This window comes from Rutidosis leptorrhynchoides, chromosome 1 (genome assembly GCF_046630445.1).
Source record: "Rutidosis leptorrhynchoides isolate AG116_Rl617_1_P2 chromosome 1, CSIRO_AGI_Rlap_v1, whole genome shotgun sequence".
Taxonomy (NCBI): Eukaryota; Viridiplantae; Streptophyta; class Magnoliopsida; order Asterales; family Asteraceae; genus Rutidosis; species Rutidosis leptorrhynchoides.
In genome coordinates this window covers 524,929,860-525,001,948 of record NC_092333.1, presented here as the reverse complement: position 1 = coordinate 525,001,948, position 72,089 = coordinate 524,929,860, and the positions used below count along the sequence as shown (strand labels likewise).

The 72,089-nt window shown below is 33.7% G+C and overlaps 1 protein-coding gene and 2 long non-coding RNA genes across 4 annotated transcripts; 2 read left to right on the top strand and 1 right to left on the bottom strand.

The window, feature by feature from the left end:
- Positions 1–8,619: 8,619 nt before the first annotated feature.
- LOC139877259 (uncharacterized) lies at positions 8,620–10,314 on the top strand. The gene is made up of 3 exons (XR_011768511.1): positions 8,620–8,752; positions 9,364–9,426; positions 10,068–10,314. It is a non-coding gene; the product is annotated as an uncharacterized lncRNA (long non-coding RNA).
- Positions 10,315–26,160: 15,846 nt separating this feature from the next.
- Positions 26,161–28,983, top strand: LOC139886652 (uncharacterized). 2 transcript variants are annotated; one of them, XR_011772538.1, is made up of 3 exons: positions 26,161–26,429; positions 27,014–27,108; positions 27,970–28,983. It is a non-coding gene; the product is annotated as an uncharacterized lncRNA (long non-coding RNA). The 2 variants fall into 2 exon arrangements; XR_011772537.1 differs by having other exon boundaries at positions 27,010–27,108.
- Positions 28,984–33,488: 4,505 nt separating this feature from the next.
- On the bottom strand, positions 33,489–46,389 carry LOC139841952 (uncharacterized). Its single transcript, XM_071832139.1, has 5 exons — positions 46,326–46,389; positions 34,318–34,494; positions 34,194–34,238; positions 33,814–34,068; positions 33,489–33,655 (listed from the first exon to the last, which is right to left on the bottom strand). The coding sequence occupies exons 1-5, from the start codon at positions 46,387–46,389 to the stop codon at positions 33,489–33,491; spliced, it is 708 nt and encodes a 235-aa protein (XP_071688240.1).
- Between the last annotated feature and the right edge of the window lie 25,700 nt (positions 46,390–72,089).

The following is a 72,089-nucleotide window of genomic DNA, read 5'->3' as shown; positions in this document are numbered from 1 at the left end:
ATAATAATAATAATAATAGTAATAATGTTAATAATAATGATAGTTATAATTTTAATTAAGATGTTAATTTTTAATATTAATAATAATAACAATTATAATAATTTTACTAATACTAATACTAATAATGAAACTACTACTACTAATAATAAAAATAGTAATAGTAATAAAAATAAGTTTACTACCTTTAAGGAGTGAGTTCCTAAGAAATATTTCCCGAGTCCGGGTTTGAACCCGCGACCTTCCGCTATTCCGATAACACCTTTGGTCATTCCTCTATCACTCCATTTCTGGTGTAATGGATACACCAAATTTACTTAACCTAATATAACTTATCTGACTTCCTTTTCTTTTTAAAAAATATAATGCCACACCCGTGGCTCGAACCCGAGACCTCTTGAATAAGAAATACGCTCTCAACCCTCCATCTGCGTTTGTCTTTCTGAATCGGATGATACCTAATTTCTTTTACCCCTACTGTTCCGTTTCCTTCCTTTTTCTTCTAAAACCAATCAACCAAATCTAATTATGAATCATAAACACAGCATCAATCTATCATGCCTACGATTATCATCATCATCTGTATGTATTGTTGTTATCATAATCTTATAACTCATCTCATTATTATTTCATAATTATCATTATCATGATATTAACTTAATCATCGTCATTATTATCCTCATATATCACGTGTATCATTTACAGTGTATCACCAAATTACTCACCATCCTATATATAATCATGCACTATATCATAATTCATTTTTATAAACATGTTTATTTTATCTTTTCGCTTCCACAGATAAACTCCGCTCAACATACCAGCATGACTGAAAATGCAATACACCTCGGCCCACAGTGGAAACTGAAACAGGCCTTAGCTGTATCGGCCCAACTTAGAAAATTGAAAATAGTCGTCCAACAATTATACAACTCATTTAATTATAAACGGGACATCGGCCCAACACAATTAAAAGAAAACCATACTTTGTAATTATCGCTTCTCTGGTACAACATGCTTGACTTGCTCCCATTTGCCCATCGACATAAGGATCTATCTTATATTTTATTTCCTTCTTTACTTTTACTTTATGGATATAATAGGCATTAGTTAAGTAGTGGGAAGAACATGTGGTCGACAAATTTTTTTTTATATTTTCAGCATGGGATCCATTTACTAGCTCCAAAAGTCGGTCACCTATTATTCCTTTTGTATTTTGAAAACTTGAGTGGGCCGTTGCTTATGAAGATTTAAACTGACACATCTCAATCAACTTAAATATTATATTGCCATGTTTCTTTATTCTAATTTCTTGGTTGTTGGTCGCCCAGCAACAGTCTCGCACTAGTTTAAATAATAACATTATAGTCGTTAGGAGATAGAAGCAGAGAAAAAAAATGGTGTCGTGGAAGCAATAACTCTGAGTGGTTTGTGACGGTGGTGATTATGGTGTTAAGTGGTTTTTGATACAGCAGTAGCAATCGACAATAAAAATGATGTTGTTGGTGATCTATGTTGACAACCGAAGCAGAAGACAAAGAGAAGAAAGATGTATAAAACGGATTAAGGATTCACGAAAAATAAGAGAGAAAGGATATAGAGATAGAGAGGTAACTCACGGTTGATGATGATTTACAAGGTGACGTGGGTTGTAGTTATCGTCGTTGAACAAGAAACAGATAAAAAGGATGTAGCGAGTGGTGGAGGCTGTTTGTTTCAAAGTGGTGTTAATGGTTCTTGGTTGTTTGCAAATGAGTTTGATAAATACAAGGGGGTGTTTGTAAAAGGTAACGGTTTTTAACAGAAAAATATAATTAATGGTAGCCGGATTGTGGTGTTTTAAGTGCGTTTGTTTTAATGAGTTTGTCATAAAACGAAAGGTGTAGCAGCAGCAGTTGATAGTGATTCGATGGAAGAGGTGATTACAATAGTAGTGAGGTTGTTTAGTTTGATGGAAGTGATGAAGGTGATGAGGTGAAGAGGTGGTAATGATATCGAGCAAGAGATGGTGGCGATGTGGTTCTTGGTTAAACATGATAACAATGATAAAGATGGTTTTTGATAGTGATTGGCCTATTAGCAGAAACAAGAGACTAGTTATAGTCGATGTTGTGGGTTTGATGGTTGTTCATGGTTGTATAGTGATCGAGCTTCCATCTATATGTGACAATATATATATATATATATATATATATATATATATATATATATATATATATATATATATATTTATATATACATATATATCTATCTTCTGTAATCCATGATTGTGAAAAAAAAGAATCCAACACAAATAGTAAACTTCAAATAGTATTGCATAGTAAAGCCATCAGGCTTTTTGTAAGTATTCAGTCGACATTTAATCTGCACGGTATTATCTCGTGTCCATTGTTAAACAGTTGGAATATAAAAGTATTCCTAAAAATCCCAAATTTTTAGATTAAATATATTTAATTATTTCACTCATTAACTGTTTGAAACCTGATCAAAAAGGTTCGATAATTATTTATTTTCTGTTCCAATTTTTATGTACGGAGTACTAATATTTAAACAAAAAGGATAAAAATATTTTTAACAAATCTAGAATCGTCGTAATCAATTTACACTCCAACTTTTATTTGAATTCTTCATGAACATGTACAATATCTATATTAAAACTAACAAAACATCAACCGAGTGTTACCGACGTTTACCAATTAAGCTCAAAATCATTTATCTTTAATATATGCTCTTTCTATATATATATAACCAATCTTAATTAAAAAGTTTAAGTAAATAATTATATTAATTATATCTTTTTAAACAAATAAATATAATATTATATATTTACAAGTATTATTATATATAATATATATATATATATATATATATATATATATATATATATATATATATATATATATATATATATATATATATATATATATATATATATATATATATATTTAATAAAATAATAGTTTTTATTACATCGCATATTATTTTACATATTTATTTCCTACCATTAAATCATATAATATTTCAAATAATATTTCAAATTATTATTTATATATACATTTAATTATATATGTATTTATTTACAAATAGTTGTTCGTGAATCGTCGGGAATGGTCGAAGGTCAATTGAATATATGAACATTGTTCCAAAATTTTCTAGACTCAATTCTACATACTTTGCTTATCATATCGAAATCATATAAAGATTAAGTTTAAATTTAGTCGAAAATTTCCGGGTCACTACAATTTACATCTTACCAAAAAATTTAAAAAGCAGATTAGATGGTTGTAATAATTGTAAGTATGCATATGCAGTCACAATGTGACTCAACTAATAGTATTGAACGAGCATGACGTGCAATTTGATGTAGAATCATACGAGTCATTGGAGAAACCTGTGATGCTAGCGGGTACCTTAGGTAAACGTTTGACATTATAAACATCCTCAACCACACATATTAATTGTTGTTGAACTAACACTTGCTCTATATGACTCACAGCCTGTATGACTCACATGAAAACCTGAAAGAATACAAGATGGAAAAAAAAAAAAAGAATAGCAATAACCACCCAGGTAATAGAAAGTAGCACACACTTAGCGATATAGCATCATGGTTAGTAGCAACGATGTTATTTTGTTTCAACCAACATTACTTTTATTTGACAAGGGGTGAGAAAGTTTTCTGATGGTAATTTTTCTTATGTGTGTAGTAAGTAGTTTGATGTGAACAATTAGTATGACCCGTTTGTGTGTAACCAGTCATGCGTGCAGCAGCTTGCTTATGGCAACACTAGTAATGGCCATTTTGTATATGTAAATAGCATCTGCCATGTAATTAACTATGTAAAAGTCCATAGCCATTTTGTATATGACAGTTTCGGCTAATATTAAAGTATTTATGCATACGACAACGAACCAAAAACAAACCAAAAGCAGCTCAGCAACGTGCAACCCGGTCTTAAACTAGTTAGTCCTTAATTCTCAATTTATTAGTTTCCTTGTCAAAAACATACATTTTAAGAAATATCTTTATCATACTATATGTTTGTTAATTTTATTGTTTTATCCATTATCTTATACAAACAAATTTTGATTGTAATCTATCTATAAAAATTAAATATTAATTTGAAGCAAAAAAATAGTGAACGGTTAAATATGACAATAGGTGTACAAATTTTTCTTTGTGGTTGTTGATAACCTTTTCGGGAGGTGATACTCACATTCCAAGTTTTGATTTATACACCCCTAAGTTAATATTATACCATTACTTACAGTAATGAAAGTTCAACTCCTTAGATGAATTTAGAGATATAATTGTAAATTTTATGATCAAAAGTGTGTATGGATCAAAACTGAGTATGTGAGTATCGCCTCCTTTTTCATTAGGTAACTTTTCTTTCTGTTATTTTTTTTTTTTTTTACAAAAAACAAATATTCAATTTAGAATAGTTCATAAGATCTTATAGAATTACAATTGATTCACATTCGTACTTTGATCGACAAAACCTACGATATATTTGACTAAACAATTTATCTAGAACCAATAACAATCACAAAACATTGCAAAAATACACTAGTAACACAAACAAAAACCAAAAATTGTTTTTTTTTTTTCTCATGTTAGACATATTAGCTAGCAAATTATTAAGCATGTGGAGTGACTAGTGAGCATCAATCCACTATAGAAAATCTTCGATGATGTTTTGCCGCTTTAATATAGCGTTTCAGGCGGCAGCTCAGAAACGTCATTGCTTATCACGGTCTCTTTTTTACAATGCATCTAACTCCTTATCTTTTCTTTTTTTCATTTTCTATTTTGTTCTCATGTTGATGTACTAAATTTTAGAAAGTAAAAAGGGGGTGTAATATATATGAAAACGGTAGAAAGATGGGTTAGTAAGACTACTCTCAAACATGAAATAATGTACTACCAAATCAACGTTTCATCAAGATTTCCTCCCTATAAAAAATGAATAACATATTCACTTTCAACCATCATACCTTTCGACAAACAAATTGGACTTACTATGTTAATTAAATAATACAATGCATAATTGGTAATGTAAAATGTATTACAGATAAAAGTAAGGAACTCGTTGTAGGAAATGCGTTGAAAGGACATAGCAAAGCACGAGGCATCAAAGACATATGGATGACGAGGGATTGCCATTCATGTCACTGATGACGAAAGCTATCAGATATGGATGAAAGAACTGAAATTGAATACGGAGTAGATATAAATATTAATGTAGAAAATAAAATGAATACGAAGGTGTGTATGACATTATAGATTAACATTATCATACCTTCTAATTGCCAAAATGATGAACAGTAACCAGGGGTAAAAGAGTCATTTCATATCAAATACCACCTGTCGTCATTACACACCGTCGAACCAGGGGTACGATCGTCATTTTGCTTTTAATGCCACCTGTCGTCGTTATATGATGCGTGACATTAGTGGGTGCTATGTGTTGCTTTTTCGTGTCTTACTTCTCCACCGCTTATTTCTTTTTATCTGCTTGGGTTGTTTTTTTTTTCTTCCTTTTTTTGTTCTTTCAGTCGGCAAGTTGTACTCTTGGTGTTACCTTCTGTGTAAGTCTTCGATTTACTAACTTTTTTTGCTCGGTTGTGTTCGATTTGTTATACTTTCTGTCAGATGTTGATCTATTTGTTTTAATTTTAACGATTGTAGATTTCGTGATGTTGTTGTGTTTGTATTTTTTAAACGTTCTGGCATATTGGTGCGGCGACTTCTGGTTACCGGTTGTGGTGTGATGTGGCAACCTTTGTGTTGCAGCCACGGCATGGTCAGGCAGCCATAATGTTACCACACGTTCTCTTAATGGAATTTATGCATTCGGTAATGTATGATTCGTTTGTAAGCCTTTGGTTAATTAATTTTTAGTTACTCGCTTTCATCTTTTTGTGTTACTCGCTTTAATCAATTTGTGTTACTCGCTTTCATCTTTTTGTTTTGTTTTAATGTTTTGTGTTCGATTTGTTATACTTTCTGTCAGGTGTTGATTTATTTGTTTTATTTTTAACGATTGTAGATTTTTCGTGATGTTGTTGTGTTTGTTTGATTTTTTAAACGGTCTAGCATATTGGTGCGGCGACTTCCGATTACCGGTTGTGGTGTGGCGTGGCAACCTTTGTGTTGCAGCCATGGCAAGGTCCGGTAGCTATATTGTTACCACACGTTCTCTTGATGGAATTTATGCATTCGGTAATGTATGATTCGTTATACCTTTTGTCAGATGTCGATTAGCTGATTTGTATTGTAAGCATTCGGTTAATTAATATTTAGTTACTTGTTTTCATCTTTTTGTGTTACCCGCTTTCATCAATTTGTGTTGCTCGCTTTCATCGTTTTGTTTTGTTTTAATATTGGCGAATTAATTTGTTTTGTTGCTTGAAAAAATTATGAAAATGATTGAAGTATTTTCATTATGTTGCTGTGTTTGAATTTTCGTTATGCTGATTTCTTTTTTTGAGTTTTTTTAGTCTGTGATATTTAACGGTTTACGGTATTCGTGCAGGGACCTCCGGTTACCGTCTGTGATGTGGCGTGGCAATTTTTGTGTTGCAACTATGGCATGGTCTGGCAGATATTTATTTTAAAACATAAAGTTACTAAGTTTAAAGGCTGTGATGATTGATATGTGATGATAATCATTATCATTATGATTATCATTATCATACCTTATAATTGCTAAAATGATGAACAACCAGGGGTAAAATCGTATGTTTTTCCGAAACATACCTTCTAAACGTACCTTCTAATTGCCAAAATGAACCATGTTGTTGCCATTGTGGGTCAGCCGAAAGATTGTAGCCATGTTGTTACCATATGTTTTGCTTGCTGTAATGATCCTATTTTATAGAGACGTATTTGTATGTCTATTGAGCTTTAATTAAAAGGCTGTGATGATTGATATGTGCTGCCTTGATTGAGTCTTGATAAATACGGTTGCACCTTCCGGTTATCGCATGTGGTTTGGTGTGGTAGCATTTTGAACCTATTTTGTTTCATTTTGTTGCCATACGTTTTGTTGGTTCACTATATGCATATTATTGAACCTTGTTCCGTGTTGTTTTCTACAAAAAGGTATTTGTCTGTCGGTTGAGCTTTAATTTAAAGGCTCTGGTGGCTCATTTGTGTTGCTTTGATTTAGAATTTTCGCTACGCTGATGTTTTTGTTTGATTTTTTTTTCCTTTTTTGAGTTTTTTTTATGCTGTGATGTTTAATAGTTTACGATATTGGTGCAACGCTTTCTGGTTATCGGCAGGGGTCTGGCGTGGCAATTTTTGTGTTGTAGCCATGGCGTGATCTGGCAGCTATGCTATTTTAAACAGAAAGGTGCTGAGGTGAAAGGTTGTGATGATCGATATGTGACTTTTGGTTACCGGCTGTGCTATGGCGTGCTCATATTTGTGTTTCAGCCAGCAGCCAACATATTGCAACCATATTATCATATCATCCTTACCATACCTTTTAATTGCGAAAATGATGAAAAGTAACTAGGGGTAAAATCATCATTACTAAACCTAGATTCATGTTGTTTGATTGCAGCCATGTTGTTACCATATGTTTTCTTGCTGCAACGTATGCATATAATTGACCTTGATGCTATTTTGTTTCGGTTGGGAATGTAAAGGTATGTTAAGGTATGTTGTTATCGTGCGTTTTGTTGGTCCAATCTTTACATAAAGGTTTTTGTATGCCTGTTGAACTTTAATTGAAAGGTTATGATGATTGATATGTTCTGCCTTGATTGAGTATTGAGAGAAATTGTTACGTCTTCCGGTTACCGCCAGTGGTTTGGCGTGGTAACCTCTGTGTTGTACCCATGACATGGTTGGGCAGCCGAAAGATTGCAGTCATGTTCTTACCATATGTTTTGTTGCTGCAGTGTATGCATTTATTTAGGCTTGATCCTATTTTATTTTTTTTTTTGTTCGGGAATTTTGTTTTGTACAATAAACTTTAATATAATTGCTAATATTCTAATTCTAATTTTATACATATATATATATATAAAACTAAAAATAAGTATTGTATATAAAATTAACTATATTCTTACGTAGGTGTAAATTGATACGGAGTAAATATTCACAGGCTTTGGTAGGAAAAAAAAAAACTACTCCGTAATACGGTTGAATAATATACGGAATATAATTTACTAAAATATGTAGGTAGTTTATTATACAAGTGCACCGGGGAAGAAAAAATAGGAGTGAAACATAAATAATTATTGTGATTATTTGGTTCATCATCCCCAAATTATAATTTTGAGAAATTGAGGAAGGGTCAAGGGTGGAATTATCTTTGATAGCATGAACATTGATATATTAGCTAATAATCCTATCTATCTATATTTATATCACTATCACTATATTCACTAATATTCACTAAAAGAGAGTCTCGATTAGCTAATAAATATTTTTAAAACCCTCTTAATTATCATTAGATTAAAAAATTACATTATAATATCCCTTGATCCAACGGTCATTAATCATCCACTAAAAAAATTAGCTAATAAATCAATTTTACAAACACTAAATACCCTTCCAATAAAAAAAAACAAAAACACGGACCTTGGGTTCATTCCTCCCATCAACAATTAAACGCACACTTTTCCTCTGTCGAACCCTAATCCTACTCGATCATCATCACCATCAGTCGATTCCAACCAAGCAATCAGAGTAAACAACTTATATCATGTTCGGTAATGAAATTGCCGCCAAAGAGAGGTATGAAATAACCCTGTTTATTAACCCTGTCTTTGTATTTCATTTAGTATTTTTTTTTTTTTTTTTGGATTTATTTTGAATTTGATTAGGTTTTGATTAAAAGGTTAGGTTTTCCATTTAAACAATTCACTCCCGTTTTTATTGATTGAATTCATTTTATTTTATTACTGTATTTGATTTCTATCAATATGTATTTGTTGGGAGATTGATTAGGGTTAAGATTTATACAAGTATTAATATTAATATATTCGCGCATTGGGTGTTTGATTCAATGCCAATGAGAAAAAAGGCTTCTTAAATCATAACAAAGGCTTCTGGTTTATATCAGATAATGATCAGTTACCTAGATGGGTACCTTTAGATACTGAATTGTTAATAATAGCTGTTTAATTGGGTACTCATTGAGTTACTATTACGTATATGGGTACTAAAAATTCCAATGGCTATACTTGTGCAGCTTAATTTCCTGGCAAGAAATAATCAAATATTGAGCGCTTTGTATGTGTTTCCGCTAGATAAAGGGGCAATATTGATCCTAACAATATGTTAATTTTAGGTGTTTAGGTGTTATGTTGTTGTAATAACTAGCAAAAATTCGATGATTTTTTCAGTACATATAATGAGATCAATGCTATTTATTTTTACCGGACTTGCTACGGGAAAGCCTTAATGAGGTATGCTTTTATTAATGTTGCTCTGTATGTTTAGTGTATGGAAATTAGTTGTCGATAATGCATTGATACTGCTAAACTCCCATTATTAACTTTCCTACTTATCAAATTGTTAAGTTTAATGTACCACTATAGTAGCTGTTAACAAGGTCCAAGTTACCGATTATGTGTTTGAGAACGGTGAACCAATTTGAGAAATAATAACCTACCTTTGTTAGCAGTTTTTCTAAGTGTTCATACTTCCATTACCTCATTGCAAACATAACTAATGAATTCTCTACAGTCCCAAAAATAGGTACTTGGGGCTACGTAATGAGTGAGCTAGAAAACGGAAAGCCATTCAGCGAAGTTGTTAAAGCTGTATAGGGTTTGGATATACTGAACCAGGCTAAAATTATTTGTAAGGCATGTCATTTTACTTGAGCTTACCTGCCAAAAATATCGGCTACTTAACATTTTTGTTATTCCCTTAAGGTTTGGTAAGAAATTTGTGCTTAAGAGAATGAATGTGAAACGAATATTGGTGAACAGAATCAATTGCTATAAAGGCATATGAAAATATATATTGAAAATATCAGTTAGTTACTATGAAGGCATATCATGAATGTAAAAGTTCTTCATTTATCTAAAAATCTATTGTACAGATCCCCGTGATCATCTAACTGGGATGGATGTTGCAAGAAAGGTCCATTGCTCATCTCTACTTTTGCTTCATTTCTGTAAAATTCGTTATCAACTATTATCAGTTAGGTAAATGTTGCAAGAAGGTTGATCTCTAATTAGTTGTCTATTGAACATCACAAATATATTATATATTTTACTATGCTAGAGCAAGATTTTCTAACAATATAATCATTTCGTATGTTTCCCGTGTTTATTAAATTATTTATCTTGAACTGGGCCGGATCATGTCAAGACTTCTTGGCTACCATATGGACATGAATAAAATCTCGGTAGGTGCTTACATGAGCATGTTAATTTTTTATTTAATATATTAATGTTCTTCACGTGCAGCACTACGAACATGTCTTGTGGTATTCCTTGCTTATAGAGGCGGCAAAACAGTTGGGTCAGCTAACGGGCTGAAATGGGTTGTGGTTGAAACTGGTTTTTCGTAACTTTTAGTTCAGGTTGACTTGACTAGCAACTTATTTTGTCAAAAATTTAAAAACTAATACGGAGCAGTTAACAGTCAAATGCTATATGTTGAATCATCACAAAAACCAGTTTCAACTTTCACTCATCAAACTCCTTACACAAAAACTACCCAACCCAACTAATTAGATGATTTTTATTATCTTACGATCATTGTGAAAATGCACGTCCAAATACCCGTTATTTGAATCTAGAAATTCGGAAGAGCGATTATAGTCATTTTTTATTTTTTTTATCATAAAAGTCGCGTGTGAAAACACGACCCAATCTAAACAATAAATAACTAAAAGTTTAATTGCGAACTTTATTATAGAGTTTTTGATATCTTGAAGAGACCAAGTTACCAAACTTAGAATTTTGATACCCATTTTCCCGCCTCAAACCACCATTTAATCGTGCATATATGTGAATTTGGTATTGCTGATCCATAGGCAGAAAGGAACAAACGTAAGGCTCGGATGCAAGAAGCCAACCGCAAGAGGAAAATTTTAAGGATAGAACGAAAAATGGTTGCAGTTGCCAAGGACAGAGAATGGGACGAAAGACCGTAAGAGTTGCAGCAGCTCGAGGAAAACAAAAAGCATTCGGCCATGACTCATTTCTAGATGATTTGGGTTTGTTGCAATAACTGTCCTATTTAGAATGTTAGCCTCTAGATTTATACTCCTAGAATGTTTTCTTATAACGTTTTGTCTCTCCCTTTTAGCTTGCTTATTAGAAACAATAACAAAATAATAATCCATTTGCCAATGAGGCCTTGCTTCATTGGTATCCATGTTTCATGGATTCGAGAGTGACCCAGGTTCGAGTCTAACAACTAACAACTAACCTTGCCTTTCAAAAAAAAAAAAAATAATAATCCATTTAAATATCATAACTTCCATTATCTATAACATAACCTCCATGTCAAACACTTGCAGTTTTTGCTGCTCTGAGTGTGGTTGCTATTTGCCTTTATATATTTGTTGTTACAGCTTCGTAATTCGTTTTTCATTTTAAGACCCGGGATAAATGATGCACAGATCAGGAGTCACATATGCCATCATGTGAAAATGTGGAACAAATAAATGGCAAATGATTAGAATAGAATAGTCATAACAACAAACGGCAAACACGAACCAATGGCTAGATTGGTTTGGCTTTCATGTGTCAAAAAGTAGTTATGGAAACATGACATGTTACAAATGGTGACATGTTACAAATTGCAAATTATTAGTGCAACTATGATATTTCAGAATATGAAAACAAAAGGTCTTGAAGCTCTCCTGGTGCCATCTAAATGTAAAGCATGATAGATTGTTTATGCCAAATTCGAAATATTCCATATACAATAAAGTGTGCTATGTGCAGGTCAGTAATTAGACCTAAATGAGGAGTGTCAAATGACGAAATCTTGGGAATTTAATATTAAATCCAAAATTGTAGTAAATTCATTCTATTTACAAATATTACTGAATATACCACTATATTAGAGGATTATATACATAATAGTTAGAGTTGTAGTTATTAAAGGGTTTTGGCCAATCTTTCAAAAAGGGTTATCCAAGTCACTGTAAAAAAAATTATTTCAATCTATAGAATCTTAGAAAGAAAGCATGCTAGCAAATGCATAATGCAGGGAAAAAATTTGTTTATGCAACTCTTATAGTCATTATTGACACTTTTTGTTTGCTTATGTAAAGATCATTAGTATTAAATTCAACTAACAAATTTCATCGTCTATATCCCTAACATTAATATTTTGTTTCAACAAACACATACTATCAAAGTCAATAATATAAATATAAAATAATCACTTAAAACTATTACTTATATCATATTCTATTATATTTTACTCACAAAATTTATTCAATGAATGTAATTTATAATACAAACATTTTGTAACTATCAAGAATAGCAAAAATTCTTTGTTACTGTTGTTTGCTAATAGCAATAAATTTGAACTTATAGAATTGCAGGTGGTGCATTAAATTTATACTGCGACAAGATGATATGCTTACACTTTGGGAAGTCTAGTGGCGATCGAGATCAGTGCATTAATCCAGAAGGTCTTGCAAGTTTTCTAGGTTTTTTAGAATCACTCCCTGCACCAAATATGGAACACGATCATGAATTTCATGGGTCCACCACTCATAACACAAGGTCTCTACTTAATACGAGTATTCCTTTTCTTGTTCTTATTTATTTTTAAATCATATTCTTATTAGTAGTTTGCAATTCATTCTATAGTTGTTTTTAGGTATATACTGAAAAAGAGATTTGATCGAGGGTCACATGGAGAAGTTTGGGTGGCTTTTCATTGGAATTATCTACAACGAGCCAATGATTCGGATACAAGTGTCAAAAACAACACTTTCTCATTTAATACCACTCATCTTGGTGGGTGGTGACGGTACAACTTCGCAAAGACGCACATCACTCACATGGATATTAAACCTGGTGAGGACATATTCTTTTAAGCAGAAATGAAAATTAGATATGTTTATTGTCTTCATATATAGAGGTCTGTTTTTTACATTATTATATAACTGGTAAAATGATCAAAGTTCATAGTTCTGTATGTTACTGATCGTGCATTTAGGCTTTTTCGTTCTTTTCGTTCATTGTTTGGTGATGCTTACACCGGAAAGCTCAAACATAGGCCGCAAAACACCACGATTTCCGGCAAGCGTAAGCAAAAAATCATGAAAAAATGGCGTAGAGGTTTAGGGTTTTGAGTTTAGATTTATGGTTTAGGGTTTAGATTTAGGATTTAGGGTTTAGAGTTTAGGTTTAGGGTTATGGAGTTTAGGTTTGGGGTTTTGAGTTTAGATTTAGGGTTTAAGGTTTAGTTTAGGGTTTTGATTTAGGGTGTAAGGTTTTGGGGTCAGGTTTAGGGTTTATGGTTTATATTTTAGGGCTTAGGGTTTAGGGTTAGGGTTTAGAGTTTTTAGGGTTTAGGGTTTAGGGTTTATATTTTAGGGCTTAGAGCTTAGGGTTAGGGATAGAGTTTTTAGGGTTTAGATTAAGGTTTAGGGTTTAGATTTAGGGTGTAGGGTTTAGAGTTTAGGTTTATGGTTTTGAGTTTAGATTTTGGGTTTAGGGTTTAGGTTAGGGTTTAGGGTTTAGAGTTCAGGTTTAGGGTTAAGGGTTTAGGTTAGGGTTTAGGCTTTATATTCTAGGGTTTATATTTTAGGGCTTAGGGTTGGGGTTTAGTTTCTAGGGTGTAGGGTTTTGGGTTTAGATTTAGAGTTTGGGGTTTAGGTTTAGGGTTTAGATTCTAGGGTTTATGGTTTATATTTTAGGGTTTAGGGTTTAGGTTTAGATTATTTATGGGTTAGGTTAGGGTGTAGGGTGTAGAGTTTAGGTTGAGGGTTTAGGGTTAGGGTCTAGAGTTTTCAGGGTTTAGGTTAGGGTTCAGGCTTTAGGGTTAAGATTTAGGGTGTAGGGTTTACATGTTAGGTTTAGGGTTTAGATTTAGCGTTTAGGGTTTAGGTTAGGGTTTAGGTTTGGGTTAGATTTAGAGGTTTGGGTTTAGATTTTAAATTTTAGGGTTTACGTTTAGGGTTTAGGTTAGGGTTTAGATTCTAGGGTGTAGGGTTTTGGGTTTAGATTTGAATTTAGGGTTTAGGTTTAGGGTTTAGATTCTAGGGTTTATGGTTTATATTTTAGAGATTAGGGTTAGGGTTTGGAGTTTTTAGGGGTTAGGTTAGTGTAACGACCCAAACCATAACCGACCAAACACGACGAGATTTCAAACAAAAAAAAAATTTTCTGGTGCAGGCCATCTGCGCGGCGCGCCAGATGGCCGCGCGGCGCGCCAAATCGCCTGGACAGCCCGCTGTCCCCGGAAGTCTATTTAACGAAAATGTTTGACTAGTTCCCGACATTTTTAGCCAAAACGCTTTTAACCATACATTCATATATGTAAAACTAGCACATAACTAAGGTTTGAGCGAGTTTTACAAAGTGGGGCCCACACGTGCCCAAAACGCCACTAAGTTTAAAATACAATGTTTAATACAAATTAGAGTTTCGACCACGAAAAGTTTCATTGCCAAACGATACAACGAGCATGGTGTTTGGGGTTAAACTACCCAAATCTCGGTCAAACTCCAAAATCATCACATCCCAAAAGCGTCACTAAACAAGACGGGATCTCTAATCCAACCGGATGCCCTTACCCTTGTCCACACCGGAACCTATAAAAATAGTAACAACGAGAGGGTAAGCAAAGCTTAGTGAGTAAAACATATATATACATGCATATACAACTTACCCACACGCATCCACGATATCAAATAACACATAACAAATCTCGATAAGCAAGCTAGTATCACCAAACGTATCACTAGCAATAATCATAGCATAAATACTCATAACAATAATCAAATGCTAGTATGAACAACAATAAATCATGGTTAACCAATCTCTTCGCTAGGGAACGACTTCGCGAAACAAGTCATCGATGTTCATAACATTCGTTAGCTTCCAAAAACGGCTATGGCATGCTAACCCCCCGAGGTGTTCCAAAAACGGCTATGGCATCACCCCTCAAGTGTTCCAAAAACGGCTATGGCATCACTTGCTCAATGTGAGTAGAACACGGCTATTACTCACGCTTTCGTACACCAACACGGCTATGTGTACGGGTAACTCAAATAACAACGTGGGAGTAAAACACGGCTATTACTCGCCACCAAATGCACAAACACGGCTATGTGCCTTAGTACAAAACATGGACTAATACGGCTAAGTCCCACAACCTTGGTCACAAAACGGCTATGTGACACCATCAACACGGTACATAAATCATATACATACATATATAGATATTCCACTCACCTCAAAATCTCTTGTCGAAAGATAACCGAGCTCGAACACTTCAATGTAACGCACCTATTACATTTATCACAATATCAAAATCATAACTCAAGTTGGTCAACACTCTAAAGCTCACTCCTAGAGCCAATTTGACCTATGGTGCAAATCCGACCCATTTGCACCCTTAACCCTAAAATCGGGTTAACTCATCACAAAACCCTATCATTAACCAAAGTAGGTTCTTTACACATTTTAACATTAGTTTTAGGCTTCAACTACACATATTAATTAGCTTAAGTTCAATTTGACCCATTTGGCACTTTCAAAGTCAACCTACCCATTTTTGGGTCAACCACTAACCCTTTACACCCATTTACATAAATCATGGTGTTCTAACCCTCTTACTAGCTAATTAGGGTTCTCTAACATCAATTAACACTTCCAAAACCCTAGGTAACTCAATATTGAGTCTATATGACCCAAATTACCCAAGAATACCCAAAATTAACCAAAAGTGGGTTTTATGTTCACCTTTGACTCAAACCCTAGCCCTAAATCGAATTAAACAAAGGAATTAAGATTAGAGCATACCACAACTACCAAAACGAAGATAATGACGAGATGAACAACTTTAGGACTTGCGATAAAACCCGAAACGAACTCCTTCACCTTCACAATGAGCTTTCTCTCTCAAGGTTTTACCTCTCTCTCTAAAATTGATTTGGGGGAAGATAAGGTTGGTAAAGGTGGAGTTATGGCTCAACCAAATCTGCTCTCCAAGCCTTTAATCCGGCCCTAAGGTGAATTTACCAAAATACCCACAAAATATCTAATTTAAAAGAAAGGAAGAATCTGCCACAGTCATATGGCGCGGCGCGCCACCAATCCGCGCGGCGCGCAACCCTCCCAGTCCAGCTTCTTTTGCCTTTTTAAAATATATACTACCAACCCCGATTCGAGTACCGCACATTACACTTATTTACACATATGTACACTATAAATAATCGGGTCTTACAACTCTTCCCCACTTATTCGGATTGCGACCTCGCAATCCATGCCGCATGACAAGCGGGAAGATAAACCAACACAAACTCTTCAGGTTCCCAAGTGAACTCGGAACCCTTATTCCGCCGCCATTGAACTTTAAAAGTCCTAACCTCCTTATGCCTCAACCTCTTGACCTTTTCATCAAGTATTGCAATTGGCTCTTCAACATACTCCAACTTATTGTTTAGCTCAATTTCATCTAAAGGCATCCATGAAGAATCATCCGCAAGGCACTTACGGAGGTGAGAAACATGAAACGTGTTATGGATCCCCGCAAGCTCTTCGGGCAATTCCAATCGATATGCAACTTCACCAACACGAGCTAAGACTTTAAACGGCCCAATAAACCGAGGACCTAACTTTCCCCGTTTTCGAAATCGAATAATACCCTTCCATGGCGAAACCTTAAGCATTACCATGTCGCCCTCTTGGAATTCGATCGTTCGTCTACGTTTATCGGCATACGACTTTTGTCTATCTTGAGCCTTTTTCAAATGTTCGCGAATAATATCAATCTTGTTATTCGTCTCTAAAACCAAATCGGTACTTCCGATTTCTCTTTGACCCACTTCTCCCCAACAAATGGGAGTTCGACACCTTCGGCCATAAAGCATCTCGTAAGGTGGCATCCCGATACTAGTATGAAAACTATTATTGTATGAGAATTCCACCAAGGGTAAATGCTCATCCCAACTACCACCAAAATCAATGATGCACGCCCGTAGCATATCTTCCAAAGTTTGATTCGTACGCTCGGTTTGACCGTCCGTTTGAGGATGATACGCCGTGCTCAACTTTAATTGTGTACCCATATCTTCATGAAACTTTTCCCAAAATCGAGATGTAAAACGGGTATCTCGATCCGAAATAATAGATATAGGAACGCCATGTCGCGAGACCACTTCCTTGATAAACAACTTAGCCAAGGCCTCCGACGATATTGCTTCTTTAATGGGAAGAAACAAAGCGCTTTTCGTCAACCGATCCACTATAACCCAAATCGAATCATATTGAGTCCTCGCCGTCTTAGGCAACTTAGTGATGAAATCCATGGTAATGTGCTCCCATTTCCACTTCGGGATTTCTAACGGTTGCAACTTACCATACGGCTTTTGATGCTCGGCTTTAACTTGCAAACAAGTAACACATCGTTCGACGTATTTTACAACATCGCGTTTCATGCCCGGCCACCAATAATCTTTCTTCAAGTCATGATACATTTTCGTCGCGCCCGGATGAATGGAATATTTCGACTTATGTGCTTCATCGAGTAGCACCCGTCGGTAATCACCCGTCTTAGGCACCCACACCCTTCCTTGAAAGGACAACAAACCCCGCGGACCCATAGTAATAAACTCCGATTGGCCCGCAATTCGTTCCGTGTGCTTATCGTGAACATAAGCCTCTATTTGGTCTTCAACCATCTTTTCAAGAAAGTCGTTAGTGATAATCAAACGTAACGATGTTATCCGTATCGCCGGATGTTGAGTCTTTCGACTTAACGCATCCGCGACCACATTCGCCTTACCCGGATGGTAAAGTATCTCACAATCATAATCTTTCACCACATCCATCCATCTACGTTGACGATAATTCAAATCCCTTTGAGTAAAAAGGTGTTTCAAATTCTTATGATCCGAATATATCGTACACTTGACACCATACAAGTAGTGGCGCCAAATTTTCAACGCATGCACAACCGCCGCCATTTCAAGATCATGAGTCGGGTACCTCGTTTCGTGTTCCTTTAATTGTCGAGAGGCATAAGCAATGACTTTACCCCTTTGCATAAGAACGCACCCGAGCCCATTTAAGGAAGCATCACAATAAACCACCATGTCTTCGACGCCTTCCGGTAGCACTAACACCGGAGCTTGACATAACTTCTCTTTCAATAATTGAAAAGCAATTTCTTGCTCGTTTTCCCAATTGAACTTAGCACTCTTCCTCGTCAACTTTGTTAATGGAGAAGCAATCTTAGAAAAGTCTTGGATAAACCGACGATAATAACCGGCCAATCCGAGAAAACTTCGGATCTCCGTGGGCGTAGTCGGTCGTCCCCAACTCTTCACCGTCTCAATCTTCCCCGGATCCACTTGGATACCGCTTTCGTTCACAATGTGACCAAGGAATTGAACCTCCCTTAGCCAAAATTCACATTTAGAGAACTTTGCATACAACTTCTCTTTTCTTAGCGTCTTCAAAACTTCACGTAAGTGACGTTCATGTTCGTGCATACTTTTCGAGTAGACTAGTATGTCGTCAATGAATACAATAACCGACTTGTCCAACATAGGTTGGCACACCCGGTTCATAAGATCCATGAATGCCGCCGGTGCATTCGTAAGACCGAAGGGCATAACTACAAATTCATAATGCCCGTAACGCGTTCGGAAAGCCGTTTTCTCAATATCTTCCTCACGGACCCGCATTTGGTGATAGCCGGACCGTAGGTCGATCTTAGAGAAATACGTTGCGCCTTGAAGTTGATCAAACAAATCGTCGATCCTAGGTAGTGGATAACGATTCTTGATCGTCACTTTATTCAACTCACGGTAATCAATGCACATACGCATACTACCGTCTTTCTTCTTCACAAATAAGACCGGAGCGCCCCACGGCGAAGCACTCGGTCGGATAAAACCCTTCTCTAGCAACTCTTGAATTTGATTCAATAGCTCTTGCATTTCCGTTGGTGCTAAACGATAAGGAGTTTTAGCAATGGGAGTAGCCCCCGGAACCAACTCAATGCGAAACTCGACTTGTCTTTCCGCCGGAACACCCGGTAACTCATCCGGAAAAACGTCTTCAAACTCATTAACTACCGGAATTTCACGAATAGGTGGTGGCTCATTACGAGTATCAACAACATAAGCAAGGAAAGCCATGCCACCGGTAACAACGGAACGACGTGCCCGTGCAAAAGTGCATATCGGCACCGGTCTTCTTCTCTTATCGCCATGAATAATCATTTCTCCCCCACTTGGGGTCTTCACACGAATACACTTATCATGGCATGCAATATTGGCTCTATAACGATCGAGCCAATCCATACCAACAACGATATCAAAGTCGCCCAAGGTCATTGGAATAAGATCAATTTTAAAAGTTTCGGCACCAAAAACAACATCACAATTTTTACATACATCAACCACTAGCACCGTCTTGCCGTCCGCTATTTCAACTTCTACCGGACGACTTAACTTAGCTAGCGGACTATCAAGTTTAGGCACAAATTTAGGAGACACAAACGACAAATTTGCACCGCTATCAAAAAGAATCCTTGCCGGATTAGAATTAACCATGAAAGTACCTGAAACAACTTCGTTGGATTGTTTGGCTTCATCGTTCGTCATCAAGTAGTTTCGCCCTCTAGCCGACCCCGCCGCCTTCTCAATCTTCTTAACATGATCATTATTCAACTCGGGGCATTCCGGCCTCTTGTGCCCCACTTTACCGCAATTAAAACACGTAACCGTCTTGACCGTGCATTCACGGGCGTAATGACCCGACTTCCCACAATTAAAACAAGTGGGCGCAAAAGTACCCGTGCCACCTTTCTTCACACTATTAACGCTCTCGGTGCCTTTCTTAGACTTCTTGTTTGAAAAATTCGAATAGCTCGAACCTTCAAACTTCCTTTTCGAGAAAACAAAATCACTCTTCCTAGGCACCTCCGGCTCAAAACCCCGAGCCAACTCAAACAATTCATCGAAAGTCTTAGCCATACCCCGGCTAATCTTGCTCTTGTAGTCGGCATTCAAAGTACGATAAAAATCTTTCATAAGCTTATGATCATCACCCACATACTCCGGGCAAAAACGAGTCTTTGCCAAGAATGTAGACTTGAGGGTAACTAAATCCATGGAACCTTGTTGCAAATGATGCAACTCGTCCCGAATTCGATCAAGATCGGATGAAGTTCGGTATTCCTTGAAAAACTCTTTCTTGAACTCCTCCCACGTCAAGCCCATGCATTGCTCCTCGCCATACAAATTGATTTTATCATCCCACCACAACTTGCCTTCTTCGCGTAACATGCTAGACCCAAACCTCGCCTTCTTCTCGGGAGGACACTCCGCGGTACGGAAGGCCCCCTCGATGTCCGAAATCCAACAAGTACTTTTCAACGGATCCCTCACCCCATTAAACGTCGGAGGTTGAGTATCCTTAAAATTTTTGTAGTGGAAGTCTCTCTTTCCATCACCCCCTTCACCTCGAGGATAAACGTTTCTAGCATCAAGGGCCTCTTCAATAGTGGCCTTCAATCGTTCATTTATCATTTCGGTCACTTGCCCATCGACCGACTCTTGGAAGACCCTTCGGACATCCGCAAGAAAATCCGATTTCAACTTCTTAAAGACGGCCTCGACCTTGGTCGAGAACTCGGCGTCTTCACTTGTACTCCCGTTTTCATGATCAGGACCGTTTCTCGTCTTCATTCTATAAAACGAATTAGGTTAAACCATGAAACGAAAGGACAATTATACCCAATTACATACGTATACACCACACTACCCCATCTTGCTCAACAATCGTCGTACATTGCTTGTTTGACCCGATTTGCACCCGTAGTAATGGTAGCTAGTCATTACCACGCAAGCACGTCGCGCTAACTTGCTAGTACAACGTCCATCTCGCTTGATGATTGCTAAACACAACACAAACAAATAGCGCATGATTAGTTCACATAAACCTATGCACTAATCATACAGATCCGACCCAAAGTCCTACAAGTCCCGCATAAACACGCACACAAAGTCTAAGTCTAGGCGCCTATCTCAAGTCACCTAAATCCCTTAGACCATGCTCTGATACCACTTGTAACGACCCAAACCATAACCGACCAAACACGACGAGATTTCAAACAAAAAAAAAATTTTCTGGTGCAGGCCATCTGCGCGGCGCGCCAGATGGCCGCGCGGCGCGCCAAATCGCCTGGACAGCCCGCTGTCCCCGGAAGTCTATTTAACGAAAATGTTTGACTAGTTCCCGACATTTTTAGCCAAAACGCTTTTAACCATACATTCATATATGTAAAACTAGCACATAACTAAGGTTTGAGCGAGTTTTACAAAGTGGGGCCCACACGTGCCCAAAACGCCACTAAGTTTAAAATACAATGTTTAATACAAATTAGAGTTTCGACCACGAAAAGTTTCATTGCCAAACGATACAACGAGCATGGTGTTTGGGGTTAAACTACCCAAATCTCGGTCAAACTCCAAAATCATCACATCCCAAAAGCGTCACTAAACAAGACGGGATCTCTAATCCAACCGGATGCCCTTACCCTTGTCCACACCGGAACCTATAAAAATAGTAACAACGAGAGGGTAAGCAAAGCTTAGTGAGTAAAACATATATATACATGCATATACAACTTACCCACACGCATCCACGATATCAAATAACACATAACAAATCTCGATAAGCAAGCTAGTATCACCAAACGTATCACTAGCAATAATCATAGCATAAATACTCATAACAATAATCAAATGCTAGTATGAACAACAATAAATCATGGTTAACCAATCTCTTCGCTAGGGAACGACTTCGCGAAACAAGTCATCGATGTTCATAACATTCGTTAGCTTCCAAAAACGGCTATGGCATGCTAACCCCCCGAGGTGTTCCAAAAACGGCTATGGCATCACCCCTCAAGTGTTCCAAAAACGGCTATGGCATCACTTGCTCAATGTGAGTAGAACACGGCTATTACTCACGCTTTCGTACACCAACACGGCTATGTGTACGGGTAACTCAAATAACAACGTGGGAGTAAAACACGGCTATTACTCGCCACCAAATGCACAAACACGGCTATGTGCCTTAGTACAAAACATGGACTAATACGGCTAAGTCCCACAACCTTGGTCACAAAACGGCTATGTGACACCATCAACACGGTACATAAATCATATACATACATATATAGATATTCCACTCACCTCAAAATCTCTTGTCGAAAGATAACCGAGCTCGAACACTTCAATGTAACGCACCTATTACATTTATCACAATATCAAAATCATAACTCAAGTTGGTCAACACTCTAAAGCTCACTCCTAGAGCCAATTTGACCTATGGTGCAAATCCGACCCATTTGCACCCTTAACCCTAAAATCGGGTTAACTCATCACAAAACCCTATCATTAACCAAAGTAGGTTCTTTACACATTTTAACATTAGTTTTAGGCTTCAACTACACATATTAATTAGCTTAAGTTCAATTTGACCCATTTGGCACTTTCAAAGTCAACCTACCCATTTTTGGGTCAACCACTAACCCTTTACACCCATTTACATAAATCATGGTGTTCTAACCCTCTTACTAGCTAATTAGGGTTCTCTAACATCAATTAACACTTCCAAAACCCTAGGTAACTCAATATTGAGTCTATATGACCCAAATTACCCAAGAATACCCAAAATTAACCAAAAGTGGGTTTTATGTTCACCTTTGACTCAAACCCTAGCCCTAAATCGAATTAAACAAAGGAATTAAGATTAGAGCATACCACAACTACCAAAACGAAGATAATGACGAGATGAACAACTTTAGGACTTGCGATAAAACCCGAAACGAACTCCTTCACCTTCACAATGAGCTTTCTCTCTCAAGGTTTTACCTCTCTCTCTAAAATTGATTTGGGGGAAGATAAGGTTGGTAAAGGTGGAGTTATGGCTCAACCAAATCTGCTCTCCAAGCCTTTAATCCGGCCCTAAGGTGAATTTACCAAAATACCCACAAAATATCTAATTTAAAAGAAAGGAAGAATCTGCCACAGTCATATGGCGCGGCGCGCCACCAATCCGCGCGGCGCGCAACCCTCCCAGTCCAGCTTCTTTTGCCTTTTTAAAATATATACTACCAACCCCGATTCGAGTACCGCACATTACACTTATTTACACATATGTACACTATAAATAATCGGGTCTTACAGTTAGGGATTAGGGTTTAGATTTTGGGTTTAGAGTTTAGATTTAGGGTTTAGGGTTTAGATTGGAGGGTTTAGGGTTTTGGGTTTAGATTTAGGGTTTAGATTTTAGGGCTTAGGGTTACAGTTTAGATATAGGGTTTAGAGTTTAGGTTTAGGGTATAGGGTTTAGAATTTAGGGTTTAAATTTAGGGTTTTGAGTTTAAATTTAGGGTTTAGAGTTTAGGGTTTACGGTTTAAGGTTTACGGTTCTCTTTAAAATCCATAATCCCATTTTGAAGTTGTGTAGTCAGTGGGAACAAAACACCTGTTCAGATTATCACTTATATCAAAGCATTCTCAATAATTTACAATAAATTTCGATTACCATAACTTTCAAAATTCTGACCATTAAAATTGTTTGATACTTGCTTTTCGTTCATGAACATCAATAGTAGTTTCGCCCCCACCGTGTACCTATTTCGGTAACTGTTATGCAGCTCAATTTAATAAATAATAACCGTACTCCTTATCTATTGTACCCTTAACACAGAATTGTTATTCTACCATCTAAATGAATTGAATTGAAATCATCAAAGAATCATCATTGTATATAACTAAACATTATAACCACATTTTCTTTTGGATTCCTATGATAGAAATACAATCTGTGATTTTCTACCCAGTTGACCAGTTCAGCCCAGTTATTCTGTTTCTTTTTTAGTTAAAACTAGTCCGGACCGGCCCGCGCGTTGCAGCGGGGGATTTCGGCATGCGTATTTATATTTAACGTAGCGTTGTGTATTTACAGAGGGGAACACGACCCATGTGTTAAGCGCCGTTTTAGATGTCGTTGTGTTATGAGTTTTTTAAATAGTATCCGTTTCGAACATAGTTAGTTTTGTTTTGTTTTGTTCAATAAATTTTTTCGAGTGTAACGGTGCTGTCGGAAAAATTTAACTCGCGTCGAACAGAAAGATACGGGTTGTCGTTGTGTTTAGTGTTTTTTAAAAAGTGTCCGTTTCGAACGTGGTTAGTTTCGTTTTGTTCATAAAATTATTTCGAGTCTGACGTTGCCGTCGAAAAAATTTAACTCGTGGCGAGCGGGAAGATACGGGTTGTCGTTGTGTTTAGCGTTTTCTTGAGAAGTGTCTGTTTCGCGTATAGTTAGTCCCGTTGGGTTCGTAAGAATTTTTAGAGTTGAACGGTAGTCTCGGAAAAATTTAAATCGCGCCGAGCGAGAAGATATGACCCGTTATAAATTCGGGTGGAATTAGTTTATTTTATTTTAATAAAATTATATAGTTACACTCTTTACCCCCTGGAAAAGTGTAAACTTGAGGGGTCTTTGTGTAAATATAGCCGAAGTTGAGGGACTATTTGTAATGTGAACGCAAACTCAAAACGACAATCCGATATAAATGAAACGACGGTGTTTCTCATGCCTTTTAGTTAACAAGGGGGGTTAATTTTATTTTACATTACCCATTTGCCCAGTTGTAGATACAACCTAACCCTATTGATTGTTATAATTTATATGATAACCCACACCTAAACAAGATAGGCGGAGAGAGATACGTTCATGGAGAGAAAGAGAGACCTTGACGGCATCCAAAAACTCCTTATAGATTTAGTTTTAAAAACAAATGATTTAATAGCTTTACCAATACTAATAGGGTGATGATATATCCAACACACTTTTTGATATATCCACCACAAAATATGTATTAGTGGGTTGTACTGTACAAACTGTTACTGCATGTTTATGGTGGATATATCAAAAAGTGTGTTGGATATATCACTACCCATACTAATACTACTTCTACTATTATTATAAGTTGTAGTATTTCATTATATTCTAAAGAATACTTCATATTTTGCTTTGTATTCCTGAGATAATGAATGACGATTTGGATATTTGCCAGTAGTGGGTGTGATAATTAATCACTATAGCAACAAAGACTTAAAGGATATGTTCGTGTTTTTGTGGGTAAATTAGAACAAAGACGTTGATTCTTATTTACGTTTATAAAACTGTTTGTAACCCAAATGGGTTTGAAATATAATTTGATTTGCACTGGAATTATAAAACACACATGAAATGTCACCATTGACTATTTGTGATAATGAAGTGCTACTTGAAATCTTCTTAAACAAATTATTTCAAACCTACTTGTGAGATGCTTTTATTACACACTCGATTTAAATACATCGTTATTAGGATTTTAATTTCTTAATTCTGAGAATTCGCCAGTATTAAACATACTGATATGTATGTATGTTAATTTGTAGACATGATTATCTAAATTGGAATACAAAGTGATATAACTTAACAAGGAAATACAACTAAAAAAATTAACTTTATAAAGCAAATACTTTGTAACTATATATTTTATGTGATATATAAGTATATAACAACTATATGACATCGTGTATTTGATTATTGAGTTGTTATTAAGTCCGTTACTTTTATTTGAACATCATTTTTTTTTACATTTGAACTTTCGAAATATTATATTGTTTATTTGTGTTATCATGATTAAAGATTGTCTTATAATGTCATCATTTCATAAAACCCGCGAAACCGCGGGTCTTTAACTAGTACAGTAACAAAGTCAAATTTAGCTAATCAACTTTCAAAAATTTTAAATGGAGTAAAAACAACTATAGGATTAAGGAGCATCTTTCAATAACAACTATTAGACTATTAGATTCTTTGATCACTTATTAATTGTCTCTCTCATCGTTTTCTATTGTTTGTCGACAAAAATACCCTTAAGTATGGGGGTTCATGGTAGTCATTCCATTTATCACAGAAACCAAATAAGAAAAAAACACACTTCTCTTTTTCTTAAGAAATTCATACCGAACCAGAAAATTGACGATGCAACGCTGCAAGTAGGGTAACTTCTATTCAATCAGGAATCCGAAAATCAGAGTTCACGATGATTTTGGTTTCGTAGGTTGCAATCGTCAATCAAAAACTCTCCTTCCCGTTTCAGTATCAAATTAGGGTTCTTATGGTGCAATCGATTTGAGTCCTCAAGATTCAACATTGTAGATTCTCGATCCAGTATGGTATGAATTTCGTTTTCATTGTGTAATTTTATTTACTTCTTAGTGAAACGTAGTCTTTGATTGTATAGATACATATTCCATGGTGTTTGTGTTAATTTCATAATATACAACACTATTCTTCAAACTATTGTTTTAGTTTGCCATTATGGCATGTATTTCTTTTACTAAGAACCCTAATTGCTATAAGTAAATGTGTCAACATGGATTGGTGAAGCGGGTTGAGTAAACTGAATATATTTCTTATAAGAGGATACCACCAAGTATAAATATTTTTATTTGTATACATAAGTCCTATAGTCTGTGATGTTTTAATTTTTTTTTTTCTGTGATTTTTTACTTACATCTAATTGTAAATCCTTTCTGTACATATCAAAAAGTTTAAATTTGGACTAAAAAATTATTGGCCGAAATAGTCAAGTTATACACAACCCAAACCCGATCAATAGTGATTGATCAGCCTTTATTTTCAAATATAAAGGAGCTACTCTTTAATTAGTAACCCATGTCCAACTGCTCAGATGTAAAGGCCATGAATTAACTTAAACCTATAGTGTTTTAAAGGCATATTTATTTGCGTCAGGCAGAGGAAAAAAAATCCTTCAAGAAGCATGCTTTTCAGTGAATGGAGTGCTCGTGAGATGGGAAAGAAGGCTACTAGTGAAGTCTTTCTGGCAACATTGCAAGTGTATTAGGTCTTTGTTCGTAATTTGTTTGTATGGTTTGCTTCATTCTTAAGGTAAGTTTTAGTTTCGAAATTTGATTGTTTTTAGAAAATTTGTGATAATCGTTTATAGGTGTCATGTGTGTTGTCGCCGACTCATTATACTTGATCCACCATCAAATTGAAAATTGGTTATAGTTTTTTCGATGCATTTATAAACATGATTATGATATGATGTTATGCAACTTCAAAAATATGTGATAAGCTTAAAAACCGATCATGGGTTCAAAGAAACGTGGACATATCGATTATGAAGGAGTAGTGGGAGTGAAGGGTCGTGCCACATGCTTAATTGACACTTGAGATGAATTATTAGTCACTGAAGGAATACATAATGGTAAAATAACATATTTTTATTTGACATTTAAAGTTTAGAAGATGCCTATTGTGTATTTTATATTGATTAGGTACATTCAATGATTAAGATCATCAACTTGTAGCACTTGCAAGTTGTTCAATGACCAATAAAACTAAATTTGTAAATGTCAAGGTAAAAGGCTTATGTTATCGCCTCTCGATTTATCTCATAGATGACTTCTTTTTAACATTTGTAAATGACGGGCTACTTTTACTACTTATGTTTGTCTTAAGAGTGTTCATTATGTTTCTATCTTATGTTCATGTTAAATTAAGCATCATTTTTTAGTACTGTTAGGTATGGTTAGTACTCTATTTCTAAGTGTATGAATTATCCCTTAAAATTTTGATAAACAAGTTTTAACCATTGACTGTGTTTGTTTAATGTTAATGTGATATAATAGTGATAAATTTCTATAGCCTTTTAAATGGGTTCTAACCACAGTACTTTATGTTTTGTAGGATTCATACTCAATTGGAGTGCAATTGATTAAGTGAAAGAAGTCTGGGACCTTCCTACAAAGCCATTTGCTGCAAAGCCAGGTAACAAAGTTACCATAGAAGGTTTATTTTTTATCACATGCTTAAGTCGCAAAGTTCTATTGAAAATTGGTAACAAGTTTTATATTTTCACGGTTTTTTTATGCCCTCTCTTTCTACATCATTTTTTGTGTGGATTAACGATAAATATTCAGATACAATTATTATTTCTTCTATGCCCTCTAATATATTAGTTACTCAAAAGAGTACAAGCAATGAGGTGTATTAACTTGGTGCATGAATATGTGTCGGATGATATGCATATATGCATTTAAGGTAAGCACATTATCATCTACTCCCTCTCGCATTTACTTACGTGCATTTGCAATAACATTATTGCTTACCATTTTGAGTTTTTGCAAAGCATCATTTGAGATTGAAAAGTCTTTGTCATTTTCTCTACTGTAATAAGGTACAGTTGCAACATTCCATGACGAGGTATGTTGATTCGATGCACAAAAAAGACAAATTCTTAATGAATTACTCTTAATTTTTTTTTCCGACTCATTTAGTTATAATGGGTCAATTCAGCCTTTTTTGTGCATAATGATTCATGTGTTTTTTTTTTTTTTTGAATTTTGGTGTATAAAATCTCAGAAATCATTTTGTTGAAGATGTTACTTTATATTGTCACTTAAAGTAACATAACTTTTAAATTGAATTTGACACACTATAACTTATATAAAGTTCTTATAAAAGTCTTTTGGGTTAGTGACCTAACCAAAAAGTAGAAACCTAACTATATTTCTGGTTCACATCTTTGATTTTTGAGGTTAGTTATGGTTATTTGATATGAATTACAAAGGCGAGTTGGATGGTCATGTTAAGGTTCCCGGGTTATATACTTATTTGTTTTTGTTTGCTTCTCTATTCACTTTATTTTTATTTTTGCTACGGATTTATTAAACCATTGTATCGTACTTCGGGTTACTTAATATTTTGATTTACTGCTACAAATGCTTCTATAACATTATTAATTATATTCAATATTCAATTATATTTCTTTTATTCGTCAATGATCATTCATTTCAATAAATGAATACATTTATGTTACCTTTCAAAATAGGTTTCCTAATCTTCTTTTAAACTATTTAATCTTAATCTAAAGGTTGATACTAAACATCTTTTTAAATCCAAGGGCTAGTATTTTTTTTCAAATTTTATTTTTGGCAAGTTACTTTGCTAATTTCCACTTTTTTATTATAATATAAAATAAAATAAAAATAAATAAATAAATAAAATAAGCTAGATAGATAGATTAGCAATCAATTTCATCATTCTTTGCTAGGTATTCAATCCATATTTCTTGATAGTACTTATCCCGTTCTGTATGATTATGAAGTTTCCATAACTTAATTGCATTGATCTTTTACTTTGTGATTTCATGTTCTCATTGTTAAGTTCTTAAATATCTGTGCCTGAATTTTTGCTGTCTGATCCTCTTTTAAGATCTTGATCTCGCATCAAAAAATGCTTCAACAAAGTTGGAATATATTGGGTATTGATTCTTCAACAAAATTGAAATATATTGGGTATTAATTCGTTGTGCAGTTTAATTCTTTGACCCTAATCAAATCTGATCTTGTTTCAATTTGGGATTTAGTTTGGCACTTTTTTAGATACTTGAAATACCTAGGCTTTTATATTCGTTCTGATTGATAGGATTTGATTTCTAAGTTTTTACCAATGTTTAATTGTGTTGAGGTAGTTTTGTTTAATTCAAATTATCATCATTTGTTAAAATACAATGCAAATTTTGTATTATAGAATAATATAAAATTAGTAGAAGTTAATAAGAAAAATATCTAGATATTCATATGGTAGAAAAAATTTAGATATTTGTGTATGTAGGAAATATCTAGATATTTATATATCCATGAAAATATCTAATATCTAGAAAGTTCCATTGAGTAGTATAAATATGGGTGAAGTCTTTCATTTGTAAGTTGTGAAGTAGAGAAGTTGTAAGTTATGAAGGAGTAAGTTGTGAAGAAGTAAGAAAAGTGTGAGTTAGAGAAAGAAAGATAGTGAATTAAGTAAGTAATATTGTAATTGTATTTTGTATTAATAAAAGTATTCTTTGTTAAGTTTTCCAATTAAGTCTTAGTTTGTGTTTAAGTTCTTAGTGCACTTGTGTTGTTCTCATTATATGGTCGGCTCTGCCGCCTAAGTGATATATGGTCGATTATACCGCCTGAATGATATATGGTCGACACTGTCACCTAAGTAATATTGTGCATTAAGGATTCATAAAATTAAAGGCTAACCAACGTCAACGTGTTGGTGTAGTGAGTGTAGTATAATCTAGGTCCTCTGTGGTGGGTGTGTTGGGCTCGTCGAAGCTTCCAACATCCTTCATATTTTTTTCAGGAACCTTTGTGATTCATGCTCATTTAACACAAGTTTTCAGGATGTGTCAACCAAATAAGGATAAGAAGTCGAAACCGGTTACTAAAGTTCAAGTGAAAGACAAGAAACATTCGGAGTCAAATACTGACGATGTTGTGAAAAGTACTTCATATTCTAGTCCCAACCCTAGTGATGCAGAAAGAATAAAGAGGCTCGAGATTGCTAGGGGCAAGATGCCGATGGAGCCGGGTGAGGATGAAGGCAGTTCAAGCAGTGATGCGGATGAAATATCAACAAAGAATTTGTTGCGTTTTATCACATGTCGTTCCTCTTCACTACTTTTTCCCCCTTTTTTCCCAACCGTTTCATTTCATTGCTGTCCCTAGCTTCGTAAACTTTCCCTTTGTAGTTGTAGCCTAAAAGTTAAAGTTTATGTAAGTATCCATGTATGTTCTTAACATTTGCTTACCATCGATCATAAAGTCTATTGCTATGACTTTGTCTTCCTCTCTAGGAAGAGCACTTAAAACGTTGATGACTCGAATATATCTGTTTACTAACTCTGTTGTATGTCAAGTCTAGGGTTGCATACGCTGGATCCGTATCGGAAGGAGCCTCAACCATCGAATATTGAACAGCCAATTTTGTTGTACATTTACTTCTTTTCGCCTTCGGTGTTTTATTTACATGTTTCTTTGCCTTCTCCATTAGGACTTCCCAGGTTCTAGAATTTTTGGTCTTACAATCTCCATTTTTATAGATTCCCGACTTTATGATGTTGGAGCTTCCCGAAGACCTAAAATTTTATAACCTGGGAATTCTAATGGAGAAGGCAAAGAAACATGTAAATAAAACACCGAAGGCGAAAAAGAATAAAGGTACAACAAAATTTGCTGTTCAAAATTCGATGATTAAGGCTCCTTCCGATACGAATCCAGCGTATGCAACCCTAGACTTGACATACGACAGAGTGTTAGTAAACAGATATATTCGATTCATCAACGTTTTAAGTGCTCTTCCTAGAGAGGAAGACAAAGTCATACCAATAGACTTTATGATCGATGGTAAGCAAATGTTAAAAACATACATAGATACTTATATAAACTGTACCAGAGTGTTAGTAAACAGATATATTCGATTCATCAACGTTTTAAGTGCTCTTCCTAGAGAGGAAGACAAAGTCATACCAATAGACTTTATGATCGATGGTAAGCAAATGTTAAAAACATACATAGATACTTATATAAACTGTACCTTCTAGGCTACAAATATGGAGGGGATGTCTACGAAGCTAGGGACAGCAATGAACATGAAACGGTTGGGAAAAAAAGGAAGAAAAAAAAGTAGTGAAAAGGAACGACATGTGATAAAAGGGTCAAAGTTTTTAGACCATACCGTTGCTTACGGGGATACTTCAGGATCAATTAATTACTCTGCTCTATATAATGATGTTCTGACAGTAGCACATCATGCTCCAAACACAAGTCATAGCCAAAGACATAAGAGATTTACAAATATTGTAACACTTGTTGCAGATTCGGTTAGATTTACTTAGATTACCAAAGCCATTCATCGACTTATTCAAAGACAATATACATTTTGAAATGACTACAGATGTGTCGAAACTACTTGACAATTGGAGTACTTTGTTAAGTAGGTGAGTCAGAAGAAGGAAGGAGAAGAAGACGTTGGACCTTGACGTTGAAAAGGATGATGACGTTGAGGATGACCTGCTGGCTCTAAGAGCGGCTGCTCTGTGTGTACGAGTTTCGTGTGACCCAACAGCTGAACGAGGACCTGATGAAGAAGAGGTAGAGCTACCTGATGAAGAAACATGGGCAATTGACTGACTGAACTTTCACCATTCTGTGTTGATTCAAACGTTTTGCCAGATTATTTTTGTTAGTTTTGCAAGTATTTTTTAATAACTGATAGCTAAAGATACCGAATCAATTTGAGTTAAAGGGATTCAGCAAAATGAGATGCATCCATGTCTAGATCTTGTTTCATAACACAATTCATGAACCACTCATTACTAAATGTTGGTATTCCTTTCTTTATAGCTAACAATGGCTCATCCATATTGTCTTCATTTGCCACAAATATAGTTCTCGCCGAATCCTTCACTTTAGTTAGATTGTGAATAACCTGAATTCGCAACAAACAAAAAAGCCAACACGATGTAAGGCACACCAACATTCAATTTTATAAATTTATTGCAACCATGAATGAGAAATGTAAACATTAATAAATAAAATGAAAAGAAAAAAAAACTAGTTGACTTACATTTCCACCAGCAGACCTCACAAGTCACAATGGTAGATAAAGTATTGATAGGCGGCTGCACATGAGTTGCAACGCAGACTTCAAATCCTTTGAGAAGGCCTCCGAGATTTGTTCTCGCTTTAAGTACTGTATACTTTAACTCAGTCCTGTACTTTGACTCATACTCGAGATCTTTCAAAATGTAGGGCATTTCATCATCTGCATATTAATAAAAGAGCAATAACTGTTAGGACCCATCAACATTTAAAAAAGAAGAAATAACTAAAAGCCGCATAACTCACCTACGAACTGGTCTTCTCTAAAGCTTTCTTTTAACCAAGCAGGTGATATAACCCAAGCTCTGTATACATGATTTAACTTCAACGTTAAAAAAAAAAAGCATGTTGGGTGGAAAAGAAAAGTTCGTTTCTTGATAATTTATATTGTTCAATGACAGATTTAAGCAAAACTCATCCTGAACAAAGAGCTGTACAAAAATTCAACGTCTTTCTAACTTTTCCAGTGACAACATGTGTGCTTTCTCTTCCAACAGAGCCACCAAGATCATTAATTATATGTCATCAACATGAACATTAAAGATAGCAATTAAGAGTATACTAAAACATTAAGCTATAATAGTACCATGGTAAGATTTGATTTTTTAGCATCATTAGCAATATTCATCAACATGATTCTATAGCAATTTCTTTCTTGGGCACAGTTTCCCAAATTTTCATACTTAGAAATGTTAACGGGGCTTAAACCCATAAAACATTGATTAGTATTATTACTTGTTGAAAGACAACCATTGTCTGATTGACAAACAATCAGATGACCTCCTTTGACTTTTTTTTTTTTACTTTAGTGAGGTGTTTAAGGCTTCCCAAGTTCTCTTCTTTGCACCCACCCGAAGAACATGAACATTTATTATCATCACTTTTTTCTGTATTCATGCATTCCACATTGTCCAAACAAACAAGGTGCTCCTGACAACCTATCAAAAGAAATCGGAAATGTACTGAATATGATTACAAATAATGGACTTGATATTTAAGGCTTATATATAAAAAAAAAAATTTGACTCCACCATACATCACTCATGTGGTATTGGGTTTTGTTGTTGTTGTTGTATAAAATAAAAAATTGGCTCACCATCAAATGTCTGGTTATTATTCAACAGTTTGTCATCTCCAGAGCATTGCCTATGAACCATAGGAACAGTCGATAACTTCTGAATCAATTTTAAAACAGAAGATATTAGCTTTAATGACTCTGCATAGTTATCTGCACATTCGTTTTGAAGATGAGCCACCATTAATGTTGAACCACCAGAAAAGCATAAAGCTTTCCTAATATCTGCCTTAACTGGTAACCTTCGAGCTTTACCCTTGGTGTCTACTTGTCCAACTGATACAAACCCGTGTTATTTTGCAGTAAAACAATCTGAGTAACATAATCATAGTAACAACAGTGTTTGGATAAAGCAATCCACATTAATAGTACAGTTTAATTGTGATATATATATATATTACCATTATCTGGAGAATAATCATTCGGCTTTGCATTATCATCCACAACTGCCAAAAATAATGCAAATATGAAAGGGGGTTTTCATTTAAAAACCTAAAATGAAATTACTTATATTCATATTAATACCAGAGATTGTGATTTTGGCGTTTCTGGATAGGGATATTTGAAGAGTGTTTGGATTAGTATCAGCAGTGTACTTGCTTGCTTCAACAACCACATTGCAGTTTCCTGATGATGATGATGAATTTGTTGGTTCAGTATGCACGTCATAACACAAATTTATACTACCGATTATGTACAGGCCTATGGGGTCACACACTTTAGCATTTAGACACCAATTATTATATATTGTTGATATATAATTTATAAACTATAATTTGAAAAGCATTATTTAATTGATTTAATTAAATTTATTAAAGAAAAAGATTTAATATGAGTATTAAAATAAATGGGCCGATTGATTAAAAGCAATTAGGCCATGTTTTAATTTTGAGTTAAAATAATAATATGACATGATTCGGTAAATCTCGTTATGAAGAAAATATAGATGTCACTTTTTGCTTTATTGACTTTGTCGATAAAAACCAAAAAAAGATAAGATGTATGTTTATGAGTGGTTGTCTAATACTATAAAGAGTAGATGGAAATCAAAAACAAACAAAAAGGATGACATGTTTTGTTTATCTACTCCACTATAAAAAAAAAAGAAGCATATAAATGATTTTCCAAATGGTGGGCATCGAGGTATTCTAAACCAAATCAACTACTTGTTTCTTTTATAATAATCATGTTGATTATTTAAGTTGTTTTATTTTCATTGGTGTTGCGTGAGAATAAAACATCAAACATCAAACGCAAAGAATAAAAGAAACTTGATTTTGGTCTTGCTTTTCAAGTCATTAAACAATATTTGAATATTGTTTTCGGGTTATACACGGACTAGCATCCGATTGGTGTTGTTCGACGTGCTGTGTGGATCAACCATAGAGATATTCATACACTTTGAATATATGTTTCAACCTAGACAATGAGAGTTCTTTCTACCGTTCTTGCATCGCTCGCTAAAGGTACATCTAAACTCCTCTTTGTAAATTTTTACTTGACAATTATTAGTGGTATAATTGGATCTTATTGGGAACCGTATCGTGTGAAAGTTTATAATTAAATAAATGATGTTTATTTTAATGGTAATAAAAATAAAAGATGTTTATTTATATGTTCCGCTGCGTTTATAAAATTTAAAAGTACACACGGTTTTCCATCAGTGGTATCTTTTACACCGTTTTAATTGTCGTGTGACTATTCTTTAGATTTAGCTTCGTCGTGTATTGGTGAAAGTCGAAACCTTTTTGGTTTTTAAAGTCAACACGGTTGATTTAGACTTAACCTAATGACGCACAAATATGATTGAAAGAATATCACTAATTTAAATTGTAGATTTTATTATTATGGTTTGAATATTTATTATAATTGTTGATTGTTGTATTTCATGATTGTACACATGCATTTTAACCATGGACAAGCCATATGTAGGTTTTAATAATGTAGTTATTAAAATTATGATTGTACACATAGCCCATAATGTCCCGACCTATGTATGATTGTTGTGATTGTTGATTACGACAATATTATGTCATGTTGATTATTTATTTTATTAGAAAGGCCATTTTGAAGCCAAAGTTGTATTTTATTTATTTTTCAATTTCATAGTATTTATTTATGTTTATTCTAAATTATAAAAGTATTAGATTAGTTGTATTTTTCAATTTTAAATAAATGTAATAAGATGAAGATTGAAGATATAGATGCAACGTGAAGTTTGACTTAGAAGATGGCGAATAGGTCAAGTTAACAACGATGGCGTTTGTCAAGTTTTTCACTTGGTTATTGAATCAAGTGAGAGCTACGATATTACCCTTAGTTTGACCTCTTGATCTGTCACACCCCCTAAAATGGACCAGGGGTAATTGTGACCAATCATATCATAACACAGTTGTATAAACGAGTACGACTCTATATGAGACTTTTTAAATAAAACCTTTGTTAATAAAACAGCGGAAGCAGTAATACATGTTTACATTATTATTAAAACGTAAAATAAATGTTTATGAACTAAAATATAATATGCGATGTGGACTCCATGCAAGCATCAAATCTATCATCACAAAGTTGCAAACAGCTAGCTCAATCATCACTTGAGACAAAACATGCTTAAAGTGTCAACCAAAAAGGTTGAGTGAAATTCAAAGGTTTATAAATAATATCCAAAATTTTAGACCACAAGATTTAGTTTAAAGTTGATTGATATAGAAATATCAATCTAAAAGTATTGCTGCATTTTGTAATATCGCTACTAAACAAGTTTACCCTATGACACCTTGTACTGTCAGTGTCGTGGAATCATTATTATGTAACCAAAGACCAACGGTCGAATGGTTAGAGACGTTACTCTCAATAGGCCTACTCACAATAATTAAGTTTGCATTTAAACATAGCAATTAACGATATTACGGTAGGGATTTAGCATGAATCAAAGCATGACAGCATAGTTAACAATTTAGTACTTGTGTCTAAGCGTAAAACAGTTATAAAGCAAGCATGTATCTCACCCCAAAAGTTGTAAAACAGTTATGAAATAGTAAAAAGTGGGGCTATGAAGTTCACCTTTGTAGCACAAAAGAGTATTCCACGAAAGAATTGAACGGAAGGACGTGACCGAGATCTCAACCTAGAGATAGAACATATGATCAGACATTGCCTAACAGACAATAGTATATAGTACTATATTGATAGTAATGGTTCACTAAAGAATTTCCATTTTCGGAAGGTTACTATTTATGGAAAGTTTCCACTTATAGTAATTTTTCAATTTTAGAAAGTTCGGGTTAATCTTTAGCAAGACGTTGTATAACTTTACTCAAACTTCATTGCTATCAAATAAGTCAGGAATGACCAGATGTAACCGGGGGCCCATGACTCTTGACCAGAATCTAAGTCATGGCATTCGAGATCCACAAGCTTACCCATAAATGGCAACCTAGACATCATTCACTTACGACCGTGAGTAGCGATGAAGTTCACATGAATTGTACATTATCTTTGATTAACCTTCACTTTAGGTTTATATGTTATTATATATGTTATATTATATTTATTAATGTATTAACAATTTGATTATCTTATATTATATACTATAAGTTATTATTATTAAATTAGTATAGTTATAAAATAAGTGTTTATTAATAATGTATTGTTATTAACTTACATTATAAGCATTATACTTTATTATATAGTATACTTAGTTATTAACAGTAAGTTATAATAATAATATTAATTTAGTATATGTAATATACTTATGTTAATCGAAAATCATACTAATATATGTTAATTCGAATATTAATTCATTAAATATTATATTTATAATTTTTATAAACTTAGTTAATTATACAATTCAGTAGGATATTTTATAAAAATAATTTTAACAATTTTTTGTATTTATTTCCCACTTTTCTTTATATATATACTCGGTTTATATTAATCAAATTTAATTAGGTAATAAATATTAAATCGACCTAAATAAATAATTTTATATTTTTTACAGGTTATATATTATGTAAAAATGTTATAAAAATTATTAAATCAAATTTTATATCAAAATATTATTTATTTAATGTTTTCTAATTATTTAATCATTGTAATCGGCCTATAATTAAATAAATAGGAAAAATAATTTAAAATTAATTTTTATATTTTTTTAAAGTATCTAGTGATGCTACTAATCATATAAAAATTTTATAAAAATATTTAATACACGTTTGTATTTATTTTGTATTTTCTTTATTATTTCTCTCGGTTTAGAATAATGCAAAAGTAAATTCTTTTTAAATACTAATCGTCCCATTTATTTAATTTTTATAATTTTCACTTGTTTATAAAAGTATAATAATCTCAAAAAAAAATTATAATTATTTTTATTACTGTTTAATATTTTATTACGAATTTTATATTGTTTTTATGTTTAAATACTACATAATTCGTATTTAATTATAAATAATATTCCATAAATTATCAAAATTATTTTTATACATCATAATACTTATAATACTAATTATAACATGTAAAAATAATTTATATATATTAAATTAGAATTTTTAAAGAATATACAAAAAAATAAAAGCAATTCGATAAAAAATATAGAAAATACCTCAAGTACTTTCCCAAGTTTGTGAGAGAGTTTTTCCAAAGATTTGATACAAGTTTTTATGAAATGGAAGTGGGTATTTATAGGAAAAAAATGGTTGGTGAAAAGAAAAAATATAAATAAAATAAAGGTGCCAATATTGATAAAAAATAAAAACATGTTAAAAATGTTTTTAATAAGTTTTTGTTTTTGAAAATATTTATTCAAAATTCATGGGCTCATTATTTAATTTATAAAAAAATCTCTTTTTTTATAAGCTAAAAATATATATATAATGATTAAAATAACTTATCATTTAATTAATAATTATGTTTCATATAGTTTTAAATATAATACGCATTAATATTAATATTAACTAAAGTTATTTTATATAATTAGTGTAAACTTTAGTTAACAAAAAGTGTCGACTAAAAATAAATATTTGATCAATGTCAAATTTAATTATATATTACGTATGGATAACAACCCTATAGTCAAATTAGTCAATTCAGGTATGGAAATATGAGGGTTGTTATAGTACCTACCCGTTAAAAGAAATTTCGTCCCGAAATTTAGTTGTTGCCATTAATCGGTGTTGTTCGTACATAGACGAGGATATTTACGTTTTATTTGGTTTTCACGTTCCCAGGTATGCTCTGGACCTTGCGTGAATTCCAACGGATAGAATATTGTTCTATTTCAAGAATTAAAATCATACAAACCATAATTTCTACAAGTTCTTCTACGAAGTGCATTTTATTATTAATGCGGAGATCATTCAAAATGATGATGTTATACAAGTCATTTCAGTAAATTGGATATATAAAATGTGTTATGAATAATATCGAGCTCATTTAAACCTTGAGCGTTTATGTCACCACGCTAGGGTAGACAAAATAGAGAGGAGTTCATGAAAATCATAGTCGTGAAATTTGATAGAGATTGTCATTCTTTACAACAAGAATGATAAATATGAGTTGAAAATATTGTTTTATCAACATTGGGTAATATAGATAAAACGATTCGATTATAGGAAGAGTATAAATGAAGTTATCTTAAAAGTTTGAAATAAGAAAATATCAGTTTGCCTTAACTTTTGACATAATTAAAGGTGATTTCCGAAATTCAAGGGATTTAAAGGAAATCTTTATAATCTGTATAAGATTTGATTCTCCGGTAATTAAGGAAATTAAAATTGCCTTGATTGTTGTGTCTAGAATTTTGCTATAAATTAGCTTCTTTTGTTTCATTATCTTCACCACTTCTATACTTTCTTTCTGGATTCATACTTCCAAAGATTGTGAAAATGCTCCATCCAGTTCTTATCCTGGATATTTTTCTGACTATCGTTTCTGTCATTCTTCTTTTTCATTTACCCCCAGAGGAATCTGTTTACTTCTACAATTACCTTGGGGTTATAGTGTTTTTAATTCTCCCGTGTCTTTATGTTGCTATACGCATTGATATACACGGTTTGTAATTTTCGTGTTGTTATCGGGCTTTATATTTTTCCTTATATGTCGGAGCTCTATGCTCTTGTTTTTCCTTCCCGACTTCAAGTCAAGCGAATAATGGTCTAGAATTCGTAGGTATGAAGTTTCGAATGATCATAATATACAAAGCAGAAGGAAAGGTAATAGCACGATTTGATTTGTCGAATTACTAAGGATAGAACTATCAAGAATATATGTTCTTGATATGTTCAGAGGTTAAGTAGAATGTAAAAGTCATGTAACATGGCAAATGATGATTATAAAGTCTATCAATCATCATCTTCCATTAAAAATTTAGCATGACTTACTGTAATATAATCACGTTGGCCTGACGTCATTATATTATACTAACTCATGCTTCAATTCCCAACACTACCTCAAATCCTTCAAAATTTAAACTTGTATGTTATAGAAATATAGAAACTAAAACAGTTTCCTTTATTATGTAACACAGATAGTGCGAAGTGATAAATAATTTTGGACAAGAATAGTTATGAAGGTATCTTCAGAAATATAGAGGATATTTATAACGAAAGATACGATGATATCTTAAAATTTTCTAAGATCCAATGATAATGAGGAAAATTCTTCTGTAAGGATTTAGAATGCGTAAGGAGATCTTTTGTGGTGTTCATCAGAATTCGAATCATCTAGATTCTTTGATTACAGGTTTAGTCCTTGTGATTTGTCCATGGTCTCCTTCATGGTTAGCTCAATATGTTTTTCAGTTCTAAATCTGAGCTCTTTCAATATGTCATTCTTTATCATCAAACTTTTGGCCATTAAGACCACCTATAGCTTTTGCTGCTTCGTCAGCATTCTCAAGGTTAACGAATCTGAATCATTGATTATCAATCCGAGGTGTTTTCAAGAATTTTGTATTTGAAGTGTTTAAGCGTAGGATGTAACCATCAACGGTTCTAATTTTAGTGGTTTGACGTGATAATTCATCACAAAATATGAATGAATATATATATGAATTTAGTAATCTTTAGGAAGATAACACCTGCTAAAGCTTTACTTGGATTCTGATATGTCAAAATTAGAATATGTAATTGAATTTGTACGAAAATGGAAATTCTTTAGTGAACCATTACTATCAATATAGTACTATATACTATTGTCTGTTAGGCAATGTCTGATCATACATTCTATCTCTAGGTTGAGATCTCGGTCACGTCCTTCCGTTCAATTCTTTCGTGGAATACTCTTTTATGCTACTAAGGTGATTTTCATAGCCCCACTTTTACTGTTTACTTAACTATTTATAACTTTTGGGGTGAGACACATGCTTGCTTTATAACTGTTTTACGCTTAGACACAAGTACTAAATTGTTAACTATGCTGTCATGCTTTGATTCATGCTAAATTCCTACCGTAATATCATCAATTGCTACGTTTAAATGCAAACTTAATTATTGTGAGTAGGCCTATTGAGAGTAACGTCTCTAACCATTCGACCGTTGGTCTTTGGTTACATAATAATGATTCAACGACACTGACAGTACAAGGTGTCATAGGGTAAACTTGTTTAGTAGCGATATTACAAAATGCAGCAATACTTTTAGATTGATATTTCTATATCAATCAACTTTAAACTAAATCTTGTGGTCTAAAACTTTGGATATTATTTATAAACCTGTGAATTTCACTCAACCTTTTTGGTTGACACTTTAAGCATGTTTTGTCTCAGGTGATGATTGAGCTAGCTGTTTGCAACTTTGTGATGATAGATTTGATGCTTGCATGGAGTCCACATCACATATTATATTTTAGTTCATAAATATTTATTTTACGTTTTAATAATAATGTAAACATGTATTACTGCTTCCGCTGTTTTATTAACAAAGGTTTTATTTAAAAAGTCTCATATAGAGTCGTACTCGTTTATACAACTGTGTTATGATATGATTGGTCACAATTACCCCTGGTCCATTTTAGGGGGTGTGACATGATCCCATGTCGGCTCATGGGATCAAGCATAGAATTTTTGAGCTAGGCTATGTGTGTGTGATGCATGGTTGTGTTTTATTTTATGCATTTATATTTAGTTGTTGATTATAATATATGCTAAATGTTTTTGATGAAAACATCAAATAAAACCGATAACAAGTTTCAAGATTAAAATTGATGATTTTAAAAAGTTAAACTCTAACGAGTTTAAAGTTAAATATTTTTTGAAACTCAAATAATATATATGGGCAACATCTTTTAAAACTGTTTTAAAACGATACACAATGTGTATTTGTTATTTTTATATATATAATAAAATAACAAACTAGACGCATAAACACGATTGACATATATATAATTGGTTAAAATATAGTTTTTTAACTAATATTGTAGCGAATCTTGTGTGCACGCATTATTCGTTGACACGAACGTTTTCTAAAATACCCGTCAAATTTAAGTCATGCCATTCAATGAGCTTGCAAACACTCCTCGTTATTTTTCCGATCTAGTGAGACTAGGCTGAATTATAGCCACGAGGTGGATTTTTCGATCTAGTGAGACTAGCGTGAATTTCCACTGTTTCCAAATTGGACGACTTAATCGTATTCATGGTGAGACCTGAGTTCGACGCAAGGATGAGACAAACATGCCATTAGATAATAGTGGTTTGTTGGACTACATATATCTCTAGGTACCATAAATATCTAAGAGTTGTACTTGTAATGCAATTGGTACCTGCTACCTACCAATAGACTCCATAACTGCTAGCTGATCAACATATGTGGCTATGGAACCTCTATGTGGATCTTAGGCTTTCGTAAATTAATTGTTTTTTAAAAATATTATAAAAACTTGGGTAGTTAATTTATTAAAGCTCAATATCGAAAATACTAAATTGAATCTTAGATCTGTTGTAGATGTCAAATAATCAAAACGTAAACCAAAACACACTTCCTTCTTTGTTGAAGAAGGATAAACTCAATGTTCAAACTTCCTAGACTGGCACTACAACCTGAAAATTGTTCTCAAGCATGAATGGAAGTTGAACAAAATTAGAACCCTTATCTGATCCTCCTATTTGCACAGCTCCTGCTGCTCAGCAAAATGCTTATCGGAAGTTGTTCGATGAGTAGGAGAATTAGGATGAAAGGGTGAAAAAGAATAAGTCGAATACTTTGTGGAAGGGATATGGTAAATCATTTGCCAGGAAAAAATTCCACCTTCCAAGAAGTAAATCCCAACAAAAGACGTCGAATGTTTCCATTGTGGAAAGGTTGGCAATTGGAGAAGGAAGCTTTCCTATCTACCAACCTGAGCTGAGAAAAGGCAATGCTGGTAAGATTAGAAATCTCTAGTATATTTCATATATAGTTATATACTTCTTCTAGTGATTCCTAGATCATTGTTAATCGGTTGTGGCCTTCACACCTGTAACAATATAAAGGGAATGAGAAGAAATAATAGACTAAAGAAAGGCACACTGGATTTGCGAGTGGGAATTGGGAATCAAGATTCGATTGAAACCATTGGTCACTATGAGCTTACTCTTCCAAGTGGTCTTATTGTTTTGTTGGAACAACGTTATTATGCTCCTAGTATTAGGAGCAATATGATTTGAAAGATGCTGGTTTTAAACTTTTATTTACGCACTTTGATATTTCAATTTCTAAGGATAATATTTTTTTTTTATCTTAATGCCTATCCAAGTGATGGTATTTTTGAAATTGATATGCATGGTGTGATTTCAAATGAGAATTATATGTATACCTGTACCGCCAAGTAATTCAAGCAACGCTTGAATAAGACCTATCTATGACATTGTCATCTTGGTCATATAAACAACGCATTTCAAAACTTCATTCTTATGGACTTTTGGAATCAAATGGCTTTGATTCATTTGATGTATGTGAGTAATGTTTATGTGAAAGGATGACAAAAGCTCATTTCTCCGACTTAGGTGAAAGAGCTACATATCTTTTAGGACTAATACATATTGATGTATGTGGCCTTTTAGAACAATGTCTAGAAATGGTAAGTCTTACTTCGTTACAATAACCGATGGTTATAGTAGATATGGTTATGTTTTAATTGCTGAAACATAAACATGAAGTTTTTGAAATGTTCAAAAGTCTTTCAAAATAAAATAAAGAGTCAGCTTAGAAATATCATTAAATCACTTCACTCTGATGGATGAAGTGAGTATATGAGTCAAGAGTTTTTGGACCACCTGTAGAATTGTGGGATTGTCTTACAATTCACTTCACCTCACACACCATTACTCAATGGTGAGTCTGAATGGATGAATCGAACTTTACTTGATATGGTTTGATCTATGACGAGTCTGACTACTCTACCACCGTCTTTTTGGGGTTATGCATTAGAGTCTGCTGCACGCTGTGACGACCCGGAAATTTTCGACCAAATTTAAACTTAATCTTTATATGATCTCGACACGATAAGCAAAGTCTGTAATGTTGAGTCTTAAAATTTTTGAAAACTGTTTAGATGGATTCAGTTAACCTTTGACTATTCCCGACGATTCACGAACGATTGTTATAAATAAATATGTATGTGTATATATGTAATTATAATAATAAGTGTATATATTAATTTAAATTCAAATTAATATAATACAAACAAATCATTTAAATTGAATTAAAAATTTAAAGTAATATATATAATAATTAAGTTATTAATAAAAGGAATATATTATATAATTAGTAAATATAAAATAAATAATAATGCATAATATTAATTACAAGTTAAAATGTAGTTGCATTAATATTATTATTATCTTCATTATTATCATTAACATTAATAACAATATCAGAATTGATACACATAATTTGTTATATATCATTGGTATTATTATGATTATTTTTTTTTCATTATCGATATTAATAATATTATTATACTATTATTATTATCATTATTATTACTGATTATTGTTATTATTATGATAATTGTTATTATTTCCTAAGAATTAGAAGTATGATTATTATTACCACTTATCTAATTTATAGTATTATCATTACTAATATTATCATTAAGTATTATTATTATTATTATTATTATTATTATTATTATTATTATTATTATTATTATTATTATTATTATTATTATTATTATTATTATTATTATTATTATTATTATTATTATTACTATAGTTATTATTATTATTATTATTACTAGTATTAGTATTATTATTATTAGTAGTATTATTATTATTATTGTATTATTATGATTATCATTATTAATATAATTATATATCAAAAATAGGAAATTTGATATATACGTATCCAGATATATGCAACCAGAATATGTAAATATTGTGACGACCCGGGAATTTCCGACTAAATTTAAACTTAATCTTTATATGATTTCGATACGATAAGCAAAATATGTAATGTTGAGTATAGAAAATTTTGAAACGATGTTCATATATTCATTTGACCTTCGACTGCTCTCGACGATTCACGAACAATTAATTGTAATTAGATATGTGTGTATGTATATATATAATAATTTGAAATATAATTTGAAGTATTATATGTTGTTATTATTAAAAATTAATAAAATAAAAATAGGATATTATAATAACTATTATTTAAAATATATCTCTATATATAATTAAAGTATAAATAAATATTAAATGATTGTAATACTCGTTTAATGTTTCGATTGATAATAAACAAGTTATAAACGAACTTATGTGATTTTAAAATAAACAGTGATCCGAAAATGAGTTTTATAAATTATAGGCTTATTAAAAATATAGTTAGGAACTATTTGTTAAATTTTTTATATTTTACTTGGGGTTGGGAGTGAATAATTAATGAAATGTTTATTTCATAGTTAATGACTGAATTTTATACCATAATGACTGAAATAATTAAAGAAACTTAAAATAAAAATTTGGGATTTTTCCGAATACTTTTATCCGCCACTGATTAACGACAGAGTACGAAATCTAGTCCGTAAATGGTGACGGCTAATATTATCACATGTTTGTATATTTATATAATATATTTCTTTTCTCTTTTGGCTAAACTCTATCCGTGAATGTAAATTTATATCAAGATTTACTGTATATATTTTGGTTTCTTTGTTCTATTTCTAATCTATATACACACGTACATTGAATAAACCAACAAACAACAAAATTCACTAAGACTACTTTCTGCTACCTTTCCTTTTCTCAATCACTTTCTATTTAAATTTTATGTACAATCAACTAAACAATCCATTTACAATTCAATCATCCACACTACTTTTCTATTCCTAATTGATATCCCACCATCTATCTAATCTATATATTCTCTTAGTTAATAAACATATACATATACATTGGGGAGATATTTCAAACAAGGAGTTCATTCTTCTTCTTCACTTTCACAACCATTAATCACAACCAGTTTTCCCTTGCCTTGTTACTGTGTTCGACCAAACCATTCCTTTCATCTATCACCACCCATCACCACCAAGATTCGATCACCATCACCATCCACCTTCTAACACCATTGAACCACCTTCATCATAATCAAACACCAAGTACCGTCTATTCGTTGTCATTATGATCGACACCCACCATCCTATGAACACCATTCAAATCATCACATTCGAAGTCACCTTCCACCACCATCACTTACTCAATCTTTCTGTTTTAATCACAAGTTGTAAACCAAAATACCAAACCATCATCACCACTATTCTCTACTTCTTGTTTAAATCATTCTATTTTCTGTGACCATCAAAGTACCACAAGACGGCTGCAAACTCATCAATCACTTCCACGGTATGTGTTATCAAACCAAACTCAACATTATCTATCTCTATCTTCAAAACAAGAACCTCACCTATCGACTACAACAAATGGGTTCTTCTGCTACCCTTTCTTTCGGTTACTCAAACAAAACAAAAACCCATTATTATTGCTGCTACTGTTCCGTTCGTTTTAACACCACGATAATCGAACCACCAACCGTCCATCTCACGACCGCCATCACCTAGTACCATCTTCATGTTTCTATTCTATCTTTTGTTGAACACCCTTTTTCTTGCTTCCCGTTTATGTTAACCCATCATCACCACCTTGTAAACCCCACCAATCCAAACACCATAAACAACCTTCAACCATTGCTAATTTCCCCCTGTTACTATTTATGATCAGACCAAAATAAAATAACAAAACACCACTCGTTGTCATTATTACTGCTATAACAGTTCTAGCCTTTTTATTCTCTGCTCGCTACTCGTTGTTTCTGCTACTGCAACCATCAAACGTCACCAAATCACCATGATTAGCTGTAGTTGCTAATGCTCAACTTCTGTCTTATTTTAATCGAACCAGGCCACAACCATTAACCTATGACCTGCTCTACTTATGAAACCAACCAAGAACTGTTCGAATACACAGCTGTACGTTTATATATATGTTTTTGTCGAAGAGTGCTGCATGCATTTCTTTTCTTTTCTTAGTGGCCGACAACCATTAACCTAATAAACCCACTTGATTATTAATAAATAAGGGAATAGAATTGTTACAGAATATAAGGATATCATGTTGTTACAAGGGGTTTGTTGGGCCACCATGTTTATAAATTTGTTTTAGGGCCATGAAACTCGTTTTATGTACTTGGGCCGAGATCCATGCATGTTTTTCTATGTGGGCGAAGTATATATATAGGCTAAATTATAAACCGCTGCAGTATTCATCATGTTCCTGTGGCTTCACGAATGATTTGATTATGATGATAAAACTCGCTTATATGATGTTAAGGATGAATGATGATGATGTTGTGCATGATGATACCGAAGATTGATGATGAGAAGAAGAGAAAATAAGAAAACCGAAACTAAAGGGTTAAATATATTTGAATCTTGAATTAAAACAGAAAAGTAGTAACAGAGGGATGGTATGAGGAGGTTTTGGGTTAACGAGAGGTCTTGGGTTCGAGTCCGGACAATGTCGTTTTATTTTTAGGAGCTTGTTTTCTTTAAAGGTTGTATTCTATTATTATTATTATTATTATTATTATTATTATTATTATTATTATTATTATTATTATTATTATTATTATTATTATTATTATTATTATTATTATTATTATTATTATTATCATTACTATTATTACAACATATATTACTTACATAAAATGTATCTAACACATATAATACCTATGTTAATCTTACAAACTATTTTGTTTTCAAAATAAAATATTTTTTTTATTATTAATTAAATTACATAAAGATATAAATATATTTTAATATAACCTTATATAAATTTTAATATATCATATATGTTTTAATTAAAATACATTAATAAGAATCCGATATATATAAATATTAACTATGTAATTAAAATATATAAAATCAATATAATTAATATATTTATTTGGGGTAACATATAAACCATTAATAAAACTAGTATATTAATAAAATCAACTTGTTTAAATGTTATTATATGTTTTAATATATATAACTGATATAGGTTCGTGAATTCGAGGCCAACCCTGCATTGTTCAGTTCCATCGTATGCATATTTTTACTACAAAATATCGTATTGTGAGTTTCATTTGCTTCCTTTTTAAATGCTTTTGCAATATATATTTTTGGGACTGAGAATACATGCGCTGCTTTTATAAATGTTTTACGAAATAGACACAAGTAATCGAAACTACATTATATGGTTGAATGATCGAAGCCGAATATGCCCCTTTTGCTTGGTAGCCTAAGAATTAGTAAACCAGTCTACTAATTGACGTGAATCCTAAAGATAGATCTATTGGGCCTAACGAACCCCATCTGTTGTAGCGGATGCTTTAGTACTTCGATGTTGTTTTATCATGTCGGATAGATGTCCCGGAATGATAGGGGATATTCTTATATGCATCTTGTTAATGTCGGTTACCAGGTGTTCAATCCATATGAATGATTTTTGTCTCTATGCATGGGACGTATATTTATGAGTAATGGAAATGAAATTCTTGTGGTCTATTAAAATGATGAAAATGATCGATTATGATAAACTAATGAACTCACCAACCTTTTGGTTGACACTTTAAAGCATGTTTATTCTCAGGTATTAAAGAAATCTTCCGCCGATGTTGCTAAATACGTAGGAGAATGTTTGACGTGTTCTAAGGTCAAAGCTGAGCATCAGAAACCATCAGGTCTACTTCAACAACCCGAAATCTCGGAATGGAAATGGGAAAACATTACCATGGATTTCATCACTAAATTGCCAAGGACTGCAAGTGGTTTTGATACTATTTGGGTAATAGTTGATCATCTCACCAAATCAGCACACTTCCTGCCAATAAGAGAAGATGACAAGATGGAGAAGTTAGCACGACTGTATTTGAAGGAAGTCGTCTCCAGACATGGAATACCAATCTCTATTATCTCTGACAGGGATGGCAGATTTATTTCAAGATTTTGGCAGACATTACAGCAAGCATTAGGAACTCGTCTAGACATGAGTACTGCCTATCATCCACAAACTGATGGGCAGAGCGAAAGGACGATACAAACGCTTGAAGACATGCTACGAGCATGTGTTATTGATTTCGGAAACAGTTGGGATCGACATCTACCGTTAGTAGAATTTTCCTACAACAACAGCTACCATTCAAGCATTGAGATGGCGCCGTTTGAAGCACTTTATGGTAGAAAGTGCAGGTCTCCAATTTGTTGGAGTGAAGTGGGGGATAGACAGATTACGGGTCCGGAGATAATACAAGAAACTACAGAGAAGATCATCCAAATTCAACAACGGTTGAAAACCGCCCAAAGTCGACAAAAGAGCTACGCTGACATTAAAAGAAAAGATATAGAATTTGAAATTGGAGAGATGGTCATGCTTAAAGTTGCACCTTGGAAAGGTGTTGTTCGATTTGGTAAACGAGGGAAATTAAATCCAAGGTATATCGGACCATTCAAGATTATTGATCGTGTCGGACCAGTAGCTTACCGACTTGAGTTACCTCAACAACTCGCAGCTGTACATAACACTTTCCATGTCTCGAATTTGAAGAAATGTTTTAATAAAGAAGATCTCACTATTCCGTTAGATGAAATCCAAATCAACGAAAAACTTCAATTCATCAAAGAACCCGTCGAAATAATGGATCGTGAGGTTAAAAGACTTAAGCAAAACAAGATACCAATTATTAAGGTTCGATGGAATGCTCGTAGAGGACCTGAGTTCACCTGGGAACGAGAAGATCAGATGAAGAAGCAATACCCGCATTTATTTCCAGAAGATACGTCAACACCTCCAAATGCTTAAAATTTCGGGACGAAATTTATTTAACGGGTAGGTACTGTAGTGACCCGAACTTTTCCATGTTTATAGATATATATTAAATGAAATTGTTATTTACATGATTAAGTGTTTCCAACATGTTAAGCAATCAAACTTGTTAAGACTTGATTAATTGAAATAGGTTTCATATAGACAATTGACCACCCAAGTTGACCGGTGATTCACGAACGTTAAAACTTGTAAAAACTATATGATGACATATATACGGTTATATATATAGTTAACATGATATTATGATAAGTAAACATATCATTAAGTATATTAACAATGAACTACATATGTAAAAGCAAGACTACTAACTTAATGATTTTGAAACGAGACATATATGTAACGATTATCGTTGTAACGACATTTAATGTATATATATATATCATATTAAGAGATATTCATACATCATAATATCATGATAATATAATAATTTAAAATCTCATTTGATATTATAAACATTAGGTTAACAACATTTAACAAGATCGTTAACCTAAAGGTTTCAAAACAACACTTACATGTAACGACTAACGATGACTTAACGACTCAGTTAAAATGTATATACATGTAGTGTTTTAATATGTATTCATAAAATTTTGAAAGACTTCAAGACACTTATCAAAATACTTCTACTTAACAAAAATGCTTACAATTACATCCTCGTTCAGTTTCATCAACAATTCTACTCGTATGCACCCGTATTCATACTCGTACAATACACAACTTTTAGATGCATGTACTATTGGTATATACACTCCAATGATCAGCTATTAGCAGCCCATGTGAGTCACCTAACACATGTGGGAACCATCATTTGGCAACTAGCATGAAATATCTCATAAAATTACAAAAATATGAGTAATCATTCATGACTTATTTACATGAAAACAAAATTACATATCCTTTATATCTAATCCATACACCAACGACCAAAAACACCTAAAAACACTTTCATTCTTCAATTTTCTTCATCTAATTGATCTCTCTCAAGTTCTATCTTCAAGTTCTAAGTGTTCTTCATAAATTCTACAAGTTCTAGTTTCATGAAATCAAGAATACTTCCAAGTTTGCTAGCTTACTTCCAATCTTGTAGAGTGATCATCCAACCTCAAGAAATCTTTCTTATTTACAGTAAGATATCTTTCTAATATAAGGTAATACTCATATTCAAACTTTGGTTCAATTTCTATAACTATAACAATCTTATTTCGAGTGATGATCTTACTTGAACTTGTTTTCGTGTCATGATTCTGCTTCAAGAATTTCGAGCCATCCAAGGATTCGTTGAAACTAGATCCATTTTTTTATTTTCCAGTAGGTTTATCCAAGGAACTTAAGGTAGTAATGATGTTCATAACATCATTCGATTCATACATGAAAAGCTATCATATTCGAAGTGGTAAACTTGTAATCACTAGAACATAGTTTAGTTAATTCTAAACTTGTTCGCAAATAAAGTTAATCCTTCTAACTACACTTTTAAAATAAACTATACACATGTTCTATATCTATATGATATGCTAACTTAATGATTTAAAACTCGGAAACACGATAAACACCATAAAACCGGATTTACGCCGTCGTAGTTACAACCGGGGGCTGTTTTGGTTTGGATAATTAAAAACTATGAAAAACTTTGATTTAAAAGCTATACTCCTGGGAAAATGATTTTTCTTATGAACATGAAACCATATCCAAAAATCATGGTTAAACTCAAAGTGAAAGTATGTTTTTCAAAACAGTCATCAAGATGTCGTTCTTTCGACGGAAATGACTACCTCATTCAAAAACAACTTGTAACTTGTATTTCCGACTATAAACCTATACTTTTTCTGTTTATTTTCATAAATTCAAGTTTAATACGAAACCTTGGCCACTTAAATCACTCAAAACAGATTAGAAACGAAGAAATGGCGAGCAAAACAAAATTGGTAAAAACTACTCATTTTAGCTACGTGAAAATTGGTAACAAATCTATTCCAACCATAAATTAATCAACTTGTATTGTATATTATGTAATCTTGAGATACCGTAGACACGTATACAATGTTTCAACCTATCATGTCGACACATCTATATATATTTCGGAACAACCATAGACACTCTATATGTGAATGTTGGAGTTAGCTATACAGGGTTGAGGTTGATTCCAAAATATATATAGTTTGAGTTGTGATCAATACTGAGATATGTATACACTGGGTCGTGGATTGATTCAAGATATATATATTAATTTATTCATGTACGATCAATTGTGGACTTCTAACATCGGACCGCTAACTGGACAACTAAAAATCATCAACACGTAATGAAGAAAATATTGTGAATATATTTATATTATATTTTTATATATGTATATATTGTTATAGGTTCGTGAATCAACCCGTGGCCAAGTTAAATTCTCGACGAAGTGATATTTGGTGAAAGTGAGTTATAGTCCCACTTTTAAAATCTAATATTTTTGGGATGAGAATACATGCAGGTTTTATAAATGATTTACAAAATAGACACAAGTACGTGAAACTACATTCTATGGTTGAATTATCGAAATCGAATATGCCCCTTTTTATTAAGTCTGGTAATCTAAGAATTAGGGAACAGACACCCTAATTGACGCGAATCCTAAAGATAGATCTATTGGGCCTAACAAACCCCATCCAAAGTACCGGATGCTTTAGTACTTCGAAATTTATATCATATCCGAAGGGTGTCCCGGAATGATGGGGATATTCTTATATATGCATCTTGTTAATGTCGGTTACCAGGTGTTCACCATATGAATGATTTTTATCTCTATGTATGGGATGTATATTGAAATATGAAATCTTGTGGTCTATTGTTACGATTTGATATATATAGGTTAAACCTATAACTCACCAACATTTTTGTTGACGTTTAAAGCATGTTTATTCTCAGGTGAATATTAAGAGCTTCCGCTGTCGCATACTTAAATAAGGACAAGATTTGGAGTCCATGCTTGTATGATATTGTGTAAAAACTGCATTCAAGAAACTTCTTTCGTTGTAACATATTTGTATTGTAAACCATTATGTAATAGTCGTGTGTAAACAGGATATTTTAGATTATCATTATGTGATAATCTACGTAAAGCTTTTTAAACCTTTATTGATGAAATAAAGGTTATGGTTTGTTTTAAAATGAATGCAGTCTTTGAAAAACGTCTCATATAGAGGTCAAAACCTCGCAACGAAATCAATTAATATGGAACGTTTTTAATCAATAAGAATGGGACATTTCAGTTGGTATCCGAGCGTTGGTCTTAGAGAACCAGAATTTTGCATTAGTGTGTCTTATCGAGTTTGTTAGGATGCATTAGTGAGTCTGGACTTCGACCGTGTTTACTTGAAAAATGATTGCTTAACAAATTTTGTTGGAAACTATATATTTTTAACATGTGAATATTATGTGATATATTAATCTCTTAACGCGTTTGATATTATGTGATAGATTTCTACCTCTAGAACAAGTCCCATTGACTCACCTAATAATAATGAAGAGTCAAATGTAAATTAGAATGATTCGTGGACTGATTCACAAGTTCCCGAAGAGGAACCGGGAGAAGAGTCGGAACCGGAAGAAGAATCGGAACCGGAAGAAGAATCGGAACCGAAAGAAGAAATAGAACCAGTGGGGGAAATAATAAAACGGTTAAGTAGAAGAAAATCCTCAACCAACTGACCAAAGTTAATTATGGTCAATGGTGTTTCCGCCAAGGAAGCAAAGTATTGGGAGGATTACCAATTCTCTGATGAATCGGATCCCGACAAGGATTCTGATGATGTTATAGAAATTACCCCGATACAATTTAATAAGGCAAAAGAGAACAATAAGGGAAAGGGCATAAAAATAGATAAATTTGATTCCAAACCCGATGAACTTTATATGTATCATCAACACCCGTATTTCTTAAGTTGTGACAATAACCCGGGAACCTCTAAACCACCAGGTTTTTCTAAACCAATGTGGAAAACGACAGCTCGTATTAGGGGAACATCATATATCCCTAGAAACTTGGCAAAACGAACTAAACCGAAGAAGAAGAAACGAGCGAGTCGGAATAAGATAGTTGTATTCGTGTGGTGTAATATATGTAATATAGTGTGCTTATGCTTTATGATATATGTAAAAATTGCTTGTATTAATAAGTATTTTTTTTTTATGAATCTAACTCTTGTCTATTTTACAGTATCAAAACACAAAATGGATAGACAACCCAATATTTTTAGAGACCTACCCGGAGACATGATTGATGAAATCTTGTCTAGAGTCGGTCAGAATTCCTCGGCACAACTATTTAAGGCGAGATCAGTTTGTAAGACATTCGAAGAACGTTCCAAGAATGCCTTGATTTATAAAAGGCTTTCGTTCGAAAGATGGGGGATATCACATTGGGAAATCCATAAGTTACGATGTGTTTACTTTGACGCATATATTGCGGGGAACCCAAATGCTATTTTACGCAACGGGTTAAGAAATTATTTTGACTCAATATATCCGAATATAGGACTTCGTGATTTAGAAAAAGTGGCTAACATGCAACATAAAGAAGCATGTTATGCTTACGGGTTAGTAATGTTCGCTTCTCACCAAAGTGAGAACAAGAACATTGGGCTACAACTATTAAAAAAAACGTTCCCACAAGTGACAGAGTCGGTAATTGGGGTAAGAAATGAGGTTTTTAGGTTATTAAGAGACTGTTGGTCATTACGTAACCTTCATCCTTTTGACGACGTTACAACACATTGTCTTACTATCGGTCATAACGGTTATGTTCTACAAAACCAAGGATGGGAAGTGGTATTAGTAAAACCAGAATGCATGACTTGTTTCTGGACGTATGAATTACGTGTCTTTATTGCCTTTGCTGAACGCCTTATTTAATAACTAGAATTATCTTCGCAACTACTTTGTATCAAAGTTTTATGTGCTATATTTCATGCTATATGTAAAAAAAGCGGTATTGTAAGTTTGCAAGTTATTGTATAAAGGTTTGAATATGATATTTTTTTTGTGATTAGTTTTTCATATAGAATTGTAGTAGTTGAAATGGTATGTTAGCTACTAAGTATGAACTTAACGGGTAGGTACTACCCGAATTAAAGAGTACAAAACGCTAATATGAAGAAAGAGCTTTTATAAATAAGTTCATATTACGCTACGAAATACTATTGACTACTCTTGATATTCTATATGATTAACTCGTTTCATTTGACTATTTTGAAGGAAATGGCACCGACTACTCGACACACCTTGAATATGAGCGAAGAGGAATTTTGTGCCTTTCTTGCTTCAAACATAGCCGCAGTACAGGCTGCGCTACATACCAATAATAACCTTGGATCTAGCTGTACAGGAAATCGTGTAGGATGCACCTACAAAGAATTCACTGCCTGCAAACCTTTGGAATTTGATGGAACCGAAGGACCGATCGGATTGAAACGGTGGACCGAGAAGGTCAAATAGGTGTTTGCCATAAGTAAGTGTACTGAAGAGGACAAAGTGAAGTACGCTACGCATACCTTCACAGGTTCTGCGTTAACTTGGTGGAATACCTATCTAGAGTAAGTGGGACAAGATGATGCTTACGCACTACCGTGGTCAGCATTCAAGCACTTGATGAACGAGAAGTACCGTCCCAGAACCGAGGTCAATAAGCTCAAGACAGAACTTAGAGGGTTACGAACCCAAGGATTTGATATTACCACGTACGAAAGACGATTCACAGAATTATGCCTATTGTGTTCGGGAGCGTTCGAAGATGAGGAAGAGAAGATCGACGCGTTTGTGAAAGGATTACCGAAAAGAATCCAAGAAGATATAAGTTCACACGATCCCGCCTCCATACAACAGGCATGTAGAATGGCTCACAAACTAGTGAACCAGATTGAAGAAAGAATTAAAGAACAGACTGCTGAAGAGGCCAATGTGAAGCAAGTCAAAAGAAAGTGGGAGGAAAACAGTGATAAGAATCACCAATACAACAACAACAGCAATTACAACAATAATCGCAACAACTATCCCAACAATCGCAACATCAATCGCAACTACAACAAACGGCCCAACAACAACAACAACAACAACAACAACAACAACAGCAACTACAACAATCATCCCAACAACAATAATAACCGCAACAACAACAACAATCAGAAGCAGCTATGCCAAAGGTGTGAAAAGTATCACTCGGGGTTCTGCACCAAATTTTGCAACAAGTGTAAAAGAAATGGTCATAGCGCGACGAAGTGTGAGGTCTACGGACCAGGGGTTAACAGAACGAAAGGAACAAATGGTGTCGGAACGAGTAATGGCAGAGCAAGTAGTGTCGGAGCAAGTTATGCCAATGTAGTTTGTTATAAATGTGGAAAACTGGGCCACATTATTAGAAATTGCCCGAACCAGGAGAACACGAATGGACAAGGCCACGGAAGAGTTTTCAATATTAATGCAGCAGAGGCACAGGAAGACCTGGAGCTTGTTACGGGTACGTTTCTTATTGACAATAAATCTGCTTACGTTTTATTTGATTCGGTTGCAGATAGAATCTATATGAGTAGAGATTTTTGTGCTAAATTAAGTTGTCCATTGACGCCTTTGGATAGTAAATTTTTACTCGAATTAGCAAATGGTAAATTAATTTCAGCAGATAATATATGTTAGAATCGAGAAATTAAACTGGTTAGCGAAACATTTAAGATTGACTTGATACCAGTAGAGTTAGGGAGTTTTGATGTGATAATCGGTATGGACTGGTTGAAAGAAGTGAAAGCAGAGATCGTTTTTTACAAAAATGCAATTCGCATTATACGAGAAAAAGGAAAACCCTTAATGGTGTACGGAGAAAAGGGCAACACGAAGCTACATCTTATTAGTAATTTGAAGGCACAAAAACTAATAAGAAAAGGTTGCTATGCTGTTCTAGCACACATCGAGAAAGTACAAACTGAAGAAAAGAGCATCAATGATGTTCCCGTCGCAAAAGAATTTCCCGATGTATTTCCGAAAGAATTACCGGGATTACCCCCACATCGATCCGTTGAATTTCAAATAGATCTTGTACCAGGAGCTGCACCAATAGCTGGTGCTCCTTACAGACTCGCACCCAGCGAAATGAAAGAACTGCAAAGCCAATTACAAGAACTTTTAGAGCAAGGTTTCATTCGACCAAGCACATCCCCGTGGGGAGCTCCTGTTTTGTTTGTCAAGAAGAAAGATGGTACATTCAGGTTGTGTATCGACTACCGAGAGTTGAACAAACTTACCATCAAGAACCGCTACCCACTACCGAGAATCGACGACTTATTTGATCAACTACAAGGCTCGTCTGTTTATTCAAAGATTGACTTACGTTCCGGGTATCATCAAATGCGGGTGAAAGAAGATGATATTCCAAAGACTGCTTTCAGAACACGTTACGGCCATTACGAGTTTATGGTCATGCCATTTGGTTTAACTGATGCACCAGCTGTGTTCATGGACCTTATGAACCGAGTGTGTGGACCATACCTTGACAAGTTTGTCATTGTTTTCATTGATGACATACTTATTTACTCAAAGAATGACCAAGAACATGGTGAACATTTGAGAAAGGTGTTAGAAGTATTGAGGAAGGAAGAATTATACGCTAAGTTTTCAAAGTGTGCATTTTGGTTGGAAGAAGTTCAATTCCTCGGTCACATAGTGAACAAAGAAGGTATTAAGGTGGATCAAGCAAAGATAGAAACTGTTGAAAAGTGGGAAACCCCAAAAACTCCGAAACACATACGCCAGTTTTTAGGACTAGCTGGTTACTACAGAAGGTTCATCCAAGACTTTTCCAGAGTAGCAAAACCCTAGACTGCATTAACGCATAAAGGGAAGAAATTTGAATGGAAGAATGAACAAGAGAAAGCGTTTCAGTTATTGAAGAAAAAGCTAACTACGGCACGTATATTGTCATTGCCTGAAGAGAATGATGATTTTGTGATTTATTGTGACGCATCAAAGCAAGGTCTCGGTTGTGTATTAATGCAACGAACGAAGGTGATTGCTTATGCGTCTAGATAATTGAAGATTCACGAACAAAATTATACGACGCATGATTTGGAATTAGGCGCGGTTGTTTTTGCATTAAAGACTTGGAGGCACTACTTATATGGGGTCAAAAGTATTATATATACCGACCACAAAAGTCTTCAACACATATTTAATCAGAAACAACTGAATATGAGGCAGCGTAGGTGGATTGAATTGTTGAATGATTACGACTTCGAGATTCGTTACCACCCGGGGAAGGCAAATGTGGTAGCCGACGCCTTGAGCAGGAAGGACAGAGAACCCATTCGAGTAAAATCTATGAATATAATGATTCACAATAACCTTACTACTCAAATAAAGGAGGTGCAACAAGGAGTTTTAAAAGAGGGAAATTTAAAGGATGAAATACCCAAAGGATCGGAGAAGCATCTTAATATTCGGGAAGACGGAACCAGGTATAGGGCTGAAAGGATTTGGGTACCAAAATTTGGAGATATGAGAGAAATGGTACTTAGAGAAGCTCATAAAACCAGATACTCGATACATCCTGGAACGGGGAAGATGTACAAGGATCTCAAGAAACATTTTTGGTGGCCGGGTATGAAAGCCGATGTTGCTAAATACGTAGGAGAATGTTTGACGTGTTCTAAGGTCAAAGCTGAGCATCAGAAACCATCAGGTCTACTTCAACAACCCGAAATCCCGGAATGGAAATGGGAAAACATTACCATGGATTTCATCACTAAATTGCCAAGGACTGCAAGTGGTTTTGATACTATTTGGGTAATAGTTGACCATATCACCAAATCAGCACACTTTCTACCAATAAGAGAAGATGACAAGATGGAGAAGTTAGCACGACTGTATTTGAAGGAAGTCGTCTCCAGACATGGAATACCAATCTCTATTATCTCTGACAGGGATGGTAGATTTATTTCAAGATTTTGGCAGACATTACAGCAAGCATTAGGAACTCGTCTAGACATGAGTACTGCCTATCATCCACAAACTGATGGGCAGAGCGAAAGGACGATACAAACGCTTGAAGACATGCTACGAGCATGTATTATTGATTTCGGAAACAGTTGGGATCGACATCTACCGTTAGCAGAATTTTCCTACAACAATAGCTACCATTCAAGCATTGAGATGGCGCCGTTTGAAGCACTTTATGGTAGAAAGTGCAGGTCTCCAATTTGTTGGAGTGAAGTGGGGGATAGACAGATTACGGGTCCGGAGATAATACAAGAAACTACAGAGAAGATCATCCAAATTCAACAACGGTTGAAAACTGCCCAAAGTCGACAAAAGAGCTACGCTGACATTAAAAGAAAAGATATAGAATTTGAAATTGGAGAGATGGTCATGCTTAAAGTTGCACCTTGGAAAGGTGTTGTTCGATTTGGTAAACGAGGGAAATTAAATCCAAGGTATATCGGACCATTCAAGATTATTGATCGTGTCGGACCAGTAGCTTACCGACTTGAGTTACCTCAACAACTCGCGGCTGTACATAACACTTTCCATGTCTCGAATTTGAAGAAATGTTTTACTAAAGAAGATCTCACTATACCAATTATTAAGGTTCGATGAAATGCTCGTAGAGGACCCGAGTTCACCTGGGAATGAGAAGATCAGATGAAGAAGCAATACCCGCATTTATTTCCAGAAGATACGTCAACACCTCCAAATGCTTAAAATTTCGGGACGAAATTTATTTAACGGGTAGGTACTGTAGTGACCTGAACTTTTCCATGTTTATAGATCTATATTAAATGAAATTGTTATTTACATGATTAAGTGTTTCCAACATGTTAAGCAATCAAACTTGTTAAGACTTGATTAATTGAAATAGGTTTCATATAGACAATTGACCACCCAAGTTGACCGGTGATTCACGAACGTTAAAACTTGTAAAAACTATATGATGACATATATATGGTTATATATATAGTTAACATGATATTATGATAAGTAAACATATCATTAAGTATATTAACAATGAACTACATATGTAAAAGCAAGACTACTAACTTAATGATTTTGAAACGAGACATATATGTAACGATTATCGTTGTAACGACATTTAATGTATATATATATCATATTAAGAGATATTCATACATCATAATATCATGATAATATAATAATTTAAAATCTCATTTGATATTATAAACATTAGGTTAACAACATTTAACAAGATCGTTAACCTAAAGGTTTCAAAACAACACTTACATGTAACGACTAACGATGACTTAACGACTCAATTAAAATGTATATACATGTAGTGTTTTAATATGTATTCATACAATTTTGAAAGACTCCAAGACACTTATCAAAATACTTCTACTTAACAAAAATGCTTACAATTACATCCTCGTTCAGTTTCATCAACAATTCTACTCGTATGCACCCGTATTCGTACTCGTACAATACACAACTTTTAGATGTATGTACTATTGGTATATACACTCAAATGATCAGCTATTAGCAGCCCATATGAGTCACCTAACACATGTAGGAACCATCATTTGGCAACTAGCATGAAATATCTCATAAAATTACAAAAATATGAGTAATCATTCATGACTTATTTACATGAAAACAAAATTACATATCCTTTATATCTAATCCATACACCAATGACTAAAAACACCTACGAACACTTTCATTCTTCAATTTTCTTCATCTAATTGATCTCTCTCAAGTTCTATCTTCAAGTTCTAAGTGTTCTTCATAAATTCTACAAGTTCTAGTTTCATAAAATCAAGAATACTTCCAAGTTTGCTAGCTTACTTCCAATCTTGTAGAGTGATCATCCAACCTCAAGAAATCTTTCTTATTTACAGTAAGATATCTTTCTAATATAAGGTAATACTCATATTCAAACTTTGGTTCAATTTCTATAACTATAACAATCTTATTTCGAGTGATGATCTTACTTGAACTTGTTTTCGTGTCATGATTCTGCTTCAAGAATTTCGAGCCATCCAAGGATTCGTTGAAACTAGATCCATTTTTCTATTTTTCAGTAGGTTTATCCAAGGAACTTAAGGTAGTAATGATGTTCATAACATCATTCGATTCATACATGAAAAGCTATCATATTCGAAGTGGTAAACTTGTAATCACTAGAACATAGTTTAGTTAATTCTAAACTTGTTCGCAAATAAAGTTAATCCTTCTAAATACACTTTTAAAATAAACTATGCACATGTTCTATATCTATATGATATGCTAACTTAATGATTTAAAACTCGGAAACACGATAAACACCATAAAACCGGATTTACGCCGTCGTAGTTACAACCGGGGGCTGTTTTGGTTTGGATAATTAAAAACTATGAAAAACTTTGATTTAAAAGCTATACTCCTGGGAAAATGATTTTTCTTATGAACATGAAACCATATCCAAAAATCATGGTTAAACTCAAAGTGAAAGTATGTTTTTCAAAACAGTCATCAAGATGTCGTTCTTTCGACGGAAATGACTACCTCATTCAAAAACAACTTGTAACTTGTATTTCCGACTATAAACCTATACTTTTTATGTTTAGTTTCATAAATTCAAGTTCAATACGAAACCTTGGCCACTTAAATCACTCAAAACGGATTAGAAACGAAGAAATGGAGAGCAAAACAAAATTGGTAAAAACTACTCATTTTAGCTACGTGAAAATTGGTAATAAATCTATTCCAACCATAACTTAATCAACTTGTATTGTATATTATGTAATCTTGAGATACCATAGACACGTATACAATGTTTCAACCTATCATGTCGACACATCTATATATATTTCGGAACAACCATAGACACTCTATATGTGAATGTTGGAGTTAGCTATACAGGGTTGAGGTTGATTCCAAAATATATATAGTTTGAGTTGTGATCAATACTGAGATATGTATACACTGGGTCGTGGATTAATTCAAGATATATATATTAATTTATTCATGTACGATCAATTGTGGACTTCTAACATCGGACCGCTAACTGGACAACTAAAAATCATCAACACGTAATGAAGAAAATATTGTGAATATATTTCTATTATATTTTGATATATGTATATATTGTTATAGGTTCGTGAATCAACCCGTGGCCAAGTCAAATTCTCGACGAAGTGATATTTGGTGAAAGTGAGTTATAGTCCCACTTTTAAAATCTAATATTTTTGGGATGAGAATACATGCAGGTTTTATAAATGATTTACAAAATAGACACAAGTACGTGAAACTACATTCTATGGTTGAATTATCGAAATCGAATATGCCCCTTTTTATTAAGTCTGGTAATCTAAGAATTAGGGAACAGACACCCTAATTGACGCGAATCCTAAAGATAGATCTATTGGGCCTAACAAACCCCATCCAAAGTACCGGATGCTTTAGTACTTCGAAATTTATATCATATCCGAAGGGTGTCCCGGAATGATGGGGATATTCTTATATATGCATCTTGTTAATGTCGGTTACCAGGTGTTCACCATATGAATGATTTTTATCTCTATGTATGGGATGTATATTGAAATATGAAATCTTGTGGTCTATTGTTACGATTTGATACATATAGGTTAAACCTATAACTCACCAACATTTTTGTTGACGTTTAAAGCATGTTTATTCTCAGGTGAATATTAAGAGCTTCCGCTGTCGCATACTTAAATAAGGACAAGATTTGGAGTCCATGCTTGTATGATATTGTGTAAAAACTGCATTCAAGAAACTTCTTTCGTTGTAACATATTTGTATTGTAAACCATTATGTAATAGTCGTGTGTAAACAGGATATTTTAGATTATCATTATGTGATAATCTACGTAAAGCTTTTTAAACCTTTATTGATGAAATAAAGGTTATGGTTTGTTTTAAAATGAATGCAGTCTTTGAAAAACGTCTCATATAGAGGTCAAAACCTCGCAACGAAATCAATTAATATGGAACGTTTTTAATCAATAAGAACGGGACATTTCATCAACCGTGTTTGCATGTCAAAAGTTTTGCTTATCATTTTGTGTCAAAAATTACCTGCTTATCATTCTTAGGGAATCACTTGCTTATCATTCTTAGTCTAGACACATTCTACTGCATTGACTGCATGAATAATGTATAGACTAAATTCATATCTTAGCGTATTTGTTATTGTAAACTTTGCCTGACATATTCCGTAAATTCCTCCGTATTCTACGAAATCTTTTGTTCTATATTTATAGATATTCTATGTAATTAGAATACTATCTGATAGCCGAAAATCATTTCATACCGAAAAACCCTTTACTCAATCGTACGAAATGGAACTCGTCACTAGTTCAAATTCTTCGGAACCTGACAGATATTCCGACATGGATGTTCACCTAAGCTCCGAAAGCAGCGTCACCAGAATGAATCAACCAATCATCCATCCTTAATTCATCTGATGGGTTCGTAGCCTCCTCAATCATTGGAGACAAGAAGATGGTGATCATTTCCATCCACCACACTGTCCTCTAGGCAAAGAACCTGAAGCACTTACCGTTGAACCTGTTCGAAACACCATTTTCTCTCTCATTTCTAGAGTATCTCATCATGATTATATTCTATCCATAATTCTAAACCTTATTCATCCACTCGTTCAGACCGACAATCATCCTGGAGTAATGAAAGAAGTCAACAAACTTCGCGCTCGAGTAATTAATTTGGAAAACATGGTGCAAAACTTACCAGCTTCAGCAACATCACCAGCACCAACAGTACCACCAACATCAACACCGGTATCACCAATAACCCAAGTTTCAACATCACACGCCTCAACATCTCATTCTGTACCTCGAGTATAATCATCGTTCTACATGACGTTCTACATCATTTATCTTCGTTCGACATGGCGATTATGTAATCTCTAATGTTTTAGAGATTATATATTCTTGTTCTAACGGTGAATCAAATGAGTCTAATATCATATTGACTCATAAAAAAAAATCCATGATTACATCTGAAGAAAATATATATGTATATATGTTTTCATAAAGATTGTAATTAAAAATTCTTTTGTACAAACTGATATTGGTAAAAATATTTTAACGGGTAGGTAATACCCGAGAAATATTTAGATTTCACATTAATAAGTTACACTGTACATTCTTCGAATCTGATTCAACGGTCATTTAATATCCTATTTACATCCACAGATATACGAATTCGTTCACCACAGAATAACCATTTTCATTCAATTTCATATTTGAATTTTGACTTATCAGAATTCAACAAGTGGCATAATGAAGAAAACATTGGACAAAATAAAATTTGTTAGAAATAAATAAATTAATTATGAGAAATTTTGTTAAGAATCCACGCTAACAGAATCCTAGCTAACTGTTCCTAGCTAACTGTTAATTCCTTATTACATTTAATTATTGAAATATTAATTCTCGCAATTTTATTTATCGTCATTTAATTTCTGTTATTTATTTTACGCACTTTAAATATCGGGACACGTATACAAGGTTTTGACATATCATATCAACGCATCTATATATATTATTTGGAATAATCATAGACACTCTATATGCAGTAATGATTGAGTTAGCTATACAGGGTTGAGGTTGATTCTATAATAATATATATACTTTGAGTTGTGATCGAGTCTGAGACATGTACACGGGTCACGATACGTATTAATTAATTCGAATATTATATATTAAACTATGTATGAATTATTGGACTGTTAACTGTGGACTATCGACTGTGGAATAATAACATTGGACAATTAAAATGAATTAAATTATTGATTATAACATATGAAACTAAACATTTCTTCAAGTTTGCCACTTGATTTCATCTTAAACCTCATTTGTATCTTGACGATTACAATCTGCGTTCAAACTTTTCATGATTCTTGAAAACACCTTAATCGGGAGAATGGACCAACTGCATCTCATCTACGGAAGGAAAGATTTATGCATATAGTTATGCACCTGATAACACTCGGAACCTGAATAAACGTTTAAAACGTATCTGTGCTAGCTCTTTGGCGTTGTTATTACCGAAAATAACTTTGAAATTTCTTTTCAAATTAGCCAATTTTATCACAGCTCTAGCAAATCAACTTTGACTTTTATTCGAATTTGCCTTAATTATAACCTCGATATATAAGTTGACATTCGTCATCGTTATTGGGGAATTGTTGATATCACACCACATTAGCAGTAAACTTACCAACAACTTCATTATTCATTGACTTTAGTTTCTCCGAAGAATTATTATATTTGTTCACTAAAACCCTATCATATACTCATCCGCATCTTATAACAAGAATTGCCATACCAATTACCGAGAATTAGTAATCAGTATTTTGAACTTCGTAGCTTTTCTACATCAACAGTTATATGTATGCATATAACATTTATCTCCTAGAATTACGATCTTCAATTCTGAAATTTTGAAAAGCACCCAGCCTAAGAATCAATACATTGAACTTTGAAAAAGCTTAATGAAGCAGCAGAAACTGTAGACAACCGTAAATGACATTAATCGTCAGAAGTTTGATGATAAAGAATAGTATGTTGGAAAAGCTCAGAAAAGTTAGAACTGGAAAACGGATTGAGCTAACCACGAAGGAGACCAAGGAAAAATACGAGGACCAAACCCTATATTCAAAGAATCCAAGTAATTCTGGATCCGATGAAATCTTTAGAGAACATCCTGCTCCGAAGTCATGTTAAAATCTTGTGGAAAAATCTTTCTTCATCATCCTTCGACATTAAAAATTCCAAGATATCATCGTATCTTTTATTATAAATATCCTCGATATTTTTGAATATATTTTCATAACTAATCTTATCTGAAATTAATTATCTCTTTGCGCTATCAGTGTTACATCATATAAGAAACTATTAGTTTCTATATGCTGTAAACTTTCGAGTTTAAACTATGAATTTTTTTTTGAAGTAATGTTGGGAACTGAAGCATGAGTTAGTATAATATAATGACACTTGATCAACGTGATTATATTACAGTAAGTCATGTTGAGTTTTTAATGGAATGTGATGATTCACAGATCATAGCGTCATCATGTGCCATGTTACACGACTCTTACATTCTACTAAATCTCCAACCAAAATCAAGAACATATTTTCTTGATAATTCTATCTTTTTCAGTGACTTCTGATAATTTGGCAAATGTTTTGGAAATATGAATTGAAGTATAAAAGATGAGAGTTGTGAAAATAATGGAACGAAAAAAGTTCATTTATAGTGAAATATCAGACAAAGCAATCAAGACAGATTATCGTATCTAATCAAAGAGGATTCTAATTTCCTTAATTACCGAAGAATCAAATCTTATTACGAAGATTTTCTCTAAATCCCTTGAATTCCGGAATTCAACCCTGACTACGTCAAAAGTTAAATCTCGATCTCAATCTTTTGAGACAGTTTCATTCGTACTCTTCGAATAATCAAATTATTTCTTCTATACTATTTTATGGTAATAGAAATCTAATTATCAACTCATATTCGTCATGAAAACATTTTTATTGTTAGCCATGACCACCTCACTCAAATTTCGGGACAAAATTTCTTTAACGGGTAGGTACTGTGACGACCCGGGAGTTTCCGACTAAATTTAAACTTAATCTTTATATGATTTCGATACGATAAGAAAAGTATGTAATGTTGAGTATAGAAAATTTTGAAACGATGTTCATATATTCAGTTGACATTCGACTGCTCTCGACGATTCACGAACAATTAATTTAATACCACTCATCTTGGTGGTGACGGTACAACTTCGCAAAGACGCACATCACTCACAGGGATATTAAACCTGGTGAGGACATATTCTTTTAACCAGAAATGAAAATTAGATATGTTTATTGTCTTCATATATAGAGGTCTGTTTTTTACATTATTATATAACTGGTAAAATGATCAAAGTTCATAGTTCTGTATGTTACTGATCGTGCATTTAGTCCTTTTCGTTCTTTTCGTTCATTGTTTGGTGATGCTTACACCGGAAAGCTCAAACATAGGCCGCAAAACACCACGATTTCTGGCAAGCGTAAGCAAAAACTCATGAAAAAATGGCGTAGAGGTTTAGGGTTTTGGGTTTAGATTTAGGGTTTAGGGTTTAGATTTAGGATTTAGGGTTTAGAGTTTAGGTTTAGGGTTATGGAGTTTAGGTTTGGGGTTTTGAGTTTAGATTTAGGGTTTAAGGTTTAGTTTAGGGTTTAGGGTTTTGATTTAGGGTGTAAGGTTTCGGGGTTAGGTTTAGGGTTTATGGTTTATATTTTAGGGCTTAGGGTTTAGGGTTAGGGTTTAGAGTTTTTAGGGTTTAGGGTTTATATTTTAGAGATTAGGGGTTAGGGATAGAGTTTATAGGGTTTAGATTAGGGTTTAGGGTTTAGATTTAGGGTGTAGGGTTTAGAGTTTAGGTTTATGGTTTTAAGTTTAGATTTTGAGTTTAGGGTTTAGGTTAGGGTTTAGGGTTTAGAGTTCAGGTTTAGGGTTAAGGGTTTAGGTTAGGGTTTAGGCTTTATATTCTAGGGTTTAGATTTTAGGGCTTAGGTTTGGGGTTTAGTTTCTAGGGTGTAGGGTTTTGGGTTTAGATTTAGGGTTTGGGGTTTAGGTTTAGGGTTTAGATTCTAGGGTTTATGGTTTATATTTTAGGGTTTAGGGTTTAGGTTTAGATTATTTATGGGTTAGGTTAGGGTGTAGGGTGTAGAGTTTAGGTTGAGGGTTTAGGGTTAGGGTCTAGAGTTTTCAGGGTTTAGGTTAGGGTTCAGGCTTTAGGGTTAAGATTTAGGGTGTAGGGTTTACAGGTTAGGTTTAGGGTTTAGATTTAGCGTTTAGGGTTTAGGTTAGGGTTTAGGTTTTGGTTAGATTTAGAGGTTTGGATTTAGATTTTAAATTTTAGGGTTTACGTTTAGGGTTTAGGTTAGGGTTTAGATTCTAGGGTGCAGGGTTTTGGGTTTAGATTTGAATTTAGGGTTTAGGTTCAGGGTTTAGATTCTAGGGTTTATGGTTTATATTTTAGGGATTAGGGTTAGGGTTTAGAGTTTTTAGGGGTTAGGTTAGGGATTAGGGTTAAGGGTTTAGATTTAGGGTTTAGGGTTTAGATTTAGGGTTCAGGGTTTAGATTTTAGGGTTTTGGGTTTATATTATAATAACTATTATTTAAAATATATCTCTATATATAATTAAAGTATAAATAAATATTAAATGATTGTAATACTCGTTTAATGTTTCGATTGATAATAAACAAGTTATAAACGAACTTATGTGATTTTAAAATAAACGGTGATCCGAAAATGAGTTTTATAAATTATAGGCTTATTAAAAATATAGTTAGGAACTATTTGTTAAATTTTTTAAATTTTTTATATATTACTTGGGGTTGGGAGTGAATAATTAATGTAATTTTTATTTCATAGTTAATGACCGAATTTTATACCATAATGACTGAAATAATTAAAGAAACTTAAAATAAAAATTTGGGATTTTTCCGAATACTTTTATCCGCCACTGATTAACGACGGAGTACGAAATCTAGTCCGTAACTGGTGACGGCTAATATTATCACATGTTTGTATATTTATATAATATATTTCTTTTCTCTTTTGGCTAAACTCTATCCGTGAATGTAAATTTATATCAAGATTTACTGTATATATTTTGGTTTCTTTGTTCTATTTCTAATCTATATACACACGTACATTGAATAAACCACAAACAACAAAATTCACTAAGACTACTTTCTGCTACCTTTCCTTTTCTCAATCACTTTCTATTTAAATTTTACGTACAATCAACTAAACAATCCATTTACAATTCAATCATCCACACTACTTTTCTATTCCTAATTGATATCCCACCATCTATCTAATCTATATATTCTCTTAGTTAATAAAAATATACATATACATTGGGGAGATATTTCAAACAAGGAGTTCATTCTTCTTCTTCACTTTCACAACCATTAATCACAACCAGTTTTCCTTTACCTTGTTACTGTGTTCGACCAAACCATTCCTTTCATCTATCACCACCCATCACCACCAAGATTCCATCACCATCACCATCCACCTTCTAACACCATTGAACCACCTTCATCATAATCAAACACCAAGTACCTTCTATTCGTTGTCATTATGATCGACACCCACCATCCTATGAACACCATTCAAATCATCACATTCGAAGTCACCTTCCACCACCATCACTTACTCAATCTTTCTATTTTACTCACAAGTTGTAAACCAAAATACCAAACCATCATCACCACTATTCTCTACTTCTTGTTTAAATCGTTCTATTTTCTGTGACCATCAAAGTACCACAAGACGGCTACAAACTCATCAATCACTTCCACGGTATGTGTTATCAAACCAAACTCAACATTATCTATCTCTATCTTCAAAACAAGAACCCCACCTATCGACTACAATAAATAGGTTCTTCTGCTACCCTTTCTTTCGGTTACTCAAACAAAACAAAAACCCATTATTATTGTTGCTACTGTTCCGTTCATTTTAACACCACGATAATTGAACCACCAACCGGCCATCTCACGACCGCCATCACCTAGTACCATCGTCATGTTTCTATTCTATCTTTTGTTGAACACCCTTTTTCTTGCTTCCCGTTTATGTTAACCCATCATCACCAGCTTGTAAACCCCACCATAAACAAACTTCAACCATTGCTAATTTCCCCCTGTTACTATTTATGATCAGACCAAAATAAAACAACAAAACACCACTCGTTGTCATTATTACTGCTATAACAATTCTAGCCTTTTTATTCTCTGCTAGCTACTTGTTGTTTTTGCTACTGCAACCATCAAACGTCACCAAATCATCATGATTAGCTGTAGTTGCTAATGCTCAACTTCTGTCTTATTTTAATCGAACCAGGCCACAACCATTAACCTGTGACCTGCTCTACTTATGAAACCAACCCATAACTGTTCGAATACACAGCTGTACGTTTATATATATGTTTTTGTCGAAGACTGCTGCACGCGTTTCTTTTCTTTTCTTAGTGGCCGACAACCATTAACCTAATAAACCCACTTGATTATTAATAAATAAGGGAATAGAATTGTTACAGAATATAAGGAGATCGTGTTGTTACAAGGGGTTTGTTGGGCCACCATGTTTATAAATTTGTTTTAGGGCCGTGATACTCGTTTTATGTACTTGGGCTGAGATCCATGCTTGTTTTTCTATGTGGGCGAAGTATATATATAGGCTAAATTATAAACCGCTGCAGTATTCATCATGTTCCTGTGGCTTCACGAATGATTTGATTATGATGATAAAACTCGCTTATATGATGTTAAGGATGAAAATGATCGATTATGATAAACTAATGAACTCACCAACCTTTTTGGTTGACACTTTAAAGCATGTTTATTCTCAGGTATTAAAGAAATCTTCCGCTGTGCATTTGCTCATTTTAGAGATATTACTTGGAGTCATTCATGTAAGACCCAAATATTTGTAGTGTACATAAGTATATTTATGATACTTGAAGTGGGGGTTTTGTTGTACATATTTAAAATGAAGAAAAATTCTGCCCAGGCCATCCGCGCGCCGCGCAGGTTAATGGCGCGCCGCGCCAATTGCTGACAATTCACTTATTCCTTTTTTTAAATTAGATATTTTGAGGGTTTTTTGGTAATTACACATATGGGCCCGAATTAAAGGCCCTATATCAGTCTTGGAGCTTCATTTACTCCATCTTCAACAACCCTTATCACCTCCATTTAATTTCTAGAGAGAGAGTGATATTCTAGTGAGGGAAAACTCATTTTGGGGAAGAAGAATAAGGAATTTTGCTTAAGCTCAAGTTCTAAAGTTGTTCATCTACTTCCTAGCTACGTTTTGAGTGTGGTGGTATGTTCTAACTTTGTTTTACTTGTTTAATTTGATTAAGGGTTAGGGTTTGGGGTAAGTGATGAACTTAAAACTCATTTGTTAGTGAATTGGGTGTTTTGGGTGAATTTGGGTCATGTAGACTCAAAGATGACTAACTAGGGTTTTTCAAGGTATTAATTGATGTTTATGAGCTTAAATTAATTAGTCAATTACTAGCACACCTAGAGATAAGTAAATGGGCGTTGTGTGGGTAAGTGGATGACCCGAAATGGGTGTGTTGACCTTAATTTGGTCAAATGGGTCAAAATGGACCTAAGTTAGTTAATGTTGGTGTGTAATGCATAAACCTTGTGTTGAAATGTGTTTTAAACCTAACTTGGCTAATGATTAGGGTTTTGGGGATGTTAACCCAAATATTAGGGTTAAGGGTGCAAATGGGTCGAAATTGCACCATGGGTCAAGATAACACTAGAATGGAGTTTTAGTTGGTTGACCAACTTGAGTTTGTGATTGATATTATGTATAATGTAATAGGTACGTTACTTTGAAGATTTCCGAGCTTGATTATCTTTCACAAGAGATTTTGAGGTGAGTGGAGTAATTATACGTATGTGTATATGACGTGTTTATTTGTGGGTGTTATGGTATGAACCATCGAGCCGGTAGTGCCATAACATGTGTGCGACAAGATGTGAACCACGAGCCGGTAGCATCGAGTGTGAACCACGAGCCAGTAGTACTATAAAATAAGATGTGAACCACGAGCCGGTAGCATCGAATGTGAACCACGAGCCGGTAGCACTATAAAAGAGTATGACTCAATTGCGTATGGTGTGAACCACGAGCCGGTAGCACCATATCGTTTATGGTTAACCATATTGAGATTTTCGATTATTTAGCATATTGTTTATATATACATACATTGTGTTGAGTATATGTTAATGCGATTTTGTGATAACGTACGACTTGTTAAGTGTTTTGGGTACGATGACATGCTAATTGAGTTACGACTTCGTACGAGGTATTTAATGAATGTGATTGCAAATAGATGGGTTATATATATGTATG

Excerpts from the sequence above, each read along its gene's own strand:
- LOC139841952 (XM_071832139.1), bottom strand. The coding sequence starts at position 46,389 with ATGACAACGAATAGACGGTACTTGGTGTTTGATTATGATGAAGGTGGT. Across the intron at positions 34,069-34,193 it reads TGATTATTCTCCAGATAATG|TTGGACAAGTAGACACCAAG; the intron begins GTAATATATATA and ends GGTTTGTATCAG. Across the intron at positions 33,656-33,813 it reads TAATAACCAGACATTTGATG|GTTGTCAGGAGCACCTTGTT; the intron begins GTGAGCCAATTT and ends TTCTTTTGATAG.